This window comes from Eurypyga helias, unplaced genomic scaffold, assembly GCF_000690775.1.
Source record: "Eurypyga helias isolate BGI_N326 unplaced genomic scaffold, ASM69077v1 scaffold989, whole genome shotgun sequence".
Lineage (NCBI taxonomy): Eukaryota > Metazoa > Chordata > Aves > Eurypygiformes > Eurypygidae > Eurypyga > Eurypyga helias.
This window is the reverse complement of record NW_010271222.1, coordinates 137-68395: the sequence shown is the minus strand read 5'-3', so window position 1 is coordinate 68395 and position 68259 is coordinate 137. Positions and strand designations below refer to the sequence as shown.

General features: G+C 43.9%; 1 protein-coding gene across 1 annotated transcript; it reads left to right on the top strand.

The window, feature by feature from the left end:
- Window positions 1–7972: 7972 nt before the first annotated feature.
- On the top strand, window positions 7973–31280 carry LOC104514908 (3-oxo-5-beta-steroid 4-dehydrogenase-like; the record flags this gene model as incomplete). Its single annotated transcript, XM_010158712.1, has 9 exons — window positions 7973–8010; window positions 13469–13636; window positions 17973–18089; window positions 21743–21820; window positions 24125–24247; window positions 25997–26106; window positions 26588–26753; window positions 27510–27592; window positions 31120–31280. Coding segments are annotated over 9 exons (926 nt in total), but the record flags the coding sequence as incomplete, so codon positions are not given.
- Window positions 31281–68259: the final 36979 nt, after the last annotated feature.

Here is a 68259-nt window from a genome sequence, read left to right as displayed (position 1 = left end):
ATGCACTCGCTGGTTAAGCAAACCAGGCAGATCTAGTTAGCCATGGAGCAGGGAAATCTGCTTCTCTGACAGCCAGTTACAAGAAAACAGAGGCAGGAGGCCAGCTTTCATGTTTCGGGCTTTGCCTGGATAAACTGCACAGCAGTGCCTTCAGAACTGAAATGTGTCAGCAGCTTGCCTTGCTCCTCTTAAATAACTTAATTGTTCTTTGGAAGACGACTTTGGGAGAAGTGGAGAAGTCATGCTTCTCCAAACACCGAAGAAAAAAATAAATCTATTGACCAAAATTTGGTCCCATGTACAAATTTACTGACTCAACGAAGTACATCGTTCAACTGGAGCAGAGCTGGACCACTGTGGAAAAGGTCTATTTGATAATGCGATTAATTTTAATTGGATGCTCTTTTTCCCTGTGTGTAAGAGAGCTTTTTCTTCTGCTGGGTACAGGTCAGGCTAACAAGATTTCTGCTAGTTCTTTGAGATTGAACCACTGGTAGTGCAATGTTGGGGGTTTCTCTTTGCCAAGAAAGTGCAATGAATCCCTTTTCTATCAGCTCACCTGCTAACAGAAAGAAAGGACTCTTCACTGGGTCATAGAATTAGTGATAAATTTGGGTTATTTATCAAGAAAAGCACTTAGACTTTTTTTTTTGGTGTGTGTTTGGGGTTTTTTGTGTGTTGGTTTTTTTTTTTTTTTCCCCTCCTGCTTTAACTGGTGATTCCTATCCTTATTTTTAAGGGAAGGTAGTAATTGTGTAACCAAAAGCTTAGTTTGCTTTTTTGTGCAGATTTCAGTGTGTTGAAGTTGGTTTTGCATTCTCCTTCACACAGGGAAGGAAATGTGCAAGTTGTATTAGAATCTTGCCTACATGAATTTGCTGTTTGCCCTAGCAAGGATGGACTCAGTGAAAATCTCAGTTACTGACTTTTCTCTCTTCCATTCCCCAAATATCCCCTCTCCTTATGGGTTTGGGAGAGAACCACAGCAGAAGCAGTGAATCTGAACTATCAAAAGGCCCTCCAAATGGTTTTAAAATTTGAGGCCAGTTCTGCCTCTGGCTCTGCGGATCCTTCTGGCAAAGCCCCGCGCCTGCAGGATCGGGTCTGCCAAGGTTCCAGCAGATGCGCTGCGTCCAGTTTTCCTTCCCCAAGGGCCCCTGAGCCACTGACCCAATTCTCCGGGGTATTAAATAGAATGGGGGGGGGAGGGGGAGGAAGGAGGAGGGAGAATGGGTAGTCCCACGGGGGAGAGTGGACGATGACAGCCCCCCTTGATGAGCCTGTGGCATGTCCCTGTGCTGCAGCAGAGCTGGATCAGCCCCCCCAGACTCCCTCCCTCTCCCGCTATCGATGCTCACTTCCCAGCACAACCCAGCAAGTGGTACTGGTACCCATTTGGAAGTGGATGGGGCACAGGGACAACCAGGCTCAGAGGGGAAAGGTGCTAAAATCACTCCTAAATCCTGGAAATCCTATGCCTCGTTAAAACAGCACTTACGCCCGCTTCACTTTATAACTCATCCCTGTCAACACAGCTAAGATCATCAGCCCAGTGCCTCCACATAAATACTTGCTGTCTCCCTGGAAGGTCAAGGGGCCTTGGCTGCAGCTCCTCTCCTGCCTTCCTGTTTTGACTGACGGAGGAAAGGGCTTGGAGGGAAGGTTGTAGCAACCGCACTGTACACAGGCGCACCGCTTCTGAAACATAAGATTGGGCAAAGAGCTCAAGAATAGCACTGGGTGAGGGTTTTTGGCAAGTTGTGACTTTGCTAAAAATGAGGTTCCGAGCTAGCCAAATCCATTCATAAATTGGAAGCAGTTTTGTGGAATATTTTCAGGCAAAACAAATGGCAAAGCATTTCATTTTGGGCACTGGCAGTACAAGCTGAGGAATCAAAGGATTATTAAGGCAGTTGGAGGTAGCAGTTGCCTTTCCCTGAATAGCCTGCTGGTGAGGGAATCTACACGGGTGGTGGGAAACCAGATTCAGTCCTCTCTGCCTCTGGTGATTAAATTTGTATCACACAGCCCAGGGCAATAACATGACTGTGGGGGTATGTGATAGCTAGAGAGAGGCAAGAAGCAGCATGTACAGGCTGGAGCAGGAGGAGCATCCTCCCCAGGGGAAAGCACACTGCCCACCAGCCCCACAGCTTTGGATGCTGAAGAACTAGGTATGGCATCCAGCCAGGAGGGAGAGAGACCCATTTCCCCAAATCCTTAACTACCACAAAGTAACCCTTGTGAGTGCCCAGACAGTCTGGGTTTTGTATAAGAAAAAATTGCTGGTTTGAATCAGGGAGAGGAAAAGTTCATCCAGGGCTTCCGTATCCAATCTGAGTGACCAAGTAAAAAAATCTGGTTTGGATAAGTAAGAACACTGTTTTGGCACTCCGAATTACTTTTTACACCAAAGCTAGAAGCTGAACAGAGTAATTTGTCATTGTATGGGCCTAACAGCCCCTAGTGCTCCGTAGGTCCCTTTGTGCCAAAAAGTTCCTCACACAAGGATACGCACACGCGAGCTATTTTGATTGCTCTTAGCAGCGCAGGCTGCATCCCTGCTGCGGGCTGCCTGCCTTTGGGACTGCTGCGGGCTACCATTAAGTCAGAAGAGGTAATAAGTGACGTCACCAGGATGCAATCTGGATCTCTGAGCTGCGGTAAGGGGGGGGTGGATTACACGCAATTAAATTCCCTCTGCTTTTTCCTGGCTGTCACTGGCTTCTGAAACATGATCAGCTGGAGACAGCAACGATGCAGAGAAAGTCACCTCGCCTAACCCAGAGCTACAAATGGGGTGTTGTATTCAAAGTGCCAGGCAGGAGTGACACCTGACAACTCTGGAGACAGGAGATGCTTAAAGGCTTCCACTTTTTGATCTCTTTCCTATAAATTTCTCCTTCTCCGAAGCTGATAACTGTCCTCTTCCTTCCTCCTGAGGTAAGCCTTCCACTTGGCTTCTAGATTTTTTTTTTCTTGAAAGAGATAAGAAAGGCAGTGGCAAGAGCAGGAACTGCCCTAACATGCCAGTGTCCTTAGAGCGTTAGCTTACAGGCCATGACAAGCTATTAAAATAAATATATACATAAAATACCACAGTCCTTTTAACGTGAACAATTACACAAGAGTATGTGTTTGAACTCTGCAAGTACCGAGTCTGATGTTAGTTCTGTAACAAGGGGATCTTTATGAACCAACATGAAGTCACCACAGCTATAGGCCAGGAGATATTTTGCCTTTTTCTTCCCTAAAACGGCTATTGAGAACCTGATTTGAACAGAGGTGGAGGGAGTCAGGTGGGATATTTGGCTTCAGATCCTCATATTTGTACCCTGAACTTAAGAAGCAAAGAAGGTTTCCAAAACGGAATTGTTTTTTGTTGTTGTTTTTTTTTAAGTAGCTGTGCCATGTCTCCTGACCAGCATTTCCAAAGGACATTGTGCCCCTTTACTGTCCCTTTCAGTTACCAGCACTGGCTTTCTCAAGCCATTCGCTTTTTAGGCAGCGGTATTACCTCATGCGGTACTTATTTTTCTTGTCTTCTTTTTCTTGTCTTTTCTTGCTCTTTGGAGCAGTGGAGCCATGGCTGACCAACACACTGCAGCACATGGTCTTTCAGGATTTGGATTTCTGAGGTGTGTCAGAGGGTGGCCTTATGTTCCCTTGGTCTTTGAGGATATGCTAAAACCATACTTCCAAACTGAGATCTGTACGTTTGAGGCATGAGCAGAAGGGGAGGAGATATGTTACTGCAGTCCAGAAAGAGAACTGTACTATGTGTCCTGGAGGGCTCCTTGCCTGCCTGTTAGTAACCTCTTAGCCTAGCCTTCATGCTGAATGATATTTACGCCAAAACCTACTCACTGACAAAAGTCGTGACTCAGTTTCATGCTTGGAGGACTGAACCGTACTCTGATGATTCTGCTTGCACAGGCGGCAGATGGCAACGCCTTGCCTTCGGTGACTGGTGTCCTGGTGTTGAGTGATGCTTTTGTTGCCTAATCTCTCAGATTTTACTCCTTATTCCTTGACTAAGTCACAGTTACTGGCAAGACCCGTTTGCCAAGAGCAGTTAAAGGCAGGATTTCTTGGTATTTGGTCCCCAGATGCCTTGAGGAGGCGCAGGAGCAGACATCAGCTTTTAGCAGGCGGCAGAACAGCGTGGCTCTGGCAAGAGCACGACTGCTCACTGGAAACATGATCCAAAAGCACTGTGAGTAAGAAGATACGGGAGAAGGGGTCTGCTGAGGATTCAAAAAACTGCAGCGACTCCGGGTTGTATTATTGTTTTAATCCACCCCTGCAGTTTGCTACAGAGGTGGCAAATATGCCAGAGAATGAGGGGGGAACAGGTGAACACTTAAGATAACTGCTTTCACAGGTGAGACTTCTTGTAGCAAACAGATGAGGGCACAGAGTAGAAGAACGCACTAAATAAAAAGGTCTCAGACAAATTCTGCTTTCATCAGTGACTTTTGCTAAACAACGTTGCATGGCACATTTTAGAGTTCCCTTTCATATGTGCTTTAATGGCATATTTACCACCTACGAAAAGCAGAATTTGTTTATCTTGCATTAGCCTTTTCTCCTCTGCCATGCAAATTTTCTGTTCTGCCCCCGGAACCATCTTGCTAATTTCTGTGCCTTAAGACTTTGTTGTCTTGGGGTTCAGCCATGAGCTCTCCTCCTCTGCCTGCAACCACCTCTTGATGCCTCAATTCCTGCTAGCTCCCTGTAATCTCATGTTATACAATGAACGGTTTTGGCTTGCATAAATGCAAGATTGCATCTTTATCTCATTAAGAAGGGTAAATTAAATCATCTCATTAAGAAAAGCAACAGGTAATCAGAAAAGGTAGCTGCTTTCTTCTGAAATGTGGCAAGCTCCAAAACTCCTAGCTTTTGTGCAAGAGCTATACTTGGACAATTAATGTCAGATTTTAAAATTGGATTTAAGAAAACTTACTTACCATGCTCTGTCAAGCTGGAGGAAAGGTTCTTGCATACAACTTTCTTGAGAACACAAGCTTTGTTCTCAAGACTTCAATTTGCACAAAACTCATGGCTCTAACAAGCTATGGAATTTGCAGAAATGCTCGTTTACCTCCATGTATCTTCTCTGTTGAAATCTCTGCGGTTCTTCATTTCTATGAATTCTGAAGCTTAATAGAAAACAAATTGATAGTATGACTAATCTCTGCTGTGTGCCAACGGCTTCTGTGGTGTTTCCAGCTATTGAACACAATTAGTGTCTAATCATGTGTGGCAGATTAAAAGCTGCATTTACTAAAATGGTCAACATTTAAAATTCTTGATGAGTATGGGGCCCAGCCTTGTAAATAAGGGTGAATGACGGACTAACTTCCTAGCTACAAAGTTGATCAATCGATAGAGGCTTTACGAGCACAATGGCCACAAAACTGCTAGTACTGAAAAACGGTGGACTGAGGAGTAGATTTGTTCTGAGGAGTAGATTGTGTTCAGAATGACTACACACACACACACCCCCCCGAACCTGAGCATGCCTTAAACTATAAGCCTTCAAAAAAACTCTTCTTAAAAAGGTAGTACCTCCAACCTAAGCTGACATCTCTGCTGCTATGTGAAAACGTTTTCAGACTACTTCAGGGCCAAGAGACATGTATCTCCCTGCAGAGTGGAGGGTTTCTACTAATGAAACCGTTGACAGCCAGATAATCGCCTGGCCCTGTGCAGTGATGCCTGCCTAATCCAAGCAGAGGGGCTGGCTCTGACAGCCAACCTGGCACCATGTCACTTGGCTCCCCAGCGCACCAACACATGCAGACTTGGACACCACAAGAGTGCTCCGGAGAAAAATGTCCTCAGAGCAAGGTGACATTTAGGAGATGACAACTTTGTCTGGGAGTCAGTAGGGCTTTTGGATGGTAGATATTAGATCCCAGCATCACCCGCCAAGCTTCATGTCTGGCTATGACATAGCGTAGAATTGCTTTTAATCAGCCCAGATACAAAACTAATAGAAGGTGATTCCCAATAAGATTTTAGGACAGCAGCACTAGCCAAAACCAGTCACAGGGATTCTTGTTGGAAAAGTAACCAAACAGAAAGCAGACTTTTTCCATTCCATAGCTGCGTGCTGCAGTGGCAAGCGCTAGCTGTTTCAATATACCCCTCTTCCAAAAGCTACAAAGCTAGCTGTTACCAATGCAATAATATCAAATATTGACACACAAAAAATTAATTCTCTCTCTTTTCCTCTGGCTTTCTAAACGTGCCGGATTTTTAATCTTGCTCAAGAGCCACAAAGAAAGCTCTTCTATGTAAATTTAAATTATGAAGATTGGTTTACAGAAGATGAAACAGGGAATCACTCGCATTGTTGAAGGCAGAAAAGCTGAACCTCTATGAGTGAGTAATTTGAATTAACACAACTGAAAGATATGCTTTTTGGCAAGAACATCGGGAGCCCAATTTTCCAGACAAACCTCTATTTTCTAAAACTTCCCTGACTAACTCCATACGTTAAATATGGCTGTACACTCCCATGTGTCCCTGATTCCCCTCAGTTCTCCGAAGAACAGTGTAAGCATGTTCTTACATCTCATGCGGGAAGCTAACATCTGGGTTGTGTCTTCAGTTGACCTAGGAGTTCGCATTTGTCAAAACTTGAAAACGCTGTGCAGAAAATGACTCTCTAGGCTCCATCAAAGCCAACTTTTGTTGGTTTAGCTAACTAGGTGGTGGAATTCCCCAAATTTTACATCTGCCTTTGCAAACACTTCTTCGAACTGGCGCCAGAAACCTCTCCCCTTGAACCCTAGGGAACGAAGTAGAACTACTCTACTGGCAACCTTTTCTTTCCCCTCTGTATTGCACAAGCTGGTGCTTTATCTTCCCCTTGTACCTCACGCATCCCTGGGAATACATTTCTTCTCTGAAGGTTGTTTTGACAGCATCCATCCTTCCAGTTAGTTCTGTGTTTTCCAGGGCTGGCCGCTGGCTATTGTGTCATCCTCCAGCTCTTCAGGAAACTCGTAGTCCATTCCACTGGCACTGCAAGCATGGGACGTGGGTATGCATGTCATCTGCATGGTTTGCTTTAATATTCTGGCTGCCAACAGAGAGGGATGGCAGCCCTTAAGCTTGGGCTTGCATTAAATGAATTTGCATCAAGTAAAAAGTTGTGGTGATACTGAAACTGAGGATTCTGCAATCAAGTGGTAAAATTAACTCCAGCAGCCTCTGCCAGCTACAATAATAAGGCTTTCCTGAAGACAACTTTGGCTAAATCCTAGAACAACCATGTCATAGGAATTCTAAAAATGCTCAATCTGCAGTTATGCAATCTAATTTCTGTTGTATGGGTGATCAAACCTCATGCTTCAGGCCACTGACCGGACATCAGGCCTGAGGAGAAAGGCACCCCCCTTGTCCATGCTCCTTCACAGCGTGAGACGAGGCAGCAAGCATCATCATTCCCTAATCTTCTCTGGGTGCATTTGCTGTCCTTCCCTCTCTAAGGCAACACACTGTGTGACATAAAGCTCGTGGGACGGCAGAGCAGCTCATAGCTCTCCACTGTGCTCTCTGCCTCCGTTCCCAGCTCTACCTACTTCTGCAGAGGTCCCCTCACTGTGTTTTGCTTCCCGGATGGTGGCTGCCAGTGCTTCCGGGGAATGAAAGCCAGATTTTCCTGTGTACGAGAGAGAGGGATGTGCTGGCGGTTGCATTTTCCAAGAAAGAGGTGTACAGTACAGCTTCTCCTTTACAAGATTAAACAATTCTAAGAATGTACCCTTATGTGGCTCATATCCTCTGGCTTTGTAAACTCAACCTGTGTTTTCCTGTAATGCCTTCAGTACACATGTTTTCTATGCTCTGTTCCTAACATCTTAAGCCAGTCCTCTCTGAAAGTTTGTCCGGAAAACAGGCAAATGGAAATAAGCAACTGGGCTTCTAGAAACTTGCATAAGAATCCATGTGTGAGTGCCGAGCTCTGGCGAAGGAGGCTCTGAGCCCAGGAATGTACCTACTTTCTCCTTCCTGTATTTAGCTGACTAAGATTCCTAAACAGCGGCTCCACATCTTAAATTATAGGTTAGGACTGGAGTGCTTAGCCCACAGTTTGGATCTCTTGTGTAATTCAGCTGCAGCTAAATTCAGATTTTTCCAGGAAATGGCCGTGTCTCTCCCAACACCTCACACTTTTCCTCCCAGGATCATTATTCCCAACTGAGGGTCTGGATACCATTGCGCTAACTGGATGAGGTGCTCATGTCTAAGGTAAATGGATCCTTCCCTGAAGTGCTGCTTCCTCAGCTCTCATGTGCTGCCGAGACTAGTGCAACTCTGTAAAGCTGTGTATATGAAACAAGGCAGAGCAGAATCTGGGAGCCTAAGACTGACTGTTTTCCTTTACTGTATGCACTAATACACAAGAAATTACAAGACTGACATTAAGGCATTTCTGAAAACAGTGCCTATGGTAGCTGTTCACATGGTTTTTCAAAATGACGCTGCTGTCCCGTCAGTTTTGTCTTTGGAGGTAAACAGAATTCCTCTTTATCAGCTGGAAAGTGATGGAAATTTCTGATGAGAAAAGGATGCTATAGAAAAAGAAAAAGAATTGGAGGGCAGCTATAAGGCAACACTAAATGACAGTGATGAGTAGGACAACCACTAACACTGCTATCCAAATGGTCTTCTACTTGAGAGGAACAATAAAATTCATGGGTACGCCTGCACATACTCTCCTGTGACTCAGTCACACACAGTCATGAGCAAAACTGAAGCTGTACATTTTCTGTAGTAAGGAGAATAGTTTTTGACAAAATGAGATGTGATGGAAGATGTCTGGAATAAACATTAAGAAATAAAAAAAGTTCATGGTCTCAGAGGAAAAAGAGAGCAGACCCTTTCAGACAGGCAGAACTGATGAAGCACATTGCTTTTTCAGACTCATAAAATGCAGTAGTTGGCCAGTTGGCTACTTCATCTGTGGAGAAGGGGCCAAATTGCTGCTTCCTTTCTTTCAGTGAAGGTGCAAATCTGAGTCTGCTCCACTTGTCTTTCTGCCGGATTTACTTACTGTGGAGCCTGAAAGAGATGGATACTGGATTAATCTGCAATGCAGGTGGTAAATCAGCAGGTTTACAAGCTATTGATGGATAGAGGGAATAATGGCATGTGTTTTCTTAAACTCTGTGATCTTAAAAATAACCTAGATGCTATTAAAGGAGTTATTAGTGATTGAGCGAGTGGTTCTAGTCAGCCAAGCAGGTTTTCTTTTATCATAAAATATGTAATAGAATTAATATCTTTTTTGGCACAAATTAGTGACTGGCTGTAAGGGCACTGAAGATAAAAATCTGACTTACAGTGTACAAGTGGTTATAAAATTCCAGCTCTAAAACAACAGTCCTTGATCAAAGTAGCATAGTTGCAGGGCACACTGATTAGAAGCTGAAACGGTAATTACAGCTAAGAATCAAGCATACCTCTTATCTACACTTATATAAAAAGTAATAAAGAAGCAAAGATATGTCTTAAGGCCAAAGTGTCCTGAATTACTACTGACAAAGCAGAAAGGTTTATAGCATGGAGACACTCCAGTTCCTCGCCTGGCATTTGTGCTGCTCTGAACATCAGCCCTGATTATTTGGGAATGGTGCAAGAGCAAAGGACTACCTAACATGAGTAGACAGCATAGGCAACCACATTTTAGGTGATGTGCCCTGGTGAGTACAACCCGCAGCAAGGAGGAGGTCTGGCTTCCCTGGTAAAAGTGGCTGCTCCGTGGCCCCACAGCCCGGGAGGCACTGCTCCATCAGCTGCTGTGATGGTAGTGCCGACCCTTACACAACACCACAAGACGTTAGAGCAGGCATATCACAAAATTCCATCTGCACTGAAGTAAAAGTTGGTTTTCAGGTGGTAATCTCTCATCTGGTCACTACTGGTTAAAAACTTTATTTCCACAAAAGACAAGATCTTAAAACACCTCAGGCTGAGCAGGGGGGTAGAGGGGAAAGATCCAGGTTTGTGTGTCCTCTTATGGAAAGATGGATGAGCAGTGGTGATCTGAGTCACCCAGCTTTAATATGGTCTGTCAGGAAACAATGGAATAGGATATGACACTTAAGACAAGACTTGTAAAAAGTGGCAAAACCACAACATGACTAGCCTGTGCAACTCATCAGCAGAGTTTACCGCAGCTCATTACTGCAGGATTTGGAAGGATTAGATATTTGAAATACTAGAAGTGATAGCTTCTCCATTAGAATTACAATAAACATATGGTACAAAGTTTCCAGACTCATAGATGTCCCAGGCCTTCAGCTGGGACAGTTCAATAGAGGCAGGATTTTCCAAAAAACTGTTCCTTAGGTTGCGTTGCATTTTTATATGAAGCACCTTAGACCAGGGTCTGTCAGAACTAATACACCACATCAGATGAAATGAACTAGTGCAACGAAAACATTTATATTTAATGTAAACCTATCTCCGGCCATTGGTAATCAAGGCCTGATCCAAAAAAAGCCTTCTCAAGCCCCTAAAGAATAAGACTATTCCTTGAGATGGAGGAGTCTTTCACAAGATTATTTGTACAGATGTGTGTAAGTCCCATGCAAAAGGTTAAGAAATGCATACAACTTCAGTTTTAACATAAGTTGACTCAGCCAAAAGCAATTGCAGTAACTGCAAGCTTTCTAATTATCCTCTATTTTACCTTCCTCCCAAGTCTGCCGTTATGTTGTTCCCCTTTATGTGAGACTCTACCTTTCTTCACCTACTCATTCTGCTTTTCTTATGCCCAAACTGGCCCAGGTGTTTGAGGAAAAGATACAACTCAATAATCAACATTTCCTTGCTTGGTGGAGGTTAGTTTACAGATTCAGGAAAAAACTGGGTTCATGCAATCTCTCAAGACTGCAAAGAGAAGAGGGAAGAAATTCTGGGATCAGGTCTACAGCCCATTTTCAGGCTCTTAACAAAGAGAAAAAGTAAAAAAAAAAAAAAACAAAAAAAACAAAAAAACAACAAAAACTTTTTAAAAATCTGTCTTAAGGTAATGTTTCGAAAAAACCACAACAAAAACAAAACAACAAAAACTTTTTCAAAATCTGTCTTAAGGTAATGTTTCACTGTACTCCAACTGTTCTGCTTTCATACACTTAGAGGTCAAACAGGCTGAAGCAATCAAAAAGTCACACTGAAAAATCAAATTTCATAGAAAAAACACTGACTGCACTTTTAAAAATATATTTCTCATTTGCAGAACTAATCATCGCTTAGACTTGAGCTCATAAGACCTTTAAGCTGAGCCCCATTACTCTGTGCTAGTCAGCCTGAGCCTGGCAGCTGCAGGTACAGCCTTGTGCAGCTGATTGCTGGGACAGAGGTCTGAGGTTACTGTCACCAGTAACTGCAGTACTTGTGTCAGAGCTTTTTGCCTGCTGCCTTCCTCCAATCCTTCCTTGCAGGTTCAGGCAGGGACAAAGCAGTGAGCATGTTCAAGTTGTCACTGCTCCATGCCACACGCTTCTGCCCAACATGCCCCGTGTGAAAACTAGCCATTGACTGCACCTGAAAGGCTTTTTAGCATTACATCCTACTAGCAATTAGGAAAGGGCCCAGTCAGGGGCCAAGCATGCCTTTGGGAGGCTCCCAGAATGAAAACAGCAAAGCTTTCAAACAAATGTTTCCTTGTCTCTCTCAATTAAGCAGACAATATCGCATCGTCACTGCTGTAAAAACTTTAGCATGCCAAATTGTGCCATTTTGCCTCTCAACCCTCACTCATGTCCGTAATAAATAAGGGCAAGTGTGAGAAGCTTTGCATTTTAAGTAACCTTTAGGCACTGCATGCTGGAGCAGAAAGTCCCTCCTGAGCCTGAACAGGACCTGGGCCAGTCTTACCTGATAGCAGCCAGCCCAGATGGGACACTGAAGATCAGAGCAAGCAGGCTGGGCTACAGTCCCATTACCCCAGAATAATCTGCCACCAGCTTGCAGCTCTGGGACAGAAACACCAAGAGGTTGACCCCAATGTGTCTTCAGCAGTCCTTCGTAAATCCATGAATGTGGAAGGGCAGACTAGTGTCCTCAGTTGCTGGAGCATCATCCTGTGGCAGCTATGAGTTTCACACCTTTTAGTTCTGCAGGTGGTGGAAGAGTAGCTGCTAATTTTATGGCAAACTCCTGGACAGCCAACCCAGTGGCTGCTGTAAAAGGGCAGCTTGGAGGGAGACTGATTGCTGTCGTAGAAAGTGGTCCTTCCCAACAGCATCTACTGCCAGTCCTGCATCTTCTCTTTCCTTGGTATCAGCAAAACCAACAAATCTGATATTCTTTCTTCATACCCTGTCTCATTTCCAGAGGTCTCTGGCATCTATTTTCTTCACAGGAGAAGCAGCATAGTCTTGGCCCTTCACTTGGAGGTAGCAAAATTCACCTCTTGGCATGTGCTGCTGGCAGGCAGCAGCAGAGCAGGTTGACTCACCCTGTTTCAGTTTTCCTTTAAGTGATCCAGATGTCCCTGTCGCAGCAGAGCAATGCCTATGAAAAGGGTGGGACAACTGTGGCCATGTGTCACTGAGAGCCCTTGACCACCACCACACATCTCATTATACAAAGTGTGATAGCAATAAGATGTTTTCAGTACAAATTCAGCAACCAGTCAAATTATTTCAGTGACCCGTCTTACGCTTTTTTGCTTGGTTTGGCCTATGTGTATTTTGCTTCCTACAGTGGCTAATGGAAAATATGACTGCTCTGAAAAAACAAGCTTACTCTGAATTTCAGCAAAGATGAGTCAACATAACTGCAGCACACAGTACGAAAATACCACTTGGACTTCCTAAGAGGTTTCTTGGACTCATCTTAAAACTGAAGCAGTAAAATGTGTATAAATGTGCACTAAAGCATCTACTGGTTCCTAATCACACTGTAAAGCAGTTGTCCAGAACTAGGAATACCAGTGCAGTCCTGATCTATCACCCTTCATATTGTGATACCACCAATGGTAAGTTGATTTGAGGAGAAAGAAGTCAAATCCAGATTATTGCTTTGCTGAAAGCTCTACTGAGCCACCAAACATCATCTGAGCAGGCAGGTGGTTGACCAGCTCTGCTCAACCAAAGGCCCTCTTCCACCTGAGTAAGGGATTTCAGCAAACAGTTGATGTAGGAAAGCCCCTGCTCTCTAGATAAGAAATTCTGAAATAATTTTCATATAATTTCCCAGAAAGAGAATTTTTTGCTTTCCTCCTTTTTCCAATCTAATTCCACATTTGTGACGGTTTTGAAGGAAAGTGCACAACACTTTTATTCAGAGGTTGAAACACAGGTGCCTGAGGAGGCAAGGGATGGTTGGACTGGATGAACCCCAGCAGGAACATTGTGCATATCTCAGGGAGTCTATAGCATTGCAGGAGAGGTGAGCAGGAGGCTGAAACTACATTTATTCTTTCTTCTCCCATTAGACTCCCAAGGGTTCCTGTCTGGAGTCAGTGAAGATTGCCATTGATACTGGTTACCGTCATATCGACGGCGCCTTTGTCTACTACAATGAGCATGAAGTTGGACAAGCCATCCGGGAGAAGATTGCTGAAGGAAAGATTAAGCGAGAAGACATTTTTTACTGTGGCAAGGTGAGAAGCTGTGCTTAGATTATTTTCACTAAATCCAGGATTTCTGTGAATGGGTTTCTTAAGAATGCTGATGGTCCACATCTGGCATGCTTCCAGATCCAACATCCTGTATTTGTATTTCCTAGCGTTACCATAATGCTGCAGAGCTTTACGAGCACTAGATTTGCTGTTAAGCACAGGTATCACTGTTGTTCTCAGTTTAAAGCTCTGTTAGCAATGAAAACCATGCAACATCCATTCTGCCTTATACTGTAGGCACCTGCAAGTTTAGACCATTGCTACACTCAGCAGTGCTGCCTAAGCTGTTACTGTCCCATGTGTTGTGCTGACACACACAGTTGTATAGTCAAACACTGAGCCCGATCTGGCCAATGATGCTGCAAACAAGTTATTTTCTGTTAGAGCAATTCCCTGTACAGGTTTGCCATGAGATTGCACAATGAAAGGGGTGGAAGCAAGCACGTGCATGCTAATGTCTGTGTATGGAAGAACAGCAAGTGCTGACATTGGTATTACTGCCAGAAAATCACTCATCAAGCTACACCCTTCGTTACTGTATCACCTGTCATTAAAAAGTTCTAGGTTGATAAATCAGCTTACTTGGATACAAGATGTCACCACAATTCTCTAGAGCAAGAGGGCTGGGGTAATGCATAAGCTAGTTAATGCTTTAACATCTTAACAGTAAGATTTGATTCTCTCCTAGAAGAATTAAATCCCTTGTCCAACAAAGTGTCTGATAAAAGCTGTTACAACTATGATGACTATAGCCCAGAGAGAGAGCACATTGCAGAATAAAGATCAAACGGCCCCAGAAAATTCATGGTGTCTGTCCATTTTCTAAAGGAGTTTATGGCTTCAAGTTCCCCTTCCTTCCGTGCTTCTTTGAACATATCAACCTAATATTTTCCCTTTCTTCTTTCCCAAATAAGATGTAATCCATAAAAGTTACTCCACAGCCTTGGAAATAAATACCACGGTTCCTAGACTGAAAGATCCCATGGGATAAAAGGCCCATTTTACAGTGAGCAGTTTAGTTAAGCTCTATGATCTGGGAAACTAAGCTTTGGATTGGGTAGTTTGCAGACCAAGTGGATTTTCAGAAGCTACAGACCAATTTCCAAGTACAGCAATTTCCAATCTGCAAAGTCTGCAACTCTTTTCCAAGTTCCCTTCTTGGTTCAATTGGTAACAACCTTGCCATCCTGAGACAAGCTCACATCCTCACATTTTTCCACCTGTATCAGGGTAGTCTCTCAGTCTCTCACATGCCAAACACATTGATTTGGATCAGTCAAAACGTTCTGTGTCGACTGTTTCATTACTGCAAATCACCAGTAATATACAAATCTAAAACACAGAGTTGTGCCAAAAGGTTAGAAACAGATGTCCTAACAATTTTGAGTCTTTTAGCTTTCCCAAATGTTTCTCCTGCAGTTTATGTTTCCATATAAACCTTTAGATTCTGTGAAAGACCATCTCTTGGTAAAATTTCTAAACTTACTTTATTAATTAAGCCTTTCTGTATTCAGTTGTCTTATCTAATCACTACATGATTTTCCTGGTTGATAATCACTACTTCAGTATTGGGCCATCTGTGAAAATACACTTGATTTCTTGATTGTAAATTCAGTTGTTCCCTAAACTGCAGATCCTGTAAGCCGTAGGGCTGCAACGTGCAGTACCGTAAGAGTCAATGCCTGCAGTTCCAGACTGCCTTGTGGCTGTGAGTTGGGACACACGTGGATTTATCTTTCTGTTGTGTCCTGTTTGTGCTTGACAAAACTTCAGGTGCTCAGGGTGATAGTTCATTAGAGCATCTCCGCAGTCTTTAAAGAGTTCAAATGCAGAAGTGGAAAGTATTCTGCAAGCAACTTAATCCATCGCAATCCAGGATTTTCACAGGTTTCACTGAATACTTTCACAGCAGCTCTGAACTTCCCAGGAGGAGTGGAACTGGATGTTCCTTGCCTTATGAGCTTATGTACCTTTAACTTTATGTACCTCATGAACTACAGGCAAATATCAAGCCAACAGTAGATATATCAGACATGGATTGGTAACTTACTGATACGAACTGTTGCATCTTCTGGGAAACACAACAGATACAGTAGACCATTCTTGGAAGACACTTGCACAACAAGAGTTTGTTTTGCTTTCAGCCCTACTGACATCAGAAGTACTGGAAATTCCCAAGACCCTTCAGACTCAAGCCCCTCATGTAGATCTTTCCTTAAACAAAGATGATGCTAATTGAAGGCTCGTCCGTCAGCAGGGACCAACAAGAACAGCCCTGCTGAGCGGCTGTGTTACTGGAACAGTGACTTGGTGCAATCGGGCTGCATCTGCCAGTTGAAATCATCAGCACTTGCACTTGGCTCTTGCCGCTGGCTGGCTGATCAGGCCGAGCAGCTCAGCATCCAGAAATTTTAGAGGTTTTGTATCAGCGGCCAACATCTCATTTGGCTTATATAGCAAGACCTTTTTGGTCTCCTCTTTCATCCCAGGATATTTCTTTCATTAAACTAGAAGTAACATTTCCAGGAAATGTGGTGTCCTGAAGTGCCAAAGCCAGCTGGCAGCTTTGACTGCTCAAACGTCTACATGGGTTCTACTTAGGTAGATAATACAATAACTTGTACAAATCATGAAAACAGTTATGAAACTTTTAAGTTTCCATGGCATCTATGTATTAACATAGTACAAGTGTTTGCTATTTCTAAAGGCTCTTTCTTTAGAGCCTCTGCAGTTTTTTAAAGGGAAGTATATATTCACTGACAAGTACCAAGCTCAACAGCACTAGGACAGAAAGGGCACTCGGAAAAGCTGCTTCTAAACTGACAACATACCTCAGGTTACTAAATTATAAAATACAGTAACAAAACAAAGTAAACATGAAAGGTACACAGACTCATTTCCTTACTTATACTTAAGTCCAAAACAACATCTCATTTTACATGTAAAATGCTTAAAAAACACACAGTCCAAAGGCTTTCAGGAAATCTAGTGGAACATCTTAAAACTCAGAGCAGGACCTTGGTCCCTTTTCTGCAGTACACCTCAGCCCGTGTAACCACCATCTAGTGATCATAAACTCTTCACACCTTGCAACATTCAGCTGGGGAAAGCCTAATATGAATTTCCAGGTGCCAAACCCTGTTCTGATTTGTCAGCTTAGGGCAGGGTCAGATGTGCTGCTCTCAGTACAACTGAAGATCAACTGGAAAGATTGTCCCACAATCTGAAGATCAGCAGATTATTGTTATACCCTGGGAAAACCATAATTTGGTTTAAAATACACCTTAAAAGTCTAAAATATGTTAAAACTTCCACAGGTTATGTCCTCTGACACCTATAATGATTATCTTCTCCTGAAAATGGCAAGTCAAGTATTACGTGTCTCAAGAATGAATTCATTCTATACCTTGGTTTTGCAGTGACTGCCAGCTTTGGTGGAAGAACTAGCTAGACAATGGCCATAAAAGCAAACAGTAGGTTTTTCCAGCAAATGAAGGTGCCAAAAACTTCAACATGGCTCCACATGTCAGTTTTATGCCTTGAAAAAAGAAGACAAAATAGCCCAGCTTATGGTGTGCAAACAAATGGCACTTAAAACTTCTATTGTGTGCTAATTCTGGTGGGTTTTCTTATTATTTTAACTGCAGCAACCAGGTTACAAAGAGCTCTTAACCAGGTTACAAAGAGCTCTTAGTTACTAATTACCATGCTATGATTTTATTCTTGCAAGAGATTTGCATCAGCAGGGTTCACTTAGAGATAGTACTGAAAGCTAATCAACTAAGCACACTCCATAGCAACCTCAGGGCATAACCCCATGAGGAAGTGGTTGTATTTTAAAAAGGCTGAAAAGGCTGTGCTTTAGCTAGTCACACCTGAGTTACAGTAACTGAACAATAATACAACTTTCAGTGAGGACTGAGGGGTAAATTAAAAATTCCGTAGGTCAGGGAGTCACTCAGGCTCCATGACCACAGGAGAAAACCAAAAGATTCTCTCCATGCTGGGTGCTTGGCTGTTCAACAGCTCACTCACATGATCTGAGCTTCTGCCTTCAAGCATAAAACTCACCACAGATTTCTTGTGGAAACCAAGTTTTCCAGTGAAAGCATATGCTTGGAAAGCTCAGAAAACAAATGGAATCTGCTTAAGTTCATTGAGCAAGAGTTTGCAATATACTCAGCTCAGAAGAACCTGTCTCGTAATAAACAAATACATAATAGGTTTACTGGGTCAGCACTGGGACGGTCCTGTGCAAGAGACGTAGGCCACAATGTCTTTGCATCCAAAAAAATAGTGCCTGTGATTGTCTCCCCAGCTGTGGAATACCTGCCACCCCCCAGAGCTGGTGCGTCCCACGCTGGAGAAAACCCTGAAGATCCTGCAGCTGGACTACGTTGACCTCTACATTATTGAGCTGCCAATGGCTTTCAAGGTAAAAAGAAAAATTGCCCCAAAAAGGCGCAAGACTGGCTTGAGCCAAGGGCTCCATCTAGCATCTTTCTCGCAGCTTCCGGTCCATGTAGAAAATAGCACTTTGGACAGATAATGCATGATATATACATTTCTGTGCACTACCCACACAAGGAGAGGCTTACAGGTGGTGTGAGACAGTTACTGACAACTGTAGCATGGTTTCTCTCCACTGGGAGAGCAGGTCTCCTAACTGGGGATGAACACTTGCTATGCTGAAGAATTACCATAGCTGAAGCAGCACCTGTGTCTTAATCCTCCCTCAGCCATGAGGAGGGAGTCACTGGAGGAAAGTGCTTATACAAAGCAGCAACGGGCTAGGGGCAAAGTTTGAAAAGGGAGAGGGAAAGCAGAAAAAATGACCAAGTTGATTTCTTTACTCTGTCCCAAAAACCAAATAGCCTCAGTAGTATTAAAGCTACTGGGCAAATCAAGGAGATTAAGATCATAACCACAACTCCAGTGCTCTTCTCAGACAGCTTCAGTAGATCACAGTTGGTCCCAAACATGGATTGTCTGTCTCTCTCAAATGTCTAAAACTTAAAGCCTGATATTCCTTCATACTGCTGGCTCTGGGCAACTTGTAGCCAAAGCCTCTGAATGCAAGGAGATCATATCAGAGTTGCATGTCACCGTTTCAACAAGCTCCTGCAAGTCCCCAAACTCTCTGGTTTGACAGCCACTCGTACCTTACTTTACAATTTCCCTCTGAAAGTACATGGTATAAATGAAATAATAGTGAAATTAGAAGAATGAGATTCAACATATTTTTAGTAAATAGTTTTGAACCAATTAAATCCCTTTTCTTAAAGAGAATAGGGTCAGGCAATTAGCTGGTTACTTGTTTTCTGTGGGATGTCTAAGGTCCAAACTGGCCCCTTTTTGCAAGGAAGGTAGTTCTGATTAATAAAATTATATTTTACAACTATTTAGCTACTACTATTTTATTACTTGTTTACCCAAACTACCAGAAGCATGAGATAGGAAACAATTTACCAGGAAGCAATCACCTTAGATCTGCAGTTCCTTTTTGCCCCCCAAGGAAGACTTATCCCATTAAGACCTGTATAGGAGTAACTGGACTCAGACATTAAAACTTCTTTTATACAGTCTCACGTATGGAATTCTTTCGGGTACATTTTTAAAAATTTCCCACTACTTGCAATTTCCTGTTTCCCTTTGCTTGTGTTTGTATTCTCTAGTAGTTCATTCTCCCACATAGTGAAGGTCATTGTCCCACAATATAAAGATATAGACAGCTGGCTTTAAAGTAATGTACATCTGACTCCCTGAGGCCTGTATCAACAATCTGAGTTGTTAAAGGAGTAGCAGTCCTGAAGATTCATTCATGTCCCCGAGAGGAGACGAAAAAAAGTTGCTTTTTTTTCTTCTATGCCAAATACAAAGAGCAAAAAGGCCCTAGCCTTTAGTAATGGTGACGGGTTTCCTTTCTTTTCTTTCTAAAATTGTACTCTTGAGAAAGCTCTCTTGTCAAAGACAGTTTTGTGAAAGTGATGGGATGTGCATACCCATCTTCCTGCATCTGTGTTGGTGAGAAAGTTATTGTAATGGGAGCATGGCTTTTTCTCCCAGTGGCTACCAACTGCTGTGGTTTTTTAATACACAAATAAGCTATTTGGCAGCTTTTGGAGTGCCTCCAGATTTTGAATATGATACGATATGATATGATGTGATCTCTGCATGGTGGCAGTGACTGCATGGTGTTGTCACACGTTTCAGTGCCCATACGGCAGCATGGTAGGAAGCCACCTTACATTCAGTCTAAGGTGCATGGCTATCTGCACGAGAACTGCAAGAGAAGAAAACAGCATTTGTGGGAATGACTGGTGTAGCCCATGAGAACCCAAAGCTGAGAAACATAACCAACTTCCAAAAGACCTTTCAAGGAACCATTAACCACCATCCTGTCACCATCAAAACACCCCCTTTTTCTCAGCACATTATCCTTCTTTATCCACCTGCAGACAATTTTTCCGTTCAGGAACTCCTTTGCATAAAAAGGTAGCTTGGTAGAGAAAGTGTTGCCTGGAGACCATTGAGCAGAGACAACTGTACTTCAACACCTTGTGCAGTTCCCTGGAGTCAGGAGGATCTTTGAAAATCCACAATAGCTGGCAGTCCTTATCTCAGTCAAGATAAGCTCATCTTCAAGAGTCGTTCATCCTAACTCTGTTCACTTTTCAGAACAAAAGTAATAGAAATAGAGGGAAATAGGAGGATGATAAATCAGCTAGTGAAATTGCTGTCTATTGACTATTCTAAAAAAAGTAATGATGTTGAACGGAAGTTAATGAATTAGAAGTGGAACAGAATAAAAAGGTCTTGAATTCAGACTCATCCCCTGAACTCAAAGTCCAACTGCTATGCGTTGAATTTGCAGTCCTTTGGAGACTCTTCTAGGATATCATGGAGATGAATAGTTTGCTCCAAAACAGCATGGGGTGGTTTTGTAAATAGGGCTTCTCCACCTCAAGTGATGGCAAACAGTTTGCCTTCTAATATAAAATTGTACCCAACAGCCATCTACCTCCTTCTGGACAAGATTTTTTTTTTTTTCCCCAGCAAGACACAGCAATGAAGGCAACAAGTCATCATTGTGGAATTCATTAAGAAAAAACAGCACATTTGGTGGAGACAGGCATGTGCCTGTAACTAAGACCTTGGCCTCTGAAATCTGAGGCTGTGTTTTCCTTAGGTTCATTTTTCCCATTAAATGCTTTGAATTTGAACTTCTTGACCGAACTGGGAGGCACCAGTTACTGATCATATTAGTCACAGCTGCATGTTCCCAAGGAGTTACCATGTCAACATCTTGTATCCTGGCCTTTGAAATGCAGCAGTTTGCAGTCAGATCAAATGTCAAACATCATTGAAGAGTTTTTATGAAAAAAGTGAAACTGAGATCACACAAAAGGGAGGGAGGTGTTAATGCATTGCCTGCAACAGCAGTGAAATGACCAGCAAATAAAATAAAGCTGTGCTCATGAGATATCAGCTCATAACTCATCTCTGAAGTCTTGTTTATGGGGCATAGAGATAAGAAGAGAGTTCCTAGCGCTCCAAAGAAAGATAGATAATGCACTTAAGAGGTTCATGGCCTGTACTATAGCTCTACATGTAGCCCTTCACTACTAGTAAACAGCTCTCAAAAACAGTCTCTGCAGCTGGTGGAAGCTGGACTGAACTAGTACTCTTCCCAGGTGCCTAGGACACAAGCTGGATCAGGGAAAGGGCTAGGAAGAAAGGAGGAAAGCAGTGGAAGAGAATACAGATTGATACTCTAACCCAGCCCTCTAGAAGGAAACTAGTCCTTTGGATGCCATAACGTAAAGGTCGAAAGTTTCTTGAAAAACAACGCCATCCGGGAACTCCTGAGTGTGCACTCATGTGACAGTTCAGAAGTATATCCAAGGATGATTTAGCAGTAGAGGATGTGGTAAGCCCAGCATGAATGACCTGTTGAACTTGGGGTGTTTCAGAAAGCTTTTTTTTTTTGGTGGTGTTTGCTAGTAGAACCACAGTCTGTGGAAAAATCTTTACTCTGAGGAGTGTAAATTTTTCTTTAAAGAACAAAAGTGTGGTTTTACTTTTCAGCCTGGAGATGCAATCTACCCAAGAGATGAAAATGGAAAATTTATCTACCATGAGACAGACCTATGTGCCACTTGGGAGGTAAGCAAACACAACATCCATCCATATATGCTTTAAACACACAGATCCTCATTCTTGCTTTTACTTGTGGCATTTATAAACAGAGCTGCGGCATATTGACAAGCCAAATGGATCAAATTCTACTAGCTCCATGGATAGATTTTACTTCTGTCCCTAAGGATCTTGCTTCTTGCCATCACTTAATTATTTTATAACAAAACATCATTGAAATATCTGACATTCACATTCCTTCTTTCAGAAAGTGCACTCTACATCTGCTAGTTTAGGTATCTTTATCAGATCTTTAGAGCAGAAGTCATCCTAAGAAGTAACTGGATCCTTCTTAAAAAAAAAAAAAAAGGCACTTTTTACCTTTAAGGAAAAGCAGAACTTGCCCTAAAACTCACCATAAAAAAAGCCACACACACAAAACACCAAACCCAAAAAAAAAAAACCACCTTAAAACCCTTGCCATCAGAACAAGCTCCCTCACTTCTACATTTATATATCAGATGAGAATGAAAGGTTTTTCTGCTAAGAAAACTTGGAGGGAAGTAGCATTTGCCTGAAAGATTACATCCTAGATTTGTTTGTGATGTGCTCTTGTCCTATAGCCAGATGTCTCCTTAAGCCTACCGCCACTTGGCTTCAGTGGGATCAGCAGTCTCCTCATATTCCTGCCTTCTAAAGCCTTGGATAGTCTTTAATTCATAGTCAAAGCTGGCCAGCTCTCTTTCTGCATCAGGTCTGCTGCAAAAGCATCATTAATTCAGCCCAGTACCCACCACGAGAGAGAACATGGGCTGCTACATGCTCCACTTCAGCTTGTGCTGTCCAGAGCTGGATAGTCATGTCCCAGTTTAGCTCAACTTGAGGTGCAGCAGATAAAGATGGAGAATGGGTGACGTTCTGAGTGAAAGCTCAGAGCGGGAGAGAGCCCGGGGCAGGCTTGGGCTCTCCCCTACCAATTGAGCTGTCCTGGCTGCGTCTCAAGGGGAAGGGGGATTTCCACGTTAGCTGTTTATGTTACCCTTGTCTTTGGCTGATGCACTTCATTCCTTTTTTTCCATAGGCTAATTGCTCAAACTTTGAAAGCAACAGCTGTCCGAACACATTATGTTTTTATCTTCAAGCTGGTGCTTATTGTAAAGGATATATTGTAGCAGGACACTCTCTTCAGCTAATAAGCCAAGAGAAAAATAGGTGGTGGTGAGTGCCTGCAAATAATAACATCAACCTAAATAAAAGTGGCTAAACTCAATCCAGATAATTTCACTCTCTCAGTGTGGTGCTGGCAGGCAAAAATGGCTCCAGATGACTATATCTGCTGACTTGTCACTGAGTGATGCAAAGCATATGAGGCCAACTAGAGGTCATCAAATAAATGGTGCCTCTTACCTCCCTGCTTTCAGCTCCTGTGGGACAAAAGGAATAACAACAGAGGCAGGAGGGGCATCCAGCTCCACAGTGGGGTCTGCTCTGCCTCAAATGGTCACTGAATCCTTTGTGTGCAGAGTTTCAGGGAGCAAAGGGGAAGACATAGGAAAGGACCCTCTTTCCCCCTTAACAACCCAGCAGATGAAGCTAATGAAGACCAGGGCCTGTATTCATAAGGCTTTCTCAGCTATTAGGACTGGTCTGAATTGCAGAATATCTAGAATTCCTCTCCCTCACACATTCGGCCCCCCCCTTTTTTTTTTCTACTTTATACTGTACTGAAGTTTTCTGCGATGGTTTTGTGACATGCCTGGCCAGATATTTAGGGGATTTCACTGGATAGAGACTTCATATGAAAATCTGTTGTACCATCAAAAGAAATAAATTGACTTATCAGGAAGGCAATCTGTTTTATTTGCTCTTCCTTCTCCAGCTTTGAGGCAGTGCTAAGGCAGCATGAAGTAAGCAAAACTCTTTGAAAGCAGATTTCTGGCACTTAAGTATCTATATCTCAGATTAATCTTTCTGCTCTCCAGACAAATTCTTTCCTCACAAGAGGCATAAAATAATAGGGTTTGGTTTGGAAACCAGGTCTATATGGGAACAGAGTTTAGAATAGCAGGATGGTACCAGCCCTCATGCTAATAGAGCTGTTAGTTCTGCTGCACCAAAGGTTTTTCTTTAATCTCAATAATGGACTATCTTCCACCTATCTCTAAAATGCATGCTCCAAAGAATTGAGTCATGCTAATAGAGCTGTTAGTCCATTATTGAGACTAAAGAAAAACCTTTGGTGCAGCAGAACTATCTTCCACATATCTCTAAAATGCATGCTCCAAGGAATTGAGTCAAAGTGTGAGACTCCACTGGTTTTTGCTTTTGTTGCAGGCTATGGAAGCATGTAAAGATGCAGGCTTGGCAAAGTCTATTGGAGTATCCAATTTCAACCGCAGGCAGCTGGAGATGATCCTGAACAAGCCAGGACTTAAGTACAAACCTGTCAGCAACCAGGTATGACTGCAAGCCACGGGCAGTGCCTGCTATGGTGCCACTGTCCTGTGGGGAACAGAGGCAACATGTGGCCTAAGCTGCCCACATGAAGAAGGGTGACGTATGTTTTGCCACAGATGCTGCCCTCCGTACTGTCACACTGCCATTTCTAGCTTGAAAGTATTACTCATCCTATCAAGGCTAAAGATAAATAGATGAAGGTGCTGGAACGATTGCTCTCCTAAGTTCCTGCTCCAGGACTATAAAACTGTAGCCTCCTTGCCAAAGCTCTGTAGCAAGGTTGAATGCTGAGTCAATGCAGATCTTAAATCTCTGCCATGTACCTTACTTCAAGTCCAAAAAATTCTCAAGACAAACCATTCAGAGCTAACCAGTCCTCAAGGAAGTCATGTCTACCTCAGCTGACACCAAATCTAACAACCCTAAGTATCAGGGATCTTGAGTCACTAAGCTTCCCAGGTTTAAAAGCTATTAGAAATAACTCCTAAATACCCTGTACTTGGTCTTTTATTCCCTTCCTATAAGACATCAGTAAGAGTTAGAGAAAAACATAAATTAAAGGGGGGAGACACCATTAAGCAACCTACTTGAGCTGAACAGGCCCGTGAAGACGATAGGCATGTCCGAGTTAAATTAAAGCAGTAGGGCTCAGAGAAGGCGTTAAGTGGCAGTGACACATCTGAATGCCCCATACCTTTGACTCTGGCATTTGGCAGATCACCGCATTTCCTAGAAATCACTGGGAAGCACTTGTGACTCATCTGTCACAAATGACTATCCAGGTTAGCAGTATCAATGAAGAGGCCACAGACTAAGTGGGAACAACTTCCCACCCTCAGTGAGTGGCCTGGAGAGCTTGGATTGACACAGGGCAGGGAGGCTGGCCATAGCTTTCATTTGTCTTTGGCCTGCAGGGAAAGGCAACCTGTGACAGGCAGAATTCCAGCACCCTTCACCGATATTAACATGCCTGGCGGGTGCAAAACGCAGCTGCCGTTTGTGGTGTGCTCCTAAGACTGCACTGACCACTGCTGCTGCTTCCTGGCATTGAGGAGAACCAGTCAAAAGATTAAGCCCAGCTTAGGGCAGCCAGCCAGCAAGCATAGGTGTGCCAGCTAGCTTCAGACTGCCTGCAAACAGTGGTTGCTCTGTCACCTTGTAGACATCCCTTTCCTAGAGACTGAGAATGCAGCCAGAAAATTCCTGCCTATAAGGGAATGATGAACAGTATTTGCAATGTGGGAGGGCGGATCTTTTAACAAGGATAAAACCATTATGAACATGTCTCACCTTTTACGTATCCCCCCTCACCTTTTTATCTGGGACAGGTTATGCCCACACTTCCCCTAAAAAACAACATCAGATTAGTCATCCTGAATGCAAAAGGCAGAAAAACAGAGGTCTGACCCACATGAGGTGGGTTGCATTCTCATACTTCTACTCTAATGAGCTTCCCTTGCCTCCACCCCCAGCTCATTTATTGCCACCTTTCCACTGGGAGCCAATAAAAATTTTCCACAGCCAAATCATAATCACAGATGTTGATCTGCTGTCCACCAAAAAAAAAAAATTCCATCACCCAATGATGTACAATTAGAATAGTGAGCACAGATTCAGTTACCCTATTCCTTAACTTGCATGGATCCTTTCCTGAAAGCATCACCTGGTCTGTAGCTCTAACAAATATCTGGACAACATCTGCTTCTGTATCTGGTCTTGTTGATTAATCGTGCTTTGTTACTCTCATAGGTTGAATGCCATCCTTATTTCACCCAACCCAAACTCTTAGAATTTTGCAGACAACATGACATTGTTATTGTTGGGTACAGCCCTTTGGGAACCTCAAGGGATGAATCATGGTAAGTTCCCATGTTATTTTCTAATAAAAGTACAGTATCCAAGAAAAGAATAATAGTTCTCTAATGCTGGGTTCCTGTTCAAAATGCCTTTGTCCCTGTTTTTCAAAGTAGTTTTGAACTTCAGTGTCTAAATATTACTGTTGAGAATGTAAACTTGCAACACTCCTGCTGCATGCTGTCATGAAAAAATGCCAGTTGTCTGTATAGGAGGTCAGCTTAGGTCTCCCCTAACAGAAAGCAAGTGTCTGTAACTGGGAATGTTGATGCTTAGGCGAGGAAGTAGGAGCTAAGTCAACATTAGAATATCACATGGGAAGTTGCTTTTGACAGCCTACCAACCTAAATGCCAAAGCTTTTCTACCACCTTTCACAATACTCGTCAAAAAGCTGCAGTATTCTGTCCACAAACAAGTAGATGCCTCTGTTTTAACATAAAAGATAAGGTGGGTTTTTTGTGTGTTTGTTTTCAATCTCCTTCTAGGGTAAATGTGTCCTCCCCACCTTTACTGAAGGATCCCGTGCTGAACGCCATTGGCAAAAAGTACAACAAGACAGCTGCACAGGTTGCTTTGCGTTTCAGCATCCAGCGAGGAGTGGTGGTCATCCCAAAAAGCTTCAACCCACAACGCATCAGAGAGAATTTTCAGGTAAATTCATACTCTGATGTTGCATGGATGAATCCCCTTACATTGGCTTAGCCCCCACAGAAGGTGATTTTCCCATTTATTTCTGCCAACATAAGGCTTGACCAATGTCCGGCTTTGCCATATTTGATGCTTTTTGTCCCCATCACCTAATAGTACCATGATATGACAATAATAGAGCAAAGTGGAGAGGAAATTTTGGGTTAAACCCTCTGGAGTAGCTAAAGTTCCAGCTGGTGGTGTATCGCAGCACACCGGTTGCTGCAGCAAGCAGCACAAGTGAGATGAAGTAATTCCATAGGGCAGCAGCACAACATTGCTGGCTGTAGGTGTTCAGGAATGACTGACTTGTTCTGCCCAGTCTTCAGGTATGGAGGAGCTTTTCTGGGGAAAGGTTGCTGCTTACAGGTGTGACAAAAAGCATCTGGCTTGACCACCAAACCCAAAGAAGATGAAGGATTTGTTCCTGTATCCCTTGCAGCACTCAGTACCCACACTGCTCCCCGCTTTCCCTGCCAATGTATTGCTTTCAAAGCTGGTGGCCCAGCACCTGCCAGATGACCTTTCTCTTCTTGCAAAAGGGCGTAAGCAAATGTGACTGGACTTACTCATGTCCTCAAGACCTTCCTATAAGTGCAAGCATGGATTTGTGGGGAAGACAGCAGAGAGCAGGGAGGATTACACTTCTGAGGTCTGGAATATATGAATGTTGATTATGAAAAGAAATGCTAATTTCTTCCTAACATCTCCTTCCATTAGATCTTTGACTTCTCCCTCACTGAGAAAGAGATGAAAGAAATCGAAGCACTGAACAAAAATGTTCGTTATGTGGAACTGTTAATGTAAGTCCAGAAGGAAATGTAGATCCTCACAGAACATTCCTGTCTTTTCAGAGGATTTAAAAAAAAAACCCACCACAACAAACAACACACCACCCACAAACTCTTTTTAATATTAATTTTTTGTATAAACAACCTTATTTCAAGGTAAGGCTTAAATATGGGAGGTCTTTAATATAGCCTGAATATGCTTCTAGATCCAATGCAAAGATATGAGCAATACTTGGTTACAGCTCACATGTCAAAGCCTACCTAGTATAAAGTGACTGTAAATGGCTTTTCCATCTCTGCTCCATCTCCTAAAAGGCTTTCTGCTCTATGTTATAATGACAGTCTCACAAGGTGTAGCATTGCCCCTATCTAGCAGTGTGGCTATCAGAGCTAAAATCCAAATAGGAGCACTTTCTTGTCTTTCCTTCCCACCTTCATTTCCAGGGGTCAGCAAGCCATGTTGCTGCTCCAGTACAATGGCTTATGGAATGTAAACCTAGTCTTTCCACAGATAACTGGTCCTAAAAATTGCCATACGGATGGCTAAGAATTAGGAAATCTGCTATATGAAACCACAGGGCTAATTTAGGAAGAGCTCTGCTCCTTCTCATTTAATACTTTGGTCAGAGCATCAAAATTTGACTACCCAACTTCTGAGAACTAACAAGGCCTGATCTCTTGCTGCTTGTGATCTAAGGCTTACCGCCCAATGTAGTTTTGCTTCATCTGAAGCCTGCACTACCCCAGGAAGCTCAGACTGATCCAACATCTCCTCTTCCAGAGAATGAGGCTGTTTGTTTTTCCTTCAGCTAAAGAGCATCTATAGTTTGTGGCCAAACTTTATTCTTTACCCCTTTCAGGGCACTCAATGTGCAGCCAAATGCTAGAGATTCATTTCCATGCATTTCTGTTGTCGCTTTGGATTATCTGTGTCTTGCCAAACTGTAGCGTGCTCAAGCACTACAAATAATGAAAGGCAGGACAGCCCCATCAATAGTATTCTGAAACAGTGACCATTGCTCAAAAGATGGGGGAATGTTGCAAAGAAACAAATAAACCACTTAATGTGCTACATAGACATGATAAGAAATATGAACTAAGTTAAAAGCATCATAATGGAGTTCATCTTCCACATTTAAGCTCAGCCACGTGCTCTGGAGCTTTAGTTTCTGAAAACTTAAAATAGTCTTCCATCAATTAGCAGCACTGAGTTCCAGAAGGCTTCTCAGAAACGGCCTAGCAGATTCTATGGTGTGTTTTGGTATTTGAAGTTGTTTGTTTTTTTCATAGCTAAGTTGAGCTATAACATTGTCCAAACTTCAAGTAAGTACAAGCCTTTGAACCAAGGTTACATTTTCTGTAAGAGCCTTTTCCAGAGGCAAAGTTAAAGGATGCAAATGCCCGCAGGAGAAGAACTTTAAGGTACCAATCCAAAAACTAATAAACTAAATGCTTTGCTTTATTAGACTAATTTGGTCACAGGAGGATGCTGAGGACAAGGAAAACGGGATGCATAAGGCAGACATTGCCAGCTCTATTTTTCACAAGAGTGACATGTTTAGGGAAAACTCTTAGATATGGTCTGACTTCAACTATGAAAAATGCCTTCTCAGAAAGTGATGTTGCCTTCTTAAGGAGCAGCTAACATGTATCTGTCTACTGTGTGTTCTCAGATTAAAGTGTCTGGAACTGACACTGCAGCAGATGAGTGACTAGCCTAAAGAAATTACTTATTTCAGCCAGCAATGTGTATCTAAAAAAGTCAAATCATCACACAGAAAGACCTCTGCTTAGTCAACTTTGTGCAAAACCTTTGACTGCTGTGATGCAAATGCTAGCAGGAGTGGAAAAATCCAGCATTCCTCCAACTCTTTTGGTTATCAGCTACCATGGGTACCGAGTGCAAATCTGTTGTTCTGATGGTGCGATTAAGCCTGTGCAAACAGGATATTGCAGTCAGTGGAACGAGTTAGCAAGTTCAGCACCTGAGCAAAAAATGGAAGTTTCTTAAAAATATGAGTACGTCAGGACATCTCAGTCTTAAATGGTTTCTTCTCCCTCAGAGAAATCTAGAACTATTGTGCTGGGCGAGTTTTACATTAATCTGCCTGCTTGATTTATCTGGTGCTCCCAGTCATAGCTATAGATATTCTTCTTTACCAGTTATCCCAAGCTGCATTGATTCCTCCGAGTGAATCATTTTCACTCGAAGGACTCAGACCTTTCAACATGTGAGATCTGGTTAGCAAGCATACTCCATAGATGGAAAGTAGATATTATGACACTGGCAAAACAGACATTCTCAAATTATGCTGAAACCAAACAAGCCAAAGTGTTGTGGCTTGTGTTTTTGAATCAACTCAATCTGTTAATGTGTAAACACTTCAGCTTGGCTGAATATTGGAATGAAATGTTTTGACAAAACCAATTCAAAATGTTTGATGCCTTACAGTTACTTAACTACAATACTGTTAAATACATCCTTCCCAAACTGGAACTATCCACAGCTGGGATAAATGCCAGTATTTGTTGTGCTCTGTTGTAAGGCAAGGCAGGCAGCTGCCATGGTGCACCTGAGAATGCTTTTCAGAAATTTTTGATTTTGCTGATGGAAAGCATTTTTCAAATCAGGACTTGTGGCTTAGCATCATCTTCTCAAACAAACAAACAAGAAAATCCACAACAAAGAACTGCCCCTCTCTCAAGTCTGCCAGCAACAGGAGAAAAGCGTTATTTCTTTCACCTGCAGTTGACCGTGGGAATTTTATTCTTGCTTTTTACAATGATCCTGGATCATGCATCTTCTCTGAGCATGCAGTTTTAAAATGAAGCCTGAAGCATCTATAACTTAGGTAGTATACAGCCATGAACATCCTTTTCTCCCTTGGCCTGGGTCACCCCAAGGCTTTGGTGTAAGTTCTCTGCCACTGAGCAATTCTCTGCTATTAACCTAGCAGAGTATATATATCTAGGCTGAGCTAGATGACAGCCAGACCTAGTCTAGATATGGCAACCATTTGGTGAAAGCACCATACCAGACCCAGACCTGTTCATGACAGCTTGAAGTGCTTATGTCAGAGTAGTACAGTCTGCGTCTCCACCTCTCCTTCTAATATAGCCCTTATTTCTGAGGGTCTTCCTAGACATTTGAAGAAAGAAGTCTTCACCTTCCACAACATACACATATTGAAGCCATCCCCATTCCCTACAACACTTTTACTAACCTGAGTTATATTCACTGAGTTAAACAGTGAGAATAGCAGGCATCTAAATCCTTGTTGGTTTTATCCCATCTGTCCTTAAGGTATGCAGGTGATAGGCCTGAAAAATGATCCTTCACTGTCCTCTCCTTAAATAGTTTGCTTTCCGCTCTGCAGGGAAAACTATTTAGAGCAGACATCTTCTGAATAAGAGCCTTCTGTGAAGGCCACCTATATAGTGCAAGAAAGAGGTTTGCTAAGCACACGACAACTGTATTAGTGATGTGATACCCTGCCTCTACCCAAGAAGTTCACTTATTCAATCTCACCTATCCACAGGTGGCGTGACCATCCGGAGTATCCCTTCAGCGATGAATACTGAAAACAAGGTGTGTCCGGGCAGGTTTCTAACTTGGTACCATTAGGCTTCGCTGAAAGACACCCAACGTTTGGCGCTTTGACTTCATGGGAGACTGTTTAAATCAGCATTAAAAACATGACATTTACTTCCTCTTGTCTTGTCAGTCTGTTATTGCTACTGAAGAACAAACATATTTGACCTATTGACTCTGGTTTTAACTCGGAGCATTGAAGCTTCAAAACAGGCAGCCGCTAAAACTGAAGATTTTTATAGAATCATTAAATTTGATTAGGTTGGAAAAGACCTTTAAGATCATCAGGTCCAACCATTAACCTCACACTGCCAAGTCCACTACTAAACCATGTCCCTAAGCACCACATCTACACATCTCCAGGGATGGTGACTCAACCACTTCCCTGGGGAGCCTGTTACAATGCCTGAAAACTCTTTCAGTGAATAAATTTTTCCTAATAGCCAATCTAAATGTCCCCTGGAGCTACTTGAAGCAGTTGTCTTGAAAACGGGCTCAGCGGTTCAAGCCAAATCATTTTCACTCAATGACACATTCATCACGGAATTTGAAACAAGTTCTGCTTCAGCAGATGCAAAGCAGTATCATTTTGTTTCACAGCTCAAGTGAGAGAAAGTTAGGAGTGGGGAACTAATAGGATTTGAAATATATATATGTATGCACAAATGTATATTGATACATAGATAGATAGATTCACTGCTTCATGCACTGTTTCACTCTGAACAGAGTATTCTTCTGTTGCTTACACGAGCTGAATTCCACAAGTCCAGCCCAGCTGGCTCCACATGCAACTACTTCAAGCCCTAAAGCATTATATCATGTTCTTATCCTCCCCAGCCTCATCTGAGGACCTCAGTGAAACACGAGAGTATGACTATTGCATCTACATTTGAGCTGATATATAAGGAGAGTATTGCATAGCGTTGTATATGCAACCTGGAGCCAGCACTAATGAGAGCTTCATCTCTTCAGATTAAAAATCCCTTAAAACTTCTTTCCTGCTCCACAAAAGGTGATGTTGACTCAAGAAAATTTCTGTTAATTTCAAAATTCTTATATAAACTCCTGACCAAGACAACACTGAATTAGGAGGCTAAGTTTTAAAGGAGGATAAAGTTGTATTTTATTAAATACCACTTTCTACTATGCTTTGAGACCACAGAATACTGACAGGTCCAAGAAAGGGTAGGAATCAGGCAGAAGCAGTGAGGCTGAAACCTGGACATTTCCTTCAGGTTGTCCTCAGCTCTCTGAAACATGGGGCCAAAAGCACAGACACCAGAGTAAGGAAGACTAACTCTTTCAGCATGAATTTCTTTTTCAGATCACTTGTTTGCTCAACAAGTTTTGCAGCCTATAGTTACATCAGCAGAAGGCTACTTTCCCTCCCTCCTGTGCCCAACAAGCACCCCAGTTTCCTGCCACAGAAGGGGTACACTGGAGAAGTATTGGAGAAAAAACCTAAACCATAGGCAGAGGGAGTACTTCATGTACTAACACGTACGTACTGCCATTGAAAGATGGGTCATACACAATATTCAGTCTGTAGCATCTGTTCTTATTTATTACCATTGCTATTTACTATCATTGGAGTGACTGGAAAACACCAGAGTGTACAGTTCATGGAGACAATTCTGTTTGGTCAGGGTGTGCTCCCCAGAGCTGAGGCAAAGAGGTGCAGGGGTGACCATTTTGCAGGAGGAGCAGGCAAGGCTCTCAAATGGGTATAGTGCCAACGTCTCCCTGAATGAGCTCAGTGGGCACCATGAGAGAAATCAGGACTCTTCATGGGGGGTGGCCTTCACATAGCATTTATAAATCCATTTATAAAGCTACATCAACAGAGGAACATTCTGCTTGCTAGAGGTTACCAAAGGGCAATTCCCATTTTATTCTACTGTCCCCTTAGACCATGGAGGGAAATAAAAACATGTAGGGGAGGCATAGCTGAGGAGGAAGACTACACATTAGGAATCTGCTGGTGTAGATCCAAGAACAATCCCAAGGTCGGGTGGAGCTCTGCTCCCAAGGGTGGTCAAACCACTATCACAGCCCTGCTTTAGCCCTTTGCAAACAGCTGAGATCCTGGCCAAAAACCTGAACAAAATCCAAGACTAAATTCAAGCACCAGAGTGGAGCACAGTTACTACCATATCCAACATGTTATTCCAGTTACTTCATAAGTACAAGCCTTAAATAGAGCTTAACAGTAGCACTGTGCAAAATCTTTGCACTGTAACTTGACCAGGTGCAAGTCTCCATCCATGGCCAACATTCAGGCCGGGTTTGGCAAAGTTCCTTTTCTACACTGCAAATGTCAACTAATGCTCAGCTTAAATGCTTACACCAGCCCCTTTGCAGCTATCTGCTCTTTCCTGACAACCCCCCAGAGGTTAGGCGGCACCTCAGGTTCTAATAAATCAGCTGACCTTGTACATGTGACTAAGGAAAACGATATGCTGAAGCCTCTCTAGCAGGAAATACCCTATAATCAAGTCTTCAATCTGTACTGAGTTAACAGGCAGGACAGATTGTGAGAGTTCCTTCAGACCACATCATGCCAGCAAATCCTTACCCTTCCCCTTCCCTGTAATTCCAATAGAATCCTCCTCCTCCTTTGCATTGCCTCATTCGAATCTGATGAACAAAGGTTCAGCCTTTTCCCAAGGGCAAATGCTCCCATACTAGTTTCCATCAGTTATGAAACCCCTGCTGATGTCTAGCCTAGTTTTTTCCCCCCGCTTTGCTCAGTTTCAGACCATTGCTCCCCATCTTACTTTACAAAGAAAAGGTTTAGAGGAGACCAAAATAAATGGGCCTACAGATGGGGGCTTGGGGGAAACGCATTCCACCTGCAACTGTGCAGAGAGACAGAAAAAACCCAAAACCCTGGCCCCACTTACAATATGCTTCCACTTAGCAAATTTCAGAGGCTTATTAATTCGCTCCCTGGTGTGAAACACGTTGCTTGGAAGCGTTGCGTAGAGCCCTGCTCCAACTGGAAGGGTCAGGTGCGGACAGAGCAGGCTCAAGCACCTTCTGCTCCGACAGCAATCGCACATGACAAGAATAGACCCAAATGTGTACCAGGAAAGCTTACTCACTTTTACTGTAAGTAACCCGAGTCGTTTGTGACTCTTCCTGTAGCTGCAACGTGAAATGAATTTCAGACCAAAGAAGTTTGCTTTGACTACGCACAAGTGACTTCACAGCAAGGAGAAGAATGAGTGATGTGACTTTTTAGATTCACTGTGCATCTCAAGGGCTGCCCTGGCCTGGCCAGCTCACATCCACAGCAGCAAAGCAGTTGCCACAGCTGTACATTAGAGCATGGGCTTACCCGGCCATCGAAGGAAGAGGCATTCCCTGTTGTTACACAAGCTCAGGGCAGTGCATCAGGCTCCGGAGCTGCAGCAGCTGGGCCCTTTCTCAGGCACGTGTGTGCTCACATTTAACAGGTGAGGTAACAAGGAAGCACTGTCACACTCCTGTTGTGCAACATGCTGACATTGCTCCCACCCTGCACGACATGGTTTGCTGAAGTAGTTGCCCTACAGGGAGGCAAAGCTTCATCTTCCCCAGGACTACATATCTGGAAAAGGACCCTGTTTCAGAAAGGACACACATCCAATTTTCCCTGATGCTCTGCAGGTGCCCAGAATAGGGAAAATAGTAAGAGGCAAAGTGGGATGGGCCCTGTGTACACTTTACAGCCTTCCATTGAAGAATGCTATTTGGATTTGTATTGCACGTTTTTGTACCACAGAGATATCAAGAGGTTTTACAAGGGTATATAATATGTCCTGTGGAAGAAAGGGTGAGTGGCCATATCACACCATCAGCCAGTATTAGGACACAGTTTTGGATAGACAGAACCAGACACAAGGGAAGGAAAGGGAAACCAGTACCTCCCATGGCTTTCATCCCTTGCCTGCGATTAAGGCCTAGGTGCCACAGACCTGGGTGCTCTGCAGTAAAAATGAGATCTCTCTTCTCCTGGACAAAATGTAATGATAACTGATGACAGTTTTGCAAACAGTAGAGGAGGATCAGAGGCCACAAAAGACGAAGACTTTGGTTACACACAGCAGGTCCTCACCTCACGAGGCTTCCTCACTTCATTCCTTTCTTGAATCCGACAAACCCCAAATGCTGCTCACCTACAGACCAGGAGGATATTTAACCATTACCATATCCTTGGGATGCGCAAAGGAATTCAACAGCGAAGGCTGGTATTTTCCTTAATCAGTTAAGATAGCCTTATAACCAGAATCAGAGTTGATTCTCGAATTTAATGTGAGACTCATTGAAGTGCGGAAGCAAAGCCAGTGTTTTAGGGACTCTTAGAGGAAAATAAATCACATGCCTGGGCATGCAAGATATCTCTCAGATCCCTGCAGCAAGCAGAGAAGACAAACTCAGATCCCTCACGTGCAGTAAGTCAGAATTGTAGATTTAATATACCATCTTCCTCACTGTAAGTAGCACCAAAGTCCCCTTGTTGCCATCCACCAAACTGAAACACTTTGAAATAAATCAGTTTGGTATTTGCAAAACAATTCCCTTGTTTTCTGGGGAAGAGTAAAGGAGGGAGCTGCTGTTCCCAGTCGTATTTTGCCCAGCTCTCAACAGGACACAATTCACACATCAAGACAAAAGCACTGAGGTGGAGAAGAAAGTTTGTAAGTGTGTGACATGTTAGAATGAGATTCAACACGCTCATTTCACTTGTGACCTAAACTGCGAACACATTTGCCTTTGGGGGTGGGGTAATCAGCCCACAGTTGGGTACTGGTGCAGTTTTTATACTAATTGATTCGCAGCAGTGCCATATTTCAGCTCTTCCCAACATCCCACTACCCTGGAGCAAAAACCCTAGCTTATAATAAAGGGCTTTGAGAGTGCGAAAAACAAAAAAGTTAATTTTAATTTTTCAATGCCAGACAGACTCCTCGGGGAACCTTAACTCAACATGCATGAGCAATACTCACAACAGGAAAACACATTGCAAATAAAATGCAAAGCAGAACCAAATGGAAAAAGAGGAGGGAGAGAAGGAGCTGGAAAGATGGCATGTGTGTGTAAACACATACACATGCACACAGAGGGGCATCACTCGATGAAGCTGCTCAGTTTTTGCTCTGTAGACTGCAAAGCTACCTAGATGGAGGCCTCAGATCAGTCCAAGGTCGTTGTACACAGTGAAGGCAAAATCCTGCACCAAACAAAAGTGAACTCAATTACAAATTAAGTGAGGGTTCATGATGAGCTAGAACACATCTCAGAGCAACCTCATTCATAACAAGGAAAAGGCTGAGCAAGCGCAGGCTGCTAAGGACACTGGCTAGGATCCTGCTAACATTTCAGCACGTATACAAATCAGGAGTGACTCTGCCGGCTCCAGGTTTACTCCAGTATAGGTTCACAAAAGAGACGCCCCTTGCCCTCAGTGCAAAGAAACTCATCCTAAATTTTCGGTTCCCCCAATGAGCCTGACTAACATTGTTCTCCCAGGTCAGGGCTTGCAAAAAGTATTTTGTCTCTCTGCTTTCTCAGGAAAGCTGCTTTGCTCTTCATGTCACCATGTCTCAGTTTCCACCCACAGGGAAACCCCTCACGTGTGAAATACAGATATTTCCCAGCAAGTTGACCCCACCAGCCCCATGTTCAGTATTGATGCCCCCAGGCAGTCCAGAATTGTCCAAAACAGCAGCATAATTTGCACAGTTCCTTCCTGCTTTTCCACAATGGTGGGACTTCAGCCCTGCACTGCTTTTCTATTCGATGAGGAGGAGATTGCCTTTACGTTTCACTGACTATGTTAATCTGTACATGAGAAACGTTAGAGGAATCTTCAACAATGGGAAAGGTTCTTCTAAGTCATGGATCAGAAGCTCACACCATCATTCAACCATCAGTGCTGCCTCTCTGGCTCCCTGTGAGGTACAGTCCTCCCAGTATAGAGTGGAAGAAACAGCAAAGCAGGAAAGAAAGAGGTAACATATTAGAAACACCCACATGATTTAGGATTTCTGCTCATTTTTTTCTAGGCATGGCATTTAGAGCATACCATAAGTCACATATTCCTTTCACAATCTACCCTTCTCCAGGCCTGAGACCACCAAGTTACTTGGCTTGTGTCCCAGTGTTCACAGAAATGGTCTGTTGGGTGTGCAAGAGTCTGAGGCAATATAAGTGCTCTCGGAGAGATTGGTTGGAGGGAGAGGGGCGTTTAGCTCCCTTCCCCCAGCAGTTAGAGCACTGAGAGGTGATGCATCAAGTCAGGTTCAAATCTTTATGGGGGTTTAAACCTACATGTCTCACCTTACCCATTTAACGAAGATGTACAGCATTCTGGAAGGGATCTGGCTCCATCCACCTCACTAAACTTTTCAGTTCTGCATGAGAAATTCATCAGGGTAAAAGGGGAAAGGACTTTGTAGCTGAGAAACAATGCACTTTTTTGGGAAGGAGGGCAATTGCAGTCCAGCCCTCACTCAGGTTGCTGCTGACTGGAAGACACTCCCCCAAAACAGGGATCAAAACCTTCCCCCCTTGTACTACAACTCATTCCTATACGATGTGAGTTGCTCTCTCTGCTGTTCCTTCTGGACACAACACCAGTTACATTATCAGAGACCATTCTCCGTGTTGGAAACCCCTTCCTCACTGTATGTGTAAATGTGACTTTCACTGCATTTCTAGGGTTTATTACTACTACAGTGAGAGCAAACCCTACAGCATCACTCAGCCAAAGACTTTACCAGCAGGCTACACAGAGATCCTACAGATCCAACTGAATTAAGTCCTTGACTTGCAGCTCCCTCTCACCCAATTGCTCCAGCACTCCACAGACATTAGTGATTCACCTTGCATGACTATTTTTGCCTCCTCCAAACCTTATGCCTTTGAGTCTCTTCGCAGCTAAACACGTCCATCTAGGTTCTCTCCTCTTTCCCAAGTTTCATTTTACTACATACCTGAACAACTAATTCCATCAAACTCAACTTCCAAGTGAGGTCCCACGCACACACGCTCCCACTCCCCGAAAAGATTGCTTGGACACTTGTCCCCATTATTCAGGTTTCTTCCTGTCCACAGAGGAAAGAAGCCTTGACATAGCCCACTTCCAGGGAAAGGTCACTCACCCAAGCTCTTTCCTAGCTCTGGTAAAGCTCAGCGTTTAAAAAGAGAGTTGAGTGTGAAGTACGTCTTCCTTGTGGCATTTATGATGGAAATGTGGATACACAGTGCTAGACCATGAGAATTACAAACCAGAAATAATTTGGAGAAAGAAAACACAAGGAAACAACATTGTACACCTTTCAGTAATTTTGACTCTGAGAAGGATTATGAACTCTGCATGGAACAAAGACCTGATGCACCCCACAGCATACAGCCTCTGGCAGAATCAGACTGGAAAAGGGTAAAAATGGTTATGGGGAAGCAGAGAAAGCCCGCTGACAGGTTATGGAGACTGGCTTGTCTCAATATTCTCCTACTGCAAAACATAATAAAGGAGTTGCATTCTGTTTACAGCCTATATCTCAGTATGAGGAAATACTCAAAGAAATCAAAGAGCATAAGATTGGTCAAGATAGGAGTTTTTAACTATGCAAGGCCACTCTATGGAAAAACATGGCTACGGACATTAAAGGGCCAAACAAGGGTGTTGGGGTTTGAACCTAATATCTTGTGTAACAGCCAGTGTATAATACCTCTGTGTCAGATACTGTCTAGCTAGCTGGATGGGAACATGATGGGAGGAGGAGAACCTTCCCACCTCACCCTGTATGCCGTACGTGGGATTATAGGACTGAGGACTCAAAAGGGACTTGTCTGGTGCCAGGGTCACACATTGCTCAGAGCTTGATACTTTCAAGTTGCATTCAATAAAGTCACCCTTTTTTAAGAACTAACTCCAGTGCTCCAAGAGGAAAGCCAGAAAAGGTATTTGGGGCTTTTCAGCCAGGAGGTCAAGTGTATTTCTGATTGCAGGCTTGCACACACACACAAGCAGGAAATCCTGTCCTCTGCAGAGTCCTGCCACGCTTTTCCACAGGGAAGTGCTGGGATGATGCACATCGCCTTCCATAGGCCCACAGATCACCTCATATGCTACAGTCGTACTTCTAGCACTTCACCAGCACTAAGGAATCACAGGCTGAGAGCAGCACAACAGCCTAAACCCAGTGCTTACAACCACAGACACAGCCTCCCAAGGAATATCACAGGGGTATAACAAATAAAACAGAATACTTAAGTCCTTTACTTTAGCTTAACACCAGGCTGATATTAGCCACAGTTTAAACAGCTAGCCTGAAATAGATTGTTTCACACCCACCTTGCTTTGTAGCTTGGCACTTTCTGTTCACAGAAAGATGTCTCATAAACAGGCCTGAAGCAAAATCAAGAAGCATTTTCCCTTCTACTTTTCCCCAGCTTTTTTTCAATTCCTCAGAAATCACTGCAGCATTCTACCTTACAGGCCCATCCCCTGATCAGGGAGGAGTCAGGTTCCCTGAGCTTTGCAACCCAAGCTACCAGAGCAGACTTTTTTCACCTGAGACTTTTTCCTTTTTCTTTCCAACCCCCTGCCCATGCAAGTACAAATGTCTTACCTGAGGGAAGCAGAGAGTGCAGTAAAACCAGCAGCCCCCACCTCAGCATCTTGAACTGGAACCAGGAAAAGAAATGGCCACCCTAACCAGCACATCTGAGAAATACAGGGACTATGGCAGTGCTGCTAATTTAAGAAGTCATGGGTGCAGCTGATCTCAGTTACCCCACCCTGAGAGGGGCAACAGGTTAAAAAAAAGCCCCTAAGCAAGCAACTGTGCTGTATTCTGGGTGTTGGCTAGGGCTCAGGCTGAGGTAAACCACTGAACTTAGAAAAATAACAGTCTGTTTATGGCTTTTAACTTATGTTTTCTTTCCCCTACATATGAAATTTATCTCTACTGTTTCTGGGTCATCATTCTGCAGATCTGCCTTAGTCATCTGGCTAGTCTTCTGTTCACAGAAGAATAAATAAATGAATCACGCTCTTTGCAGGCATCGCTGTGAAATAACTCCCTCTCCCTTGACTTCCCTCTATTTCCCAAGTCGAGGAAGCCAAAGCCTACAGCAGCCGCAGCGCGCGTGCCTTGGTCGTGGACTGTCTCACCAGGCAGCTATGCAGGAAAGCAACTGGTGCACAGCTCTGCTGCTGCCGGTATACAGGGGGGCAGCTCGTGCTTGTGGGCTGCGTCAGCCCCGCTTCCTGGCCAGGGGTTGGACATGCCCCCACGGCACCGGGAGACAGTGGGTGAATCCATGCCTGTAAGACTAGCACAGTGCAGACACACACATCTCCTGCTTCTGGGGCTGGGATATCTCTGTATGTGCGTTTTCCTTATATCTTGAAAATTAAAGCAGGCAGGTAAGAAAAGGCAAAAAGATAAGCTTGAGATAAATAGAATTTAACACTCCAATTTTCTCCTACATGCGGGTCTGAAGAGCTTGAATCCATGCTCTGCACTGGGCTGTTCAGGTATGACTTTGGGAGTCATCCTACCCGGTGTAGGAGAGCAGTAGGGGGAAGGACACCTGTTACGGTCTGCCGTGATTTGCAGGGTGAGGGCCTTCGATGGTGCAGTGCCAACCGTGGCAGCCCTGACTTCTGGTCCCACAACATTTGTGACTCTAAGGTTGCATCTGGGGCTCTGGTGGGCAGCAGGCCCTCGGAGAACCTGCAAGGGGCACGGGTGTCAGGAGAAGGTTCAGAGAGATTTAAGCCTCAGTCTATTTCCAGAATTAATTAAACACTAATATTTGGTTGTAGGAAGGCTCCCATTTCCTATTTACCTCTCTCCTGGAGAAAAAAAAAAAAGGTTTTCCTTCTGAAAATCCAGAGGATTACCATTTGGCCTTTCAGAAACCCAATGAGAAGAACAAAAGGAATTTCCACCACCCTTTAACCAACTCAGCTCTTCAGTCAATAAGCAGAGCATTAACCAAGGCCATAGAAGACCTTGTTTTTCATCCTTTTTTGACCCTAAAATATTTGATCCCCTTGATATTTTTGAGGGAAGTGTCCTAGCACAAGGTTTCAGGTGATTTGCTGAACCTGTGTTTCCACAGCACCTTCAGGTTGTCTGGTGAGTTTAGACAAATCACCACAATTTCTGCCAGAGAACACCTGCAGCCTCCTGAGCAATCCGGTTCAGAGCTGCAGTTCATTGGGAGGGTTAAAGTTTGCTTGTCTTTAACCGCCTACTGTTTATAGCAGGAAGACCTGAGAGTACTCCCAGGATCCTACAAGCAATTGCTCTTGCCAGTTTGTAACTACTGTGATGCATTAAGATGGGACTTTCCACCCATCTGGGGAACACTATACTTTGGTCTAATTTCCCAGGGCATGTTCTTGCTGAGATCAGCTCCCCCTCCAAGCTGCCCCATGTTGAAAGCTCTTGACAGAGAGCTCTGCCAAAGTGACCCTTTTTTTTTTTTTCTTTCCTTTCACTGATTTTTTTTTTCTTTTTCTACACCTTAAGTCATCATCATTAAAAATTTTATTTTGCTAGTTACTGTGATGTTCAGTGTGAACTTTCTGTGAATAAATCAGTTCAGATTATTTCTTTATATTAGCACAGCATAGAGAGCAGTGCATTTACCTGGCACCTTGATACTTAGTACTATCTTCATTCCCTATCAAGCAACGTCATGGAATTTTAATTAATACTCAGTATAATTCTAGCAAGTTTAAAAAAAGCATAACTGAAAGCTCATGAATCTTTATGTATAACAAACATGCCTAATAGCCTAAAGTAAGCGGTCATCTGCCTGTTCAAGTGATCAAAAGGCATGAAAGGCAGCTAGCCATAACAAATCCAGTCTTGCTTATCAGCTCCTCTTCCTGTTCCCAGCAATATACACAAATGGATCTGTAACTTTACTGTATGATTCATTGTACCAGTGTCAGAAGACCAGAACACTAATGCTCCTGCAAGGCTCCCAGGACTGCAGCTGGTGTCCTGCCAGCACCAACCTCCATCCCACGTGGAGGTCTGCATCCTCTCAAAGCTGCTTCTGTGTCATTGGCACTCATGGGTCCTGTGCATTGACCTCATGTCTGTTAGTAAGCAAACACTTCTGGATCAGACATGGCAGAGAGTTTTAGGAGAACTTCTAATCAATGAAAGCTTTTGGAGAATCTGTGTGTGGATAGTAGGATAGGTCTGAGCATGGGTAGGACAGACGTGCTCTCAGAAATGGGGTCAGGTGACCCCCAGACTGGTTTGGGATGGTTAGAAAGTTGAGGTGTGAAGTCGCAGTCCAGCTAAATTATTTGAAAGACATAGTTTCAGGAGAGACCTAGGGTCCCTGTAATTTCTGAGGGTCTCTTGTGCCTGTGGAGAAGATCTTAGATAGGTGATGTTTCAGCTGCTATTTTTTCCCTCCAGTTAGAGGCTGAGAGTCAGGGAATGATGTTTCAGAGGAAACGGTTGACATTTTTTTCAGAAGTGATTTCTGTAGATAAATCATGGCAGGAGAGGAAGAAACAGCTAACAAATGTTTTGTGATCCATATAAAAAATATGGAAAAGAATCTGGACCGGACCGCAGCAGGCCATCCAACCAAAGGATGAAGCAACCATATCATTTTGGCATGTATTCTTGAAGACTTTGCTGAATGGGATCCTCACTTTCCCCAGCAACCTGTAGCAGGGCTGAATTGTCCTTAGTGTTACAAAATGTTTTACCTAAGTCTAAACCAAGCCTTCCCTTGTTGCCTTTCACAGTCTCTGTCTCTTGCTTGGCCCTCTTGGTAGGGGTGCCCTCGCTCTCTCCAGTTCCCATCAAGTCACACACAACAGTTGCAGGGCTGGATCTTTTACTACAGACCTCCAGGTTGTCTTGAGAGCCCTGGGAAGCTTTTTGAGCTGCTTGGAATACATGTTCTACCAAGACTTTTGAATGAAACACCTACAGCTGACTAGAAAAGGGGGATGGGTCTCAATGACTTGCCCATCTCCTCCCAGCACCATAGAATCACAGAATCATAGAATGGTTTGGGTTGGAAGGGACCTTAAAGATCATCTAGTTCCAACCCCCCTGCCATGGGCAGGGACACCTTCCACTAGACCAGGTTGCTCAAAGCCACATCCGGCCTGGCCTTGAAGACATCCAGGGATGGGGCATCCACAGCTTCTCTGGGCAACCTGTGCCAGTGCTTCACCACCCTCTCTGTGAAGAATTTCTTCCTGACATCTAATCTAAACCTCCCTGATTTCAATTTATACCCATTACCCCTTGTCCTGTCACTACAGGCTCTTGTAAAAAGTCCTCTCCCAGCACCCTTGTAGGCCCCCTTCAGATACTGGAAAGCTGCAATGAGGTCTCCTCGGAGCCTCCTCTTCTCCAGGCTGAACAAGCCCAATTCTTGCAGCCTTTTGTCATAGGAGAGTGCATATTTTGGCACTGAGTGGCTGGAGTTAAGACACCATTTCAGCTTCATGTCAGCTGAGCACTTGAGAAAGCTATGTTCCCAAAGAACAGAAACTGACACGTCAGATCAGATCAGGTCATCAAGAAAAAAAATAAGAGAACAAGTACGGATCAGATCAGGTCATCAAGAAAAAAGAGAACAAGTACAGGAAAATCTGTCCATTGGAGAAACTTTATTCTAAATATCCATCAAGTACTGGGCTGGGTCATGCCTTGAAATAGTGAAAGAGTTATCCTGCAAGATGGTTGATGAATATGGGAGGGAAAAATATCAGTTTGGATTAGCCAAAAAAAAAAAAAAAATCTTTCCAGTAAAGGAAAAAATTTTAATCAGATGACTTGTCAGCCTTCTGTAAATTAAAATGAAAGGACATTTTTAAGGACATTTTCCTTAAGGGAAAATTGTTTCAAAATACAACAAAAGGTGTTGTGTTTAGAAAATCTAAACCATTGCAACTGTGCACAGCTAGCTCTGTTTGCTTTAGCTTAAGGCAGCCTGGATTTGTAGGGCACATGCTCCAACACCTACCTCAGCTGTCCATCCTTTCTCACCCCTTTTTCTTCATTTCTTCAGCCTATCTGCATATGGTTTCCAAGCATTTTGCTGCTTCTGCATGTGGCTGGCACTCTGGACATGGTTTGTGGAGGATGTCCTAGAGAGAAGGACTCCAAAGACATTGGACAAAATGTAGATAGAGCCTTTCCCCCAGCTCAGGAGCTTCACAGTTCATCCTACCTTTGCTGCCAGCACCTGCATGCACCCTAGATAAACCTCATACATACCAAATGTAAAAAGTTGTATTAGGACATTTAACTTGTTCTTCACAAACTGACTCTTGTCTTATTTAAATTCAACTTGGGAGGGGGATGTTCCTCTTTTCTGATGAAGTCCTTTAGTCCTGCAACAAGGTCAGCACTGATTCACATACCACAGTCACTTTTACAGAGGCAAGGAGGCTTTAACAGTCTAGGCAACTCTCACTGGTTTTGGTGGTTCCTCATTACTGCAAGATGGATGAATCTCCCAGTCTTGAATGCATTTACCCTCACATCATTAATCAGAGTCAAAGCAGTGACTCCACTTTATGGGCTGGGAACTGAACCCGAGAGATAATAGAGACTGGCACAACCTGGGAAAACAAATGGCTCCCCACATTTCTGCCAGGCTTCCCCAGCCCCTGCTGTCATGACCACAGCTAAACATTCACATGAGCATCATATCATGCTGAGGTCCTGCCCACACAGTCCAGCAGCCCGAGATCGGTGTGGGACCAGAGCAGCAATGCTCATTGCCTGTTACGTAGGAAATGATGGGAGGGCAAGAAAAAAGAAGGACGACTTTTTTTTTGGGTGACAACATCTGACTGCTTTTTCAGTGAAGTATTAACCAAGAAACTCCTGCTTGGATACACCTTTCTATTTGTTTATTTGTTTTGTTTGTTTTTTTTTTAATTGTCATTATTTACTTGAAGCACATACCTGCAGGTGGTCAGTGAGTTTTCAGTGCTGACTTGTAGCTGGCATAGCAACAAAACATACACACTCATATGTCCACGCTGTGGGTGGAAGATGTAACACGGACTACTGTTGGGTTGCCTCATCCCTCCTATACTAGCACCTTGATTTTCACCGCAGCTAGCTTTGCTCTGTGTAAATACTGACATTTTCCATGTTGGAGAGCTGCTTCCATGGGGTTATTGTTGTTATTTAACAACATTAATATCCAAGGAACATTGTAACATTTATTCCATGAGGAAAACTATGCTTTGTAGCAGAACATCAAGTCTGGCAGAGCAGCAGTTTTCATGGCAAGGCCATGCCTTTTGCTAATCCCAGGAAAACCTACCCAATTTGGTCAGTTTATAAGTCTTTACAAAATTACACTTCACAAATGTGCTGTTGAAATGCCTTTAGACTCCTTGGCAGCTGAGTTCCCCTACGGTTTCTCCATGTTGCTCAGGCATTTGAACAGCCAGTCCTTGGGACTGCAGCCTGTGCAGTCCTCACCACCTTCAGATTTGCCCTTTTTCAAGAAATCATTTTTGTACCCTTGAAAATTTCTTTAATCTTCTGATTTTTGTGCATATGTAATAAAGTACATGCAGGCTATCTCAGAGCAACAGTCTGAACTGATTTAAAATTATTAGAGGACCTTGGCAGTAGATGCTAGAGGAGTATGAAGTGTCTATATTGCATCTATTTGGTTGTAACGAACCTTTGCCAGAACCATAATTCAATTTATGCATACAGATCAACTTTTTAATACCTTCCAGGAATAATTACTGTCATCACTTTATGTTTCAGTGGGTGCATTCAAAGAAAACATGTTGCAATTGGATTGAAAAGGTTGAATCCTGTTTTGAAAAGGCTCATTTAAGGTTAATGGGTTTTGGCACTTTCAGAATAAAAGTAATTTTAAAAGTTGTGATGTAGCAGCTTACCAAATATATTTTTGTAAAATATGAAGACTGCTATGAACCATTCCTTCATGTTCTTGCAGAATTTAACCTATTGAAGTGTGATTTCATTTAGTAGCTTTCAATGATACATACATACAAATATGTATATATAGGAAAACATAAAGTCCACAGCTCTGTATGTTCCAAATGACTTTTGTGATCTTACCTAGGACTATTGTTTGAAACTTTTAAGTATTGCTTCTTGAGTTTCATTTAGAAGCACATTCCGGTGCAGTTGCAAGAAACTGCTGGAGCTGCACACGAAGATGTGTGCATTAACAACCCTGTAGGCAGGTATGAGCAATACATTGCAATCCCATAGCGTTCTTCACAGTTGCAAGAAGTGCAGTCCCATGCTTTTCTCATTATTTTAACTACTGGATGTCAAAATATTAAATAAGCACCCCTTAATAAATCAAAATCAGGAATTTCTGTAATAACTACTTTCTTGATGGTCAAGGAGTGCTGCCAAAATCAATAAACTCGTCTGTGGTAAAATTTGTCAGCACTGCTATGAACCATAGAAACATATTACCAGTTGCTTTCTATAGATGCATTTTTTAATTGTCAGCTTAAAATTGACCTTTCAGTTGGTCATCAAATTAATGTTTGTTTTCACAGACAGACACCTGACTGAGATGGCAGGCACGCCCAGACTCCACAAGCCTAGATATGATGACAGGAAGGAGTCCCCTTTGCAGAGCAGTCATCCACCAAGTCGGTGTAACTTACCCCCGAAGCTTCTGGTTGTGTCCACATACCCACCTTCTCCAAGGTGGGCGCACATCTGGAGTGAGCATTAGTGCAAACCAAGCCCTGACTGTGTCTGCTCTCAGGTTCTGAAAAACACTATGGCTTCTGTACGACACCTTCCGCCTCCCTTGCCTGCCACCTTTGCAGCCTGTGGAGACTCACCTCCCTAGACTTTGAGGCTTGGGTTGCCCATGCAGTGCCCGAGCCTCAGTGAGCACTGACATCAGGCCAGCGCTCCCCGCCCTTCCCAACCTCCAGCATGTTCCCTGGCACCTCGGCTCATGCGTGTTGGCAAAGAAAGTGCCAAAGCCCACCTTCACATTCGTACCACACACGAAAGCGGGAGCGCAGAGAGACCGGATGATTTGGCCAAACACCACCCAACATACTGCACTGCAGCAGTGACACGATTCTGCTGTAGGTTTGTACGGGGATGCTCCTGCGCACGCCTCGTGGACCAAGCACAGCAGAGACCTCGCCTTCCCAGGGCATCTAGGAGGGGCTACCACAGCTTACTGGTGATGCCGGTAATTCGTCAGAGCTATGCAATAGACACACCTCTTTTCCCACCACTGTGTGTGACTGTATAAGACTCCAGATGACAGCGGATCTGCTGCTACATCTAGGCAAGGCCTTCTAAGGGTTACTCATGGTTTAATTCACGGAGTAACTACAGATATAATAGCTCACTGTGCCTCCAGTTACACCAGTTTGTAAAGTTCCTCCTGTCAGCCTTAACATGACTATTTCACTTCATGTAATTTCTGAGGGAGAGACCTTTGGAATAGAAGTCGCTGATAACATCTTTGAGTGCAATAATAAGAACAATTTAATTAATTTGATTTTTTACCAATCAGCACTCAGCAATAGACCGTGTTATTCTGACTCCAGCTGAGCAATCAATGAAGCAGTTTTATTCCAGTGGATTTTGAGTTTTTCTCCATCAGCTGGACTGACATTCAAACTGCTCTTCAGGAGCACAAGTTGCAACAGAGGATATTTTTTCCAGTAAAAAAAAAAGGAATCAGAATAACTTTTCCAATTACTGCAAGAACAGCTACCATTAAAGATTTTGCTTTGGAGTGGGAAATAGCTTGCGGTTTTGTAAAGCAGACATTTTTTGTGGCACACGGTCAGCACCACGTCCTCTTCTAAGAAGGCAGCCGGTTTTAGTCCTTGGCGCTGGCAGGGCAGTGACAGCCCCTGGAGGGAGAGTGGCTGCGGCCACCCCCCTGTTCCCCTGCTGCTTCAGCGCGCCTCTGCGAATGAGTCCTCACATACTTGTTTTTCAGAGAACAGCAACGGGCTTGTTTCACAACAGCTTTTGCTATATTTTACTTATGTTTCTTTCTCTTGCTCCCTTCAAGGAAGAAAACACATGAATTGCGCCTTTGTTCAGAGTTGCAGTCTACACACAGCTTAACCCTCACTGCCCCAGAGACATGCATTGCCTCGGCTTCCAGATGCAACGCCCATCAGGGAAAGGGCACACTTTATCACCCACATAGTCAAGGGAAACATGGAATCCCGCCTATATATGACAACATACACCTTTGTTGTTTTCCTGTCTCAAAATCATACTTTACCAAACTTAAACCTTAAAATTGAGGTGCCCATGCCCTGCTTGTGACTGAAAACTATTCAGTGCAGTATACAACACTGGTGGTTTGCTTCTGCCTTACTGCTTAGAGTATTGTATGACGCTGTCTGCTGACAGACAGCTGCTGATACTGTCAGCAGTAACGCTGCCACACGTAGCAACGAGAGAACTTCAGTGTTCCAGCTGTACAAACTTCAGCTTTTCCACCCGAGATACTTAAATCTCTGACTTTTGTCCAAACTGATACTGCTCAGGAGTTTTTTCAGAAAGACTGGAGCAAGCAAATATTGACACGTATCTAATTGCTTAATTGCTGTCTTAAATGTTGTTAAACACCAACGAGGAATGATGGAGCGTACGAACATCCTCATCCATTCAATACCCGAGCCACTGCACGTCACTGTTAAGGGATGCTGGTGAACCAGGCTTGTGCCAACATACAACACGGTGTAGCAGCGTCCTAAATTATTATTGGTACAACTTAAGAGAAGGGAAAAAAAAACCCCACTAGAAATAACAAATTCACACTTAAGAAGATGTGCTGATGAACCAAAGAAAGAAACCAGGACACTATCTAGGAACACTGACATCAGAAACTTTGCAGTAGACTTTTTCAATAGATATTGCCTCAAAGATAAACTAGACAAGAGTTTGTCCATTGGATACTGATACTGTTATTTTTAAAAAATGAATGAAATGTTTCATAGAAAATGAGTCTAATTTGGAATTAGGAAAATAAACTCACAAGAATACCATTTTTTAAAGTACCATACTTTTATTCTGTGCTTTCTTTGGTCTTTCATTATTTTACTCCAAATGTGATGGAATGTACAATAAACTTGGGGTTTTCACGCTGTGTCAAGAACCGAAGCAATCAAATACCAAACCCTGCACTTCAATCACTGTCTGGTGATTTTAGACTCTAATCCACCTCATTGTTTATGTTCCCTGCTTTGACCTACTGATAATTCCAAGCCTAACACTGGCTGAGGTTAGATATTAACAAGGTTATCTGGAGCACCACCCAGAGCTGGCAGGCTGTGCTGCTGCCAGGATGAATGACGGAGTGGGTGACACCAGCTGACGCCGAGGAGTCCAATGTCTCACCTGCGTGTATCAGCCTGCTTCTGGCTGAAACTGGAGAACTCTTGGGCACTCTGAGAAAACCTTGCAGAAGATTCCCTAACAGTTAACACACTTCTGTGAGGGCTTAAATGGTATAACTTGTCATTCAAGAACAAATTCCATGAGTCTGAGGAAAAAATTGAAATTGTGGATGACCTGCAAGCCTAATAGCCTGTCAAACGATTTCTGTGGGTTCAGGATTGAAGCTGAGCCACAGCATCAGGACACAGTGCAGAAAACGAGTGTATATAGAATGCATAAAATGAAGAGTGCTGCTGTTGACAGCCAGACACCAAGACATTGTTTAAAAATAAAACAACCCAAGAAAACATACTAGCAACTTCAGGGCCTTAACAGAAGCAGATGCAAAATGTTATAAAGTGATAATTAGAGTGAACTGCATGAATGCATAGTGATGTTGTGCAAGACAGATCAGTTTAGAAATGTGCAGCTTGTGATGAAATATTTGCTTGTTCCAAGCCATAAGAATACAGAACATTGAGTTTTCTGTTCTGAGGGCGTGGGGAAGTTTAGTGGAGCCGAGGTCCTGCTGGCCAGAGGGCACCCTGTGCAGGCACCACCTTCTGATAACATCTCCTTTCCTCCCACTCAGGAGGACAGAACCTGGGAAGATGAATTAATGACCCGAACAAAGAGGATCTCCCACGGTGCTAAATTTCAAGCTTGCACTATTTGGCGGTGCTGCCCGAGACTGTGACGACGACGATGCTAACACTGAACGGGTGGCACGCATTTGATTTCTAAAGCCCGCTGAGGAAGAGTGGCACATACATGAATGTGTGCCTGTATGCACTGGACTCTGACTTTGAAAGGAAGCTGTTTATGTGGAGAGCTGAATCTCCAGCTCTTTTTTTCCCTCCCTGTGGTTTATTTTAGATTTTGTTAGTTGGGTTTTTTTGGGAGGTTTTTTCGGTTGGTATTTTTTTTTGCATAAGAGCTCTCTGGCAGTTTGCCCGATGTCAGAATAGGGCTATTTTGCAATTACTGTTGTCTGCTTTGCCTTATTCTTCTTTTTCTGTGAGACACATTGCCAAAGGACAACCCCTTGGTGTACTCTCTTCTCCTGCTTCCAGGATGCAAACCCATGGCTGCGGAGAGGCTGGGGAGGCAGCAGGGGACTTGCACAGAAGGAAGGACTGTTGGGACTGCTTTCTGGCTGATGATAGGCATACCAGGGGTATGGACCATAAAACAATGTACGGGAACAGCCAGCCCTTCTCAGCTATTTCATTAAAATAGCTCCAGAGATCAAGGGGTTGCTTCCCTGCGGGCAGTGGGAACAGCTTCGTGGTCCAGCAGAAAGCACTTGAGGCTGGTTTCCTAGGAGAGGGATCAGGGTAGGGGCTAACATACAGCGGACCCTTGCAGCTAGGGAGTTTCCTTTTAAATGTGCCTAAAGCACTGCAGAGGGTTCTTTGACAGCAGCTCAGTCTTTTTTGTTTTCCAGAATAAAGCCTGGCCCAGAGACCTCCCTTACTGTAGCCATTGCATCCGCTGTTCCGGCAGGCAGGAGAGTCAGGCTCCATCTGCTTGCAGCTCTGCACCCTCATGGGTGGGCAGCCTTGGTTTCACCTGGACAGCCTTGCCTGCACCACTGAGTTTTCTCCAGAAAGCTTTTGCTACCACCAGACTGCTACAGATAGGGATGGTAGCAAACAGAGCTCCTGCTCTGCTGTGAAAGGAGCAATGTATCAGGCTCAGCCTCTGATCATGAAAATTAACTGATTTGTCTGCCTTGTGAGAGCTGTTCCACAGGTACAAATGCAAATATCTTCTTCCACCATTCCCTGGGAAATATGAAGGGGCAAAGGGAGGACCAGGGTGGTAAACATGGTTTTGAAAATCTCAAGCTGTAAGCAGAAACTTTCTGTTTCAAAAAACAGGCTAAGTGTCACCATCCCCTTATTCATGCTGGATGTTCATCCTTTCTAGGTTTTGAAGGAAATAAATTACCCTCTGTGTTTTGTCTTAGCCCCTTATCTCAAGATTTACCCTAAGTTCTTGTGTACTCTCAGGTTCATTCACACAGAAATGTAAAATCCTACCACTGTATCTGTAAATGCCTTTTTTGCTAATGACACTGCAAATCAAAAATACTAAGGTTTCATTGTGATAAAAGAAAAGTTTAGGTTAATATGTACTCACATTCACACCATATGCATGCATATCTATATACAAATTTGTTTAAGGCTGTTCAGGATGGAGAGTGCCTACCACTGAGTACAAAATTTTAGAATCAATCTAGTAAAATGAATATCTTTAATGGTCAGGAAATAGAGAAATTAAAATCATGGTGACAGGAAGAGAGGGAAGGAGGGAGGTAGGGAAAAAAGTGTCTGATTTTATAGATCAGAGAGGAGTTAAAAGAAAAGAAGGGTGCTGTGCTGAGATGCTAAACTCCAAAACACGCCCTGGAAGACACACCAGGTACACTACAGGTTAGACTTTTTGAAACACAAAGATAATCTCTTGCTTATTTTTAAAGGACATTGGGAACAGAAACACCAGCAGGTACTAAAGTGTGTCTGGTATGGCCATCAAGCATGACCAATTGAGTTTTCATTACCTTTTAGAGATACTGACTACTTGATTGACCATTGTCACCGTTGCTAAGCAGCTGAAACAAACGGTAAGTGAAGTGGCCAGAGTATCATTTCAATAGTACACAGAAGAATTCAGATCAGCAGTATCACTTTTGGGAGCCTTGCCCACATTAAGAAACCCAAAGCAAACATAGCCATTAGCTCAATAAATGTATAGTGAACTGGGAATCCTCGTTAATTCGTTCAGTAAGGGGGCACTCGCTAATTTGTTTGCCAGGAGCATTACTAAATAAGATCCAGCTGAGTGTAACCTAAGCCATAGGACTTGTTCTCACTCGATTTTGCAAAATAAGAGCAATTAATTAGGCAAAGAACATACAACCTCCTAAAAGGAATTGAGTATTTTAAAATACTATTTTAAAAATAACTAAAAGACCTGCTCAGCTGGAGAAAGGACATTGTGTTGTTTCTGTGTTTTGAGCACACACACCCCCTCTGCTATTATTAGGGCTCAGTTTCTAGCAGAAGTAGACAACCAGATGGTAATCCCCAGTCTCAATAAATGTGAGTCGTTCTGCGTGCTGTCATCTGCTCGCCCAGCCTGTGTATTGGGAACTCAAGGCACAATGTGGGCAAATAGAAACAACTTTATTGACAGATGGAATTGCTGCTATTTAAGGACAGATGTTTGTGTATATATGTCATTTATTAAGGTCTGCATATTGTTAAATGCTTGGTTACAAGAATAGGGAAAAAAAATCAAATTATCGATTTCTTCAGCTAAAAGGTATGTCATCCTGTCAGGGTTAAAGAATTTCACATACTTATGTATGCTACTATGGAACTAAAGTAGTTTCAGAATTTATGCAAATAATTATTTTGGCAATAAATTCATAGTTAATTTAATAAATTGCAGTATTCTTTGTAATACATTCAGATGCCATTTGAAATATAATTTTTTTTTTAGTGTGTGTGTTTAAATATCCTTCCCTTTCCTTCTGATAACAACCACGATGTAGTAAAAGACACCTCTGTAATCTATACAAGAAACAAGATACAAAGAGAATTCACACAAAGGACAGAGAGGCTTCCTGAAACCAATGGGAAAAGAAAGAAAATTTAACGTGTATACCAAAGAAAAATAAGCATGATTAGATCCCAGGTATACTGAAGGGATTTTAGATTTATATAGACCCTGCACTCCTTCCTGTGCAATGGCCAACTGTATTCCAGCCTCTGCTCCAGGGAATATTGAGGGATCTCTGAACAATGAACCAAGCTGAACCACAGTAGGGACTGAGGGGTACCTTTCAAAGAACTGTATTGCTTTGGAACATTTGATGTTTTGAAGGAGTCTGGTGTATTTGAAGGAAATTTAATTTTCCAGTGTCTAAATAGTGACATTTAGATTGTCTTGCTTAATTTACCTTAGGTGCTTACTTTTATAGTCCCTATATCTGCTGAGAAATAGGTGGTGTTTTGTCCTCATATTACAATACCTCCACCTGAGAAACAGTCATCTGATGGCAAAGCAAATTTGCATAAGACAGCCACAATGACCTATTAATGAATGTGCTTCATGTAATGAATGAGCTGGTGCTCAGCCCTCAGAGTCCAGCTCACATTCAGGTAGCTGCTGTCTCCCAGAACTTTTGAGGTGGACCAGATGCAAGTACTAAGTATCAAGACACAAGGTAAATAAATACTTCTGGCAGTTTCAAGAAACCTTTTTTTTTCTATTCAATTTAGCCTTTAAAAAAATTTATTTCTGCTTTCCCGAGAACTAGAGAGGGTTATTGAACATCTTAAAATTTGCTGCTGTTAATTTCAGTTCTGCAGAGCCAGTCTTAATCTTCAAAGAACCTTCCACACCGGTGATATCAGTGATGGCCATCTCAACACCTACATTTTAACACTGGCAAATGAGTAGTTGAGTAATGCACACAAGATAGTACATCTAATTAGTACTGTTCATGCAGGTGGCATCCTGACAAAGGCTTTGACCTTTAGCAATTTCACCTAGGTCAGCTTTCTGTGACAAACCCAGCACCTGAGTCAGCTTTCTAACGTGCTGGCAATTTTGAGAGAGCAGAGAATTGAGGGGTTTCAGTTTTGCTCCTTCCTCTATGACGTTCATGGATTTGAGTTGAGTTTTAATGTAAAGTACATAACTCAATTGGTGGAGCTTAATTTCACCCTGAACAGTTAACTTCCTCTGAGAGAAAAAGATGGACTAGGATTGTAATTCTGTTTTAAGAAACAGAGTATTTGAATCCTAAACACAGAGATCTTTCAATTACAGGGGCCTGTCATGATCTGTGGACCTGGGAAGATCCTTCCCATGGCTGGAAGTCAGCTGAAATCATTGGGGTTTGTAGCTCAAGCCATTGCCTGCAGTATTTGAGGCAACCAGTAATCTGAGCTGCTGGGGGTGTGACCTGACTGGACATAAATGCCAACACACAAAGGAATGGAACTGTAATCAATCTTCCTAGTGTCCCAGAAAGTTTTAAAACCAGAACCAGTGCTTAATACTCATTTGAGAAGCAATCTTTTCTTCCTTTTCAAATCATCAAATGCCTGCAGATGGACAGACTGGCAATCCACCTACAAGAGCTGCTCTGCAGAAAGTAACTTAAACTTGTAAGGTCAGTGAAAGAGTACGGTCAAGAAATTCATTCTGTGAGTCTCTGACAGAGCAAAAAGCCTCAACCTCGTTTCTTGCCATGAAAACTCTGCAAGTCCATGGAATATCATAGAATAATTGAATCACAGAGTGGCTTGGGCTGGAAGGGACCTTAAATATCATCTAGTTCCAACCCCCCTGCCATGGGCAGGGACACCCTCTACTAGACCACGTTGCTCTAAGCCTCATCCAGCCTACGGATTAGTCCCCCTCCAACTTTCTTGTACCCCCCTTCAGGTACTGGAAGGATGCAATAAGGTCTCTCTGGAGTCTTCTCTTCTCCAGGCTGAACAAGCCCAGTTCTATCAGTCTGCCTTCATAGGAGAGGTGCTCCAGCCCTCTGATCATCTTCGTGGCCTCCTCTGGACTCTTTCCAACAGATCCATGCCCTTCTTATGTTGGGAGCCCATAGCTGGATGCAGTACTCCAGGTGGGGTCTCAAGAGAGTGGAGTAGAGGGGGAGAATCACCTCCCTCGACCTGCTGACCACACTTCTCTGGATATAGCCCAGGATACGGTTGGCTTTCTGGGCCGCCAGTGCACACTGCTGGCTCATGTTGAACCTCTCATCAATCAACACCCCCAAGTCCTCCTCGAGGCTGCTCTCAATCCATTCTTCACCCAGCATATTGCCTGCCTTAATGTGGTTTGGCTTTCTGCATGACTGCCTGCCCACAGCTCCAGCCTTAGCCTTGCCCTCAGGCTCAGATCCTCCTCAGGTTTCTGACTCAAAACTCAAACTCTTGGCTTCATCCTTCCTTAAACACTCCTGGCCCCACTTTTCATAGGACATCCATGAGTTACCCCCTCAGAGATCTGATCCTTTTCCAGGGAAAAACTGTCATCCTGTCCTCTACATTGATGGAGTAGCCAGCTCTTAACATGCCTCTCAACAGCATTTCCTTCAAAAACTGCAATTGAAGAGAAAATCCTCTTATCCCACTGGAATAAGATGATTTCTAAATGAAAACATATTACAATGGCTATTTTTTCTGTGATTAGAAGCTTAGCTGAGTGAAGTTTTGTGCAAGAAAGAAACCCCTTGGAAAGCTTGACCCCAAGAGTTAATAGAAATGGGAAAGCTCAGTCCAAGCAGAGAGCAGACACTGATGTGTGAGAGAATGACACGACTGCCAGCAGTCCTTCTGCAAGCATCCTCTGATTCAGAGCTAATTACCGTCGCTTCCTACTACCAGAACACCCTACCATTACCAATACTACACTGGAGCATTTTCTATGATCCTTATCTAGACCTGCAGGAACAAATAGCTATTATTTCTCATGAATGTTATAAATCCCATGCAGCAAAAATATCTACATTTATCACATTCATCTCCCTGTGTATAGAGACATACCGAGTTTATTTGTGGGGTGGGTAAATAAGTAATCAGTTTAGGCCACATGGGGCTTTCTGGGTGGTCTGACAGGCACTTAGCAGACTTAGCAGACACCAAATCCTCTTCCAGTAAATACACTGCAGCCAGCTGTGCCATCTATGGCCAGTAGCTATTCCCTAGTACCGGCCAAAGTCCATCTCCTTCATTTCCTCCTACCCCTTAATGGACAGAAGTCACTGTTTCCCTTTATCACACAGTAATTGGATCTAAATATAGGAGTAAATGTACAGTAGTGCTCTGGGGTGCTTTTCCTTTTGGACTTCACCATGCGAAGGGACAGCATGCACTAATGGTGTGGTATCCCTCATGTGAGATCTTGACAGAGAGCTGCAGAAGATGCACAGCGAACAGCAAGGTATTACATTCAGTTCTCTACCACTTGGTTAGCAAAGAAGTCTTTGAGCATTCAAAAATATGATACGCTGTAAGCAAAAGGAATTCGTGAAATTATAGTATAGTCATCTCCCTCCTCACCTTCAAAAAAACATGAAATGAGATGGCTGGATTTTGAGTTATAAGGTTTAACAACAGAGCAGGAAGGAAATTAGCTGTTTGCCTGTATGTGATTTAACTGTTTGCTCTGTTACAAGCCTGTCGATGCAGGGTGTTTTTGTTAAACTGGGAGTCTGAAATGTGGCTTCCATAAAAAGAATAGCAGCAGACTCCTGTGTATGTGTGCGGTCAGTCAGGGGAAGCAGCTCATTGGAAACCCTTAGGGGTATTCTGCATTGCAGAGAAAATATTTGTACCCAGTAATGGCAAGGGTCCATCTCAGACACCCATACACGTGCACTCCCAGCCCTGAATCAGAAACCTGTGATTCTGTAAAAATGGGGTTGTCAGATTGCTGTGCAGAGATGAAATGTGCACTATCCAAATAGACAGGAACAGTTCAGGGGTAGGAATATGAGATTTGATAAACCTGCAATGAAAAACACCTACATCCCAGCAAACCCCAACACCACCTAGCAGGACAGGTGGTTTAGGGGAGCAAGAACAGACTGGGATTTCATATGCTTATGATTGGAAAGAGAGAGTTAAAAGAACAGTTTTAGCACCAACTGGAAGTGTTGTCTAATTGATATCACCCCTTCCAATGCATCCTTTACTGGCTGCTTTCATTGAAAGTCCTTTGCTTAGCCATGGTTAACAAGATCCACATCCACTAGATCCACAAAGCTCCTGATGAGCTCACTAGTTTGCTAAACAAAAAGTTTCAGTTTCTGGTCAAATCCCCCAGGTCCCCACATAAGCATAAGAAGGCGGAAGTAAACCAAATACAGCAGTTCATTCTGGGGGCTAATTTACTTACAGCATTTCCTACAGGCATGAGCTGAAAGTTGAGATGGCAGAACAATCCCCCATCCATCCCAGTTGGAGCACACACTGCTGGGAAGCTTCTCAATCACCTGGAGAACTGTCAGACAGTAGCACAATTCAAAATAGTCACCACCAACTTCAGTCTGCAGGGTGGGAAGGGAGTGGCCATAACAGCAGCAGCCCCTCACGAAGCCCATTTTCCTCATGGCTGCAAGCACTGGCTTTGCAGCCCCGGTGGGACACTGCCATGCACCGTTATTCAGCTCACCATGGATTTCCTCACTGTTAATGTCATGGCACAGTGGGGATCTAACTTCAGCAGCTGCAGTATCCCTGCTTCTCGTGACCTAAACCCAGGGAAGCTCTGAGCTGAGGCAGGGAGTCACGGCGAGGATAGTGTGTCACCAGTGGGACTGGCAGGTTTGACGTAGAATAGGGTGAGAAGTGCTAACAGTGACGCGATCAGGAAACAAAGCAAACCACATGACCAGCATTAGTTACGGGACTCCCAGGATGTTTCATAGTATCCGTTTCCTACACCCCCAGGGTTTCCCAGGGGCTGCAGGTCTCCTCACAGTGTTTACTGGTGGCCATCCGGGATGGGTCCACCAGCACTCAGGTGTTTCCAGCATGATGACTCCAATCTCAGCCCTGGGCAAAGGTAGAAGACAGCACCCCCAGGGAAGAGATCATTCAAAGCAGCCCTGGTGCCTGCACCCTCAGCCCCTCTCTGGGCCTGCTGAAGTGATCCTAGCCCTGCAGGGATCAGGGCTGCTCACGGAGGATGGCTGAGTGTAAGGGCTGGCACCAGGGCAGAGCGCAAGGGAGCTCTGGACAGGACCCATCCTTAAGCACACACAGGAGGGCTTGCTATTCCCCCATCAAGAGCAAAATCTGAACAACAGCTGCCTGCAATGGCAACACTACTCTGCTTCCCCCTCAGCTCCAGCCTAATAACCCGGCGTGCTGGAGCTACCCTCAGCATGGGAGGGCCAGGCACCCAGCAGGCTGCTGCGCACCTATGTGGCAACACAGAGTACAAATTCACTACAGTGCCCTGGTGTGAATCCAAGGAACATTTCACACTCATCCTTCAAGTTTTAGGAGGGAGGTTGCATAATCTCCTTAAAGCAAGCTCCCAGCCAGCCTGCAGTCTAGGAGGGTGAAGGCAGCTCAAAATAACCACTTAGCTCTTCCTAGAGGAGCAGGGAGTTACTGTTGTTTTGATTTGTGGTATGGCTGGACTGCAGTGTAGCCTGTGGCATCTACCTGTTCTCTCAGAGGGGTTCTGTGCAGCCAGGTCCCTCCACTAGCTGTCCACTCTGTCGTCTACTCCGGGTTCAGCACACAATCCATGGTCAAGGCAGGCTGAGGAAGACCAGTGAGTCATTTGCTTCTTTGTTATCCAGGAATATCTTTTTTTCCCGTCTGAATTGGAGCCCTTCTGACTCTTATTGCAAGATAACAAAATGGGACCAGCAGAGAAATTAGGGAACATGATGTAACAGTCCTCTAGGATATGATCTAAAAGCCTTTTCTTACCACAAAACTCAAAGCAGCCAAACCACAGGACAAAAACAGCTCAGAGCCCATTGTCTACTTTTCTTACACTGACAAGATGCTGATGAACTTCACTCCATGGAAAAACAACTCCAAAGAGTCACCCCTCAAACATGCTTTTTATACTCCATTTTCCCCATTTTCTGTATTCATTTCCCCAAGTATGTCCTAAACAACATCTACATGTACCATATTTTACATGGAAGCAATTAGTTTTATAAATTAATCATAATGCACATTTAAATCTACATTGCACTTGCATCCAAATCATCATCACATTGTCATGGTTATATTATTTATTAGGATTTAACTGCCACCAGTCTGTTTAGGAGGAAAACAACTCTCATGGAGGACCCAGCCATTCCAAAAGTTACCATAATTGTAGTTTCACTCCTGTAACTGAAACAGAGCTGCAGTATAGCTGAATGTCAGATATGAGTACTTACGTGCAACAAAGTTCAAAAATGTCAGATCTTGAAGTGTTATTTTCAGACAAGACATTGTTACCTCTGACATCATCTTTATCGGGATGAGTGTGTATACTCTAAGATATAAGCCAGGTAAATCTGGTGCTTCTCAAAGATGTCAAAGATGGAAGGATATTTTGTTTATTGTCTACAGAGTTGCCCAAAAGTCTATTTGAAATCCCAGTTCTGGTTGGAGGGTGAAGGTAGACTTGGTTTCCCCAAACAAAGGCTCCAACAAGGAACTTGAGCTACAAACATGCTGTGGTGTTCTGTGCTGGATGGGCAGAATTGATGAGAGTAACCGGCATCTCTGGCAAAATAACTTCCTAGAGACAAGAAAAAGTCATGGGTAAGAAAACGCATAAACCGCAGTAACAAACATCTGCTATTGGCACTTTGGCACCCAACCACGCAACAAGCATCTTCTCTTTACCACCCCAGGTAGCTCCAAACACATTCTTTCCAGGTGTTTCCATATGAACTTATTTTAAGGCATCAACAGGTGGGGTTGATCTAGTGGTTTTCACCACTGCTTTTTGTTGCTTTACCAGCTACAAAAAGGCCTAAGGAGGTAGGATCAGACCCACACAGTGGGAAGCACAGCTTGTGCTGTGTTCTTCCCTGCACTCTGGAAACACTGCAATCATTTTGATGCAGGTCCAGCTCATGTATTTGTTTCTTTTCCATACATTGTCCCATGATTCCCACAGATCCTCCACTCAAAATTCTGCTCACAGATAGCAGGCACGTGAGATGGGCGTGATTCCACCGCTCATTCACCTTCTGCCCTTGGCTTCTTTTTTCCATGTGTTCTTTCTGCCTACAGAAGAACATATCAGAGGCTTATCATATGCATATACACTCATGCACAAGCACTTCTTCATGCATTGACTGTTTTGTCCACCCAAGTCCAAGACAGGTTCCAAATTAATACGAAAGACTAATTTGATACTGTCCCGCATTACATCCTTGTCTCTAAATTGAAGAGACATGGATTTCACAGGGGAACCATTTGGTGGATAAGGAATTTGCTGAATGGTCATGCTCAGAGAGTTGCAGTCAGTGGCTCGATGCCTAAGTGACACCAGTGACAAGTGGCATTCCTCAGGGGTCAGTACTGGGACCATTGTTATTCAACATCTTTTTCGGCAACATGGATGATGGCATTGAGTGCACCCTCAGCAAGTTTTCTGACAACACCAAGCTGTGTGGTGAGGTCGACACACTGGAGGGAAGGGATGCCATCCAGAGGGACCTGGACAGGCTGCAGAGGTGGGCCACTGCCAACCTCATGGAGTTCAACAAGGCCAAGTGCAAGGTCCTGCACCTGGGTTGGGGCAATCCCAAGCACAAGTACAGGCTGGGTGGAGAGTGGATAGAGAGGAGCCCTGAGGAGAAGGACTTGGGAGTGTTGGTTGATGATAAGGTCAACATGAGCTGGAGATGTGCGCTTGCAGCCCAGAAAGGGGCTGTATCCTGAGCTGTATCCAGAGCAGCATGGCCAGCAGGATGAGGGAGGGGGTTCTCCACTCCACTCTCTTGAGACCCCACCTGGAGTACTGTGATCAGCTCTGGTGCCCTCAACATAAGAAGGACATGGACCAGTTGGAGCAAGTCCAGAGGAGGGCCATGAAGTTGATCGGAGGGCTGGAGCACCTCCCCAAGCAGAGCACACAGCAGCCTTCCAGTATTTGAAGGGACCTACAAGAAAGCTGGAGAGGGACTTTTTTCCAAAGCATGTAGCAACAGAACAAGGGGTAATGGCTTTAAGCTGAAAGGAGGTAGATTTAGATTGGACATCAGGAAGAAATTCTTCACAGAGAGGGTGGTGAGGTACTGGAACAGGTTGCCCAGAAAATTATTGGATGCCCCAACCCTGGCTGTCTTCAAAGCCATGCTGGATGGCACTTTGAGCAACCTGGTCTAGTGGACTATATCCCTGCCCATGGCAGCGGGGTTGAAATTAAGATGGTCTTCCAACCTAAACCATTCTATGATTCCCTGGAACAACAAAATGGTGTAGCCATACTACCTGTGTCCCAGAGCGTGATGAAAGCCATGCACACTGCAGACATTGGAGCATTGCCTTTGTCTCCCCAGTAAAACTGTGTGCCTGACCAGAGACAGTGGTGTTTGAAATCAGAAGAGGCAAAGACCCTTTCTGCTTGACTCAAGCCTTCCCCTCTATCTTTTGTCAGGACAAAGCCTTCCACCTGAGATCAACTGGCTGGTGGTGGTTTCCTGCATGCCATGAGAAAGCAGGCATACCAGTGCTCACAGCCACTCCCTGTTCAGCTTTGCCTTTGCAAAAATCCCTTAAGAGTGAAAGACATTATGTGGCTGGGGACAAAGAAAAACAACCTTTCCATTTCATGGTGCTAGATCTGACCGCAGCAGACTATGGCCTGGCACTGAAATACTGAGCTAGATGGCTGGAATGGATGGCATGGCTGAAGGGGTGCCTTGACCCTTAGCTGGCTTTCAAAATGTTTTGTTCTTTTCTGTTCATATCAGTACCATGAAAGCCAAGACAACTAATGTGTGTCAGGTGGTCTGCCTCAGTCATGCTTTTTCCTTCCGTGGCCTCCATCGCAAGGAAAGTGTCTTACACCTTCTTTCCTGCAAAATCATCAGAAGAAACAAGGGAACTTTCAGCTGAAGCTAAGAGGAAACCTTGTGTTATCACAAACGAAAAAAATCCCACTGCACCTCAGATATTTTTTAATGGAACTTTGCCAGTATAAGAGGAGCTATTTCAGAAACACTAGAAGGTGTTGAAGAGAGAGAAGAGACCCAAAACAAGAAAGCTGAGTTTCTGATACATAGCAAATAGTTGCTACTCACACCTCGTACAAGGGACAAAGACAACAGAGCCAAACAGTGCTCTCTTGCACTTCCTCTACAGCCCTGAATTCTAATTCTCGATAGAATGAATACTTCAGATTTTGGTATCAGACCTCAATTTTTCTGATAAAACACTGGCCAGTAATCAGGCCACATTTTCTACAAATTCAGTATATCCGTTCTCAGAGAAGAACTGAAGTAGTCATTTGTTTAGCTGTATTGAAACATTTTCAGTTCCTCTATCAGAGGGGTAAAAGTCATTTAACCAGTTACATACATCCCTTCACTGCCCTTTAAATCAAACCTGTCTACTAATTTCTCATTCTTTGTTCAGTAACAGCCAAGTTTGACATAAGGAAATGTGTAAAATTACCCATTACACCTACAAAACTAAAAGAGCCTTCTCCACTAGATTTTGACTAAATGTTTTTGTTGAATTTGTGGAAAATGCTCATGCCAACTGGAACCACTTTTTTGCAGGAACATTCAGTTTTGGTGCTGTTTTTTCCTTGGAAAACTTCAGACCCAGACTGGCATCTCTGATTAGTACACTCGAGCACAAGCAACCCTATCCCATGCTCCAACAGGCAGCCTTAGGTTCACTTCAAGTATAGGATTAAATGTAGGTCTCTGATATCCTGGGGAAACTGTCCACCCACTCCTCTGGCTGTGGTTAATCAAACTCTCCGATTTCATAAAAAAATAAAACTCTAACCTTTTCTGCTTTGAATGAGAACATTGCAGTTTTGAGAAGTCAAACAGTAAGGAAAATGTTCCCTCAAATCATGTTGTTCTACCAATAGCCTGGATTTGGTGGGGTGTTTTTCCTAAAAAAAAAAAAAGGTCATAGAATCTGACAGTTTTAAAAATGGCTTATGTAAAACCAGGCTTACAAAACAAGATTTGTATGCACCCCAAATCTAAACCCCAGGTTTATAAAAGCCATCTTTATAATAAAAATTATTTAAGTTGCTGGGTTTTCCTAATCAAAACATAAATTTCCTATAAAGCCCAGGTCTAATTCCACAGGGCCCCAACCTTTTTGTCATTCGCCTTCTCATTTTTGGATATGGTTATTTTTCCACCATAAATCAGAGAATCGGAACAGCCCGCTCGTGAGGAATGCACTTGAGCCCACAAGGGCTGGAATATGGGGCTGCATGGAGAGGGAGGCAGTTTGCCTTTTGCCAAGGGGAAACCACCCACACACTGGGAGGACGGGATGGGGGCCCAACCATTATCTGAATGGCTCCGCTGCCACCGGGAGAATGAAGTAAAGCGGATACAAACAACTGCAAACGCTGCCAAGTGTCGAGCTCCAATTCCTCTGGAGCCTGTGGATGCTGTAATCCTTCACTGTCTGCTAAAATAGGTTGTCGATGTCCCTGTATTTGCTCTCAGCACGCTTGACTTGTACTAGATGGAAAAAAATTAACACAACATAGCCCAGCGTTGTTAACAGCACTTTCGGTTACACCACCCCAGTCTCTCCCGAAGGACCTAGCCACCACCCACTGCTGGTGCAATCCTTGCCTGGTATTTCTCAGGGCCCTCTCTCGCTTATTCATGGTCCTTTCCTCACTCTCACTCCTGTCCCAGTGTGTGTTAAACTCCTACTCGGAGAGCTTGTCCGTCATCCAAAGGAGCTCTTGCTCTCTGTGGAGCACATTTCTTCTGCCTCGAGAGCATCTGCAGTCCTAAGCAAGCTAAAGTGAAGCTGTGAGAAGACACTGGGTGTTCAGAATAGGTGTCCAGCTGGAAAAGAGGAGGTGAAATCGTTCAGTATCACGTGCACACTTACCTTTCTTGTGCACTAACTCATCTTTATAGACAAGCTCTGATGTTACTGTAGTGAGTCACCAAAGCAGCTTTATTTGTAATCACACTGCCTGATGTTTCAAAAACACACAAGACCTAAATCTCCTTATAGCAATACTAAATGAGCTGATGGTCTCCCTAACGTGCATGCTTTGATTGCAAATTCTAGAGCGTGACTGAGTTTTAAAGGAGAAACGGTCCTGTGAATAGGGAGCATTGAGGCTCAACCTCTATATCATTAGCTGTCATCTAGGTCAAACCAAGAGCACAATGGATGAACCAACATTTCTGTGCACTGGCCGTTTAGATGTACAATGCCATGGTGTGAATGGACAGTCCTGTGTCCCCTGCAAAGCTCTTCTGCACAGTCATCTTTGTCCCTCTTGTAGCTGTACATTTTGGAGTGGCATAGTTGCAGGCTGAAAACTAACAAAACCAGTCCCTGCACTCAGGCATGTATTTTAGATTTGTTTGATGCCAGCCATTACAGATGATAACTTTTCTTAAAGTTGTGAGCAGATGAGAACAGAAATATACTTCATATCCTATTTCAGACAGTGCTGAATGGTCCCAGTCTGAAGGAAACTTTATATACGTGAACAGCATCCGATTGCCTGTTTGAAACAAATTTGACGAAGATTAACAAACTCGAGGGATTTCCATGAGACAGTCTCCTGATCACGTTTCAGGGACTGCCTCAGAAAAAAATCTGTCTTTATATTCTGTATCATAGAATCACAGAATGGTTTGGGTGGAAAGGGACCTCAAAGACCATCTAGTTCCAACGCCCCTGCCATGGGCAGGGACACCTTCCACTAGGGCAGGCTGCTCAAAGCCTCATCCAGCCTGGCCTTGAACACTTCCAGGGATGGGGCATCCACAGCTTCTCTGGGCAACCTGTTCCAGTGCCTCACCACCCTCTCCAGGAAGAATTTCTTCCTTACATCCTATCTAAATCTCCCCACTTTCAATTTAAACCCGTTACCTCTTGTCCTGTCACTACAGGCCCTTGTAACAAGTCCACATGCAGTATAACTCTTCTGCGTATAAACTCTTCTCTCTTGCTAACACAAGCTACAAGTAGAGGATGTCCATGTATGTTATAGCAATGCTCTGCAGCAATATGCATCACACAGTGCTTTCAGCAAAGCGTTACCTTTTCTTCCTGGCTTAGCTACCTGCTTTATAATATCACAACCTAGTCCTGTCTAAAGAAAGCGCAAACAGCTCTTCAAGCACAGTCCCTGCATCACCTCTCCTTATCACCACCAGGCCATATTGCCCTCTTTTGGCAGTAAGCTACCAAAAAAAAAAACCAACAAAAAAAAACCCACCACAAAAAACACAAACCAAAAAAACAAAACAGTGGCAGAGTCCACACAACGGCTGTTGAGACCCTAAGAAATTATTAAAACTATCTTCTTCCTGAATTGCAGGGCAGAACCGTGCAATTGAACCTATTAAAAGAGGAATCAGAGAAGGAAAAGCTCACCAAAACCACTTCACATTATCAACATCGACCTTTTGTTCCAAGAACATTCACTTTATTCCTGTTTCTCTTATTTCCCCTGACTGCTACAAGACACTTCCCACCCCTGTTCCAACAACACTGCATCGATTTCCCCGAATTGATGTCTCCACGCTTCCTCCTGCTCCAGACTACGGCATCCACCAACCAGGATGTTAGCCTTATTCCCTGAGTTTCCCAGCTCACTAGCAGGCTGCGTGGTAAACCAGAAGTATGTTTTCCCCAGGGTATACAGCTACACATGCCTGAGTCGGACCTGTTGTTTCACACTGTCACCAATATCAGCCTCAACAGAATTTAAAACCCCACCCTAGAAACTCCATTACAGTAGATTTTTTCTATCCCCATCAAATTTATTTGAACACCCCCAGCCATGTAAGTGGGAAACTGCCCTGGGAGTCTCCAGGCCGCTGGGATTTCTCCTCGGTGCGCTCCCCTTGCAGCGTGCCTGCCGCAGCAAGAGCCACGCACGGTGTCAACCCCACCGCCCAGCCTACCTGCACAAAGTCTGCATCAGCAGATAAGTGAGTCACCCTGATGCAGGAGAGGACTCAACACACAGATGTTATTTTCCACAGGCAGGAAAATAATGAGCATAACATCCCATACCTTTCCTTGTCTTGTTTCCTACTGCCATTCGTTGCAGTGCTGGGACTTCTGCAGATTTTTATCACAGTCTGAGGATTCAGATTACTCTGGACAATTTCTTGAAAGAGAAGACAAATGCAGCACAAATGAGAAAGGAGGTTTTTGCCATCTGGGAATGCTGCCCAGGAGAGCAGATGTCATTGTGCAACACAGTGGGATTGGCCTCACTCGTGTGCTCCTGCACCCAGCTCCTCCTCTGCTCCTTGCCATTTCTGCTTCGGGCATGTCACTGTCAGTAAGAAGGGGTTTGTGCAGACGTTTCATGTTGTAGAGGCTGACTGAGGAGCTGAGTATCACCATCACCTGCTTTCATGTTTTCTCCCCTTCACATCCCAGAGATGCTGCCTTCAAAGCCACCAGGACTGAAGGGTTGCTGACCTGACTTCCAATCAGCACTGGCTCCTCTGGTGGTGTTGAAAGAAAAGACTCCTCCTCTCTGACCTCGCAGGACAAACACAGGCTCTCAAAGTGCTGCCCCTGAAAGCTCTGGGGAGGTTTGTGGACATCTTTTTGACAGTACCTCCCTCCACGTGGTCAAAGCGTGGCGATACCCAAACTTTTTGTTCTGCTTAGAGCAGTGTGATCTCTGTCACAAAAACAGGCCTCGCCAAACTACACAGTCCCTCTGCGGAGCTCCAGATTCTGCTTTACTCATACTACACTTTTTCTGTTTTCCAGCGGTGTGACACATTGCCTCGCACTGAGCTCCCTGCCCCCAGTGCTCTCACTGTTCTGCTGCTGGCTAGAGATGTTCGGGGTAACTCCCGCGGCTCCCTACAACCTGGCAGCTGGTGCTACCCACACCCGAGGCCCTGGTAGCTCAGCGAAGGACGATGTCCCTCTGAGGAAGCCCAGACCCTGCTGCACGCAGATGCCCCAAGAGGCTGTCAGCCCCTCCAGTGAACGCCGGGTTCACCGGCCCTCGCACAATGACATGCCCAGGTTGTGTCGGATGATTCAGACTTGGCTTTATCACCGGGGTAGGTGTAAGGATAAGAACTCAGCAGGCTCAGTTACAAGAGCACAGTAATGGAGTGGAGCTATGAGAAGATAAAACCCAGAAGGAGCTACTGAGATGCTGCATGGCCACAGTCTGAGAGCTGATTGACTGGCCTGCTTCCAGCTCACCCACCCTGCAGACATCCTGGATCTTTTTCCAGCTGTTGAAGAAGGCCATGCTCTTCCTTCAGCCCTAGCCAAGAGAAGGGAACATCCTACCTACCTCTCACTACCTCAGACTGGTTTAGAAGATGCTATATGGAGATGCACAACACCTTCTTGGGGCATAAGGCTGTACATACTTTCTAACACCTTAATCCAAGGCTGGCTTCCACAGCTTACAGCCTTCTTAAATGTGATGCATCACTAACAATTGTCACTGCACAGGATCTCTTTTCAGGCCTTGCACAGAATATATGTCTGACATAGAAATTCAAATATCATTCCTAATTAGCTTGAGCTGTGGCATCCCTGACCTTTCTTCTTCCCTGTTCCTCGCCCCAAGGCAATGGCCACACGAGTTTGTTGGATTTTTCTGCTTGGAAAGGTCCTAGCTGGATGGCACATTCACACACATGGAAAAGCAAACCCACCAGTGTGTCATGCTCAGTGTGCACCATGGCAAACTGGATTCAGACAGTCAAATACAGTGCATGCAGCAACCATCTACACTGCACATCTACATGGCTGGCCCCTCCTCCCTTCGTGCTGCCGCAGCCCTGACGGCTCAGCCAGCCCCCTAGCGCCCCTCACCCCTCTCGTGCCCCCGCCTGCAAGCTTTGTCCCGGGACATGCTGCACTGCGGTGCCAAGCACATCCGACCCGGGTCAG